At 36.4% G+C, this 71,251-nt stretch overlaps 7 protein-coding genes, 1 long non-coding RNA gene and 1 pseudogene across 8 annotated transcripts; 7 read left to right on the plus strand and 2 right to left on the minus strand.

The window, feature by feature from the left end:
• The first annotated feature begins 26,454 nt into the window (after positions 1–26,454).
• Positions 26,455–29,923, plus strand: LOC113337211 (uracil-DNA glycosylase, mitochondrial-like). The gene is made up of 7 exons (XM_026582915.1): positions 26,455–26,812; positions 26,907–27,124; positions 27,607–27,765; positions 27,850–27,880; positions 28,525–28,660; positions 28,968–29,051; positions 29,476–29,923. The coding sequence occupies exons 1-7, from the start codon at positions 26,491–26,493 to the stop codon at positions 29,540–29,542; spliced, it is 1,017 nt and encodes a 338-aa protein (XP_026438700.1). The 5' UTR covers positions 26,455–26,490; the 3' UTR covers positions 29,543–29,923.
• Positions 29,924–30,173: 250 nt separating this feature from the next.
• On the plus strand, positions 30,174–33,591 carry LOC113316466 (cation/H(+) antiporter 28-like). Its single transcript, XM_026564642.1, has 3 exons — positions 30,174–30,655; positions 30,922–31,932; positions 32,187–33,591. The coding sequence occupies exons 1-3, from the start codon at positions 30,413–30,415 to the stop codon at positions 33,450–33,452; spliced, it is 2,520 nt and encodes an 839-aa protein (XP_026420427.1). The 5' UTR covers positions 30,174–30,412; the 3' UTR covers positions 33,453–33,591.
• LOC113316471 (zinc finger AN1 and C2H2 domain-containing stress-associated protein 16-like) lies at positions 33,582–35,906 on the minus strand. The gene is made up of 2 exons (XM_026564645.1): positions 35,715–35,906; positions 33,582–34,659 (listed from the first exon to the last, which is right to left on the minus strand). Exons 1-2 carry the CDS (start codon positions 35,811–35,813, stop codon positions 33,913–33,915), a joined length of 846 nt encoding a protein of 281 aa, XP_026420430.1. The 5' UTR covers positions 35,814–35,906; the 3' UTR covers positions 33,582–33,912.
• An 11,034-nt stretch (positions 35,907–46,940) lies between these two features.
• On the plus strand, positions 46,941–50,690 carry LOC113316479. Its single transcript, XR_003342995.1, has 2 exons — positions 46,941–48,127; positions 50,387–50,690. It is a non-coding gene; the product is annotated as an uncharacterized LOC113316479 (long non-coding RNA).
• Positions 50,691–51,383: 693 nt separating this feature from the next.
• LOC113360661 lies at positions 51,384–52,433 on the plus strand. Its single transcript, XM_026604149.1, has 2 exons — positions 51,384–51,410; positions 51,555–52,433. The coding sequence occupies exons 1-2, from the start codon at positions 51,384–51,386 to the stop codon at positions 52,431–52,433; spliced, it is 906 nt and encodes a 301-aa protein (XP_026459934.1).
• A 1,905-nt stretch (positions 52,434–54,338) lies between these two features.
• LOC113360670 (F-box protein At3g07870-like) lies at positions 54,339–55,640 on the minus strand. Its single transcript, XM_026604155.1, has one exon. The coding sequence runs from the start codon at positions 55,638–55,640 to the stop codon at positions 54,339–54,341; it is 1,302 nt and encodes a 433-aa protein (XP_026459940.1).
• Positions 55,641–57,289: 1,649 nt separating this feature from the next.
• Positions 57,290–60,872, plus strand: LOC113316483 (linoleate 9S-lipoxygenase 6-like). Its single transcript, XM_026564653.1, has 9 exons — positions 57,290–57,518; positions 57,619–57,899; positions 57,983–58,223; positions 58,318–58,659; positions 58,753–58,838; positions 58,944–59,033; positions 59,135–59,439; positions 59,553–59,816; positions 59,908–60,872. Exons 1-9 carry the CDS (start codon positions 57,320–57,322, stop codon positions 60,671–60,673), a joined length of 2,574 nt encoding a protein of 857 aa, XP_026420438.1. The 5' UTR covers positions 57,290–57,319; the 3' UTR covers positions 60,674–60,872.
• Positions 60,808–66,918, plus strand: LOC113360676 (nucleolin 2-like). The gene is made up of 4 exons (XM_026604159.1): positions 60,808–60,847; positions 61,088–61,394; positions 65,862–65,913; positions 66,244–66,918. Exons 1-4 carry the CDS (start codon positions 60,808–60,810, stop codon positions 66,916–66,918), a joined length of 1,074 nt encoding a protein of 357 aa, XP_026459944.1.
• Positions 66,919–70,151: 3,233 nt separating this feature from the next.
• On the plus strand, positions 70,152–70,478 carry LOC113360682 (annotated as a pseudogene).
• Positions 70,479–71,251: the final 773 nt, after the last annotated feature.

Genomic DNA, 71,251 nt, shown 5'->3' on the forward strand with positions numbered 1-71,251 from the left:
GTTAGGGTTTTATCAGTATAAACACGGAATGGGGCGGGATACGGGGAATCCCGAAAGTAGTGATGCGGGGATGGGATTCAAGGTCCCCTCCCCATACCCGACCATACCATAACTTATTATATCTGATTGAGGAATTTTTTTTAGAAGATAGCGAAGAAGATCATGATGAGATGATTAACATGGAGAGATGGTAAGTTATGAGGAACTAAGAAGTAAAAGGAACCATAATACTTAATTGTGGATCAATTTTTTCCTTTATTTTACAGTTTTAGTTGGTTATTATAAATTTAAAATTTTAAAACGCATTTCTTAGGTTAGTATCATTGTTTGGACCATTATAATTATTTTTAAATTATTATTATTTACAAAATTTTAAATACTTATTGTAATGTTATGATAACTCATGGGATACCCATTCCCTACGGGGGATTCCCCATACTCGTACAAGGGGATGGGTTTCGATTTTTTGAACGGATAAGGGATTGGATTTAAGGTCGGTGCCACATGCCCACCCATTGCCATCCCTAAGACAACCGGTTGATTTTTCAATTCTCTTGTCGTTTTTCTATTTCATGTTGTTCTCGTTTGGTGTTCTTTCGAATAAAAAAAAATCCATTAACCTTTAAATCGAATAAAAACTCAAACACGAGAAGAAAAATACAAATTTTAGTCTACAACACGAGTCTATCGGAAAAATTAAGATCTGCATTCTTTCCTAACTGGTAACACTCGTACAAACTAATATAACTGGGACACTCATACACTGGTTTCCTACACCTGAATAGCTTCGTGTATGCTCAACTAATATTATACGCATCCGGTACAAACCAAGTAGCAGTAATTTTAACTAGCTGGTAATGGAGCTAAGATAAGATCATGGGAGGATAAATGGCATAGGGATGGCACCATGCCTTGTCAAGCACCAAAGGTATTTCTCTTCAAAGTGCCTTCACACCTCATGCGTCTGGTCTGAACTGGGAGATCGACATTATGCGCAGCAGACTTTATGACTTTGAAAATTGAAGAAATTAATGGTGCGTCGTCTGATTAGTGACTTGGATTCTATCGTGTTCAATCCGGAAGAAGATGATGTGCTGCTTTGGTTAAGCAACAATTCTGGCCATTTCACTGTTAAAGATGCTTGCAATGCGGAGTAGCTTGAAGGTCTGGAGCAAAATATGACCTCACAATATAGGTTTTCTCCTATAGCAAGCTTCGTCAGACAGCCTCCCCACTTTGGATAACCTCCGTAAAATAAATAGCTGCCTCTTTTCTCCTAGTGGAAATCCGATATTAAATATTTTCCCCTTCTACCATCAACTGCCAGAGAATGGTTCTACGCTAGGAGCATATGGTCTTATTTCTTGGATGCGGCTGGTATGAGCTGTAACACTGCTCCTTCGATTATGCGGTTGTTCTTTGGTCTCTGTGGCTAAAAAAAAAAAATGAAAGACACTTCAGCAAAAAAAGAGAAAACTATTGCTGCAATATCGCTGGAAGTTAAGCTTAAGATTTTCTCGTGGTCAGCTCCCAGGCTTCTATGTCTAATGTAAATGTCGATGATATTATAAGGGGGGTCGAAAATTTTCGAATTCCAGAACACATAATATTGGTAGTACTCAGACCATTTCGAGTGTCTATGTTTAGGAAAGAATTTTTGGAATATTTATCGCTGAAACGGGGAACCCATTATGCATGACGCTTCAAGATTGCCACATGGTTTCAAACCCATTTTAGCAAATCTCGGAATTCTTAATCAATTAGTGAAGAGAAAACACTGACAATACGGGAAGTATCCAACGACAGACCTTTCGCTTTCCAAACGTGTTGCAACATTCCTAGAAAGCTCGACAGATTCAACGCATTCGTCCTCTTAGATGCTCAACCACACGAACGAATTTTATAATTAAATAACTAAGTATGCTTTAATCTAATGTAGTATGCTTTAATCCTATGTTGTATGCTTCTAAAATAAAAAAAAAAAAAAAAGTTTCAAATTAATTACAATAGTACATTGATGTCACAAATTAAATCTTAAAACGACCGTGGATCGGTTCATTCACTTACCATAAAACGCCTAAGACATTTGTAATAGTGCTTTCCGTATATGCCTTCCTTTGTAGAAGTATACAAATGCATATAAATCCTATAACCTAGCTTTGAGCGTCCACTAATTCTCTGTGGAAGATATTTGTAATCATGATCTCTATCTCCACAGTGCTCCAAGAGTAGTATCTTCTTCAATTCGCTTTTAAGTTTGCTACCTATTTTTTTCTTCTTCTTTAACATTTATAGCACAATGTAGTATATGTGGTTCCTCCGGACAGTTGGGATCTTGAGATTGCAAATACTTGAGCTTTTCCGGTTGTGATTCAATGACCATTCTGATATGTGAACAACCTTCTTATGAACACTTAAATAATATCCAAGAGCATTGCATCAAATCATGCTTATCCATGAAGTGGACAAACCTCTTTTACTTTCATAAAATATCTGTTTTCCTTTGGTTTTAGAACACATGGTGGATGGGTTGGTTGTGAATGATTTCTGTAGGTTTTGTTTAGAAGCTCACTTATGTTCTTTTCTAAAAAAAAATATAGTCCTGAGAAATATTGTCGTTATATCGTTGATTTTCAAAATTTTGTTATCGATATCCAACGATTATTTTTAGTTCTATATAAATACTCAATATTTTATTACTCCTTCATATTTCATATTCGATTTCAATCACACCTCCTGAAATGGTTCTCGCTTACTTCACTCGGGAAGAAGATGTTGCTAGCCTTTATTCAATAGATAAATGTTGTAAGTGACTGAGGTAGGAATCTAACCAGTGAGTATCTTTCATTTCTTGTGGATTTAATCCATTTTAGTTGCTTTAATCCAACTTAGCTTGATGTTATTATCCCATTATTAAACCAAGTTAATTAAATGTAAGTCTAAGTGTAATAAGTATGATTAATAAAAAGGAAGTCTAAATTTTCCAATTAGTTAATATTACTGCCTCTTTTGTTACAAGATACAAACTTAAGACAATAAAACTTAAATAAATATTTTATTAAAAATCTGAAAAGGAGATGGTGCCAAAATATACCTCAACCTAAATCTTTTCCTACCTATAAGTCCTTTCTCCGAAAGTGATTGTCTATGGACAGAGTCGAGACAATGCAACTAATCGGTTCACACTTCGTGTGATCGTCTATAAATACGAGATCAAGACAATAAAACAACGAAGTATGTTTACTTTATAAAAGGGTTCGGACTTAACCAAACACACACTACACGAAATCAGGGAATTTGTAACACCCGATTTTGTAACGGTTATCTTTTAAGTAACGTCGTATCGACGTTGGTAAATTTATAACGTTGGATAATCGTTGAAATAATTGGTATCTGTCACAGAGTTTCAGGAGAGTTGTGGGTAATTACCTTCCTATCCTCAACTTAAATTGCCAAGTTACATTGTTACCCTCCATTACTACTTATTAAAATACATGGCATAAGGATGTGTAATTTCTGGATACACAAGCCATATGCATGTGTAACTTCTGTTTACACATTCACATTGTATTTTAATAATTTTGGGCCTAAATTTTAAATTTTATTTAATTATGGGCTTGACAATATATAAAAGTGAAAAATACTAGAACCCCCTACTGTATGGGTTCAATATATAGAAGCCCCACTAAATGGATCTTCCACTGTCAACTCCATACTTTAAGAAAATGATGTTACTAGGCCCGGAAAATCAAAATTTCTTCAGATTTGGCCCATAATTAATTATTAGGAATTTTAATAATGACAACACTTCCCTTTAGAATATATACAGGAGGAATATCATCGGTTTTATTTTCATTTTCATTTTCACATTCTCTCTCTAGTTTCTGCTCTGAATAGTTTTAGGGTTTTCAGATCTGTTTTAAGAAGAAGAAGAAGAAGAAGAAGACGATTTTAGCTTCATCGATCTTAGCTGATGATGTTTATGGATCTCTGCTGATGATGTTTAATCGATTTAACATATCAATCAAATAATCGATTTCAGTTGATTCGAAGATTTCTCAGGTATTGATTTCATCGAGTTGTGTTTCAGTCGATTTACAGATTCAACACAAGTTCATCAGCAAGCTTATAGATAAGTATCCTCTTCTACTAGTGATAATGCTTCGATTGAGAGGTTTTAGTTTGTTTATTTCAGAAACAAATCTGAGAAAAACACTTTTCAAAACATAAATCTTCAGGCGTTTTTCAATTAACTTAGATCTTAGATTTACATTCATCTAGTCTCTCTGGTTGTATCATGTAGTTATTTTGAAGAATCCTTAACAAAATTTTCACATCTGTTCTTCGTCAAAATCATTGTAACTCTCAATTTCAAGTTGCGATCTAAAAATTGATTAGAAATTCGATATCAACTACTCATCATCTTTATTACCCGTAGATTTGATTGAATTTTATTCGCTTTTAATTTTCAATTTCATATGTTCTTGGTAGATATGAAATGGAAGCTGTTTTTGAATGGTGCCGGGAATGGATTCAATGGATTGCAGAGCCTCTGTTAAGTCATTTCAAAGTACAAAACCTAATTTCGACTTTCTTCTCTCTGTAAAATAATTCGTCTATACAAATTCATTGAAATCGATGTTTCTTTGTGAAATATGATCTCTATTCAGTATTAATTCTATTTCTCAATTCTGGTGGTGTTGATTTTGTTGGTTTTATTTGTTTGTGTAAGGCGAGGCATGAAACTCATCTTGGATGAAGTAGCTTTTGCAATGATTCAGTGATACCAAATAAATTTCACAAGGCAATATGTTGCTTCACTATGGTTTCAATGCAAGCAGGTAATTATTATTTATGTTCATACTTCTCAATTAGCACTTCTTGTGCAGAATGTCTTTTGCTATTTTATATTAGCAGATTTTGTAATGAAATGGAACTGAAAGATAAGCCTAATCTCTTTTTTTTTCTCTAATTCGATCACCGTTGTAAGTTCTCTCTACCCAATTTTGGGGTGTCATTCAGTACTTTTCACTACATCTATTTCTTTTTAGTATGTTTCAGTTCTTAGGATTCTCAAGTTGTTGTTTATTACATTAAGCCTGGAAATATTACAGTTAATGATTGCAGTGAGGATGCTATAGGTTAATCATTGTATGATCAAACACATCAGATGATGTTATAACAGGTAATTCAAATACAGATATGGATGTGTAACTCTCAGTTAGGTGTAAGACATTAGACATTTCTTTGCATTATATGGATGTGCAAGACATTAGACATTTCTTTGCATTATATGGATGTGTAACTCTCAGTTACACAATCTAAGTGGATGTGTAACTTTTACTTACACATACTGATTGGATGTGTAACTCTCAGTTACACAAGCTAAATAGATGTGTAATTTCTAGTTACACATGCTAATTAGCATGTGCAACTTTTACTTGCACATACTGATTGAATGTGTAACTTCAGGTTACATAGATTTTACTTACATATAGTAATTACTTCAGGTTCTTGTGTTGGCGGAGTAGAAAGGGGGGACTTCAAATGTAATCATTTAGAACAAGAAGAGTATATCGAGGACGGAAATAAGAAACCAAAGATGATGTGAGTATCTTGTACATTCTTAATCTTGATATGTCCCATAATATGTTAAACAGATTTCTATGTTCCAACTGTGCAGATGTAAAGTCACTGATTTAAGATTTTTCGTGGTTGTAATAATGAGGTTCAAACTCTCGGACTTGTGAAGGATAAATTTTTTTTTAGACTTAATAAATAATTATGCAAAATATTAACAATTTGGGCGAGAGGTAACCAAGACACTAGATTCCACTACTACGCAAAATTATGATAAATATTTCAAAACTCTATTCAATTCTTAAGTCCTCTTTTATCTTTAATTCACTATCAATCATACAAATTCTCAAACATTATTTGTAAACCTTAAGCATAGATTATCAAGAGATTAAACCAAGCATAACCTATCAAACTGAATAACAAATAATTAAGACAATCATTCAAACAATTTAAAACTCCGCAAAAGCAGCGATTAGGTGAATTATATAATTAAATGAAATAGTTACCCATTTATGTTGCGTGAATAGCTTCCTCCATTGCCTTGGTTACGAGGGAATTAGCTCATCATAGTAAAATGCTCTCAAAATAATTTATTATGGATCAAAAATGATTTACAAATGATGAGAAGAAGAGAAAATGGTGTAAACTGTAATCTGCGACGCAGAAAAAGCGTCTCAGAATGAACGATAAATGACAAGTGCTGCTACTGTTTAGACTGTGTTGCGACCCACGCTTGCGAGTCGTTTCACTGTTGATAAACGACTGCTTCTGCTAGTCCGTTCTTCATGTTCTTCCTCTTCATCAATGGCAGCAGCAGCAGCAGAGAAAAATGGTGATTCTCCCTCTGCAGCCTTCTCTTCTCTCCTCCCGACTCTCGACCCCTTTCTCTGACTCCCAAGGATCCCTTTTATACCCAGTAGCATCATCGAATATCGTCATTAACTTCAGAATGATCCTCTTTTACTTCCTTTCCTATTACCGATATTTATTTCCCTGTTTATCTCTTGTACGTATCTTCTACATTAATACTTCACCCAAACACGTTTCTTACGAGTCTCTGATGAAGTCAAGCGCGTTGTAGACACAAATCATTCTAAAGATAACTAAAAAAAATCCCGAGAATATCTTCCACGTAACACGCTTTCCCTGTTTTTCTTCAATCCGACGATGTGGCCCAAAGTAGTTGGTTCTAAGCTCATTACGAACCCTGTTTAGTCAAAACAGGATCTTAAGAATCAATTCCATCTGTTTAATCTCCTTTAAACACGTCCAAAATCCGTCCTGAAAAGTCTGCATGTTAACGGAGTTTCAAACAAAATTTTCCCGCCAAAACACGTTTTCAATTGAAGAAGAAGGGGTGTCCCCATATCCTGAACTGGGGTGCGAATAGCAATTAGGGTACCCCTTAGTAATTGGGTGCCCCTTAACCAATGATGAGAGTCCGAATAAAAAATATCCTCCGGGGGTGCTCCGCATAATTTTTCGAGCCGATTTTTCCAAAAATGCCTACAAATACACAAAACACCATAATAAGGACGAAAACGGGTACTAACAATACGAAACATTGAGGACAAATTAGACACATAAATGCGTCTATCAAATACCCCCAAACTTATTATTTGCTAGTCCTCGAGCAAAATTAAATCTAGAAAATAAAAATACCGAGTTATAAACTCGGGAGGGTTTACCAGAGGTGTACCCACAAAACCTATACTCCAGACCTAGCTATTTACGCAAAATCTTGGAAAGCACTAAAGAACCTCCTTGGTTGGAATACAATTATTGACTCTAAGAGGAAGAACCCTGATGCGAAATTCCAATTGTTGTACACGAGTTTGCACTCAAGCATACTAAAATTCATATAAGTGACAGAGCTCTACTAAGATAGTTTCACGATAGACATCATACTCGGAGTCAGACTAATCACATGAAAATATTAAGAAGATGGAAAGAAAAATGTAGATGGTTGAAAAGCGAACGGTGTTTCCCATATCTGTCTGAAGGCCTCTGCCAAGGTGAACCTAACCTAAATGACTGAGATACCGGTCTGACTAATATTAACACACTGGCATATACAAGGGAACCAGTGGTCAATAATCCTAACTCTAGGTCAACACAACTGGCATATACAAGGGTACCAGTGGTCGACTTTATTGAATTTTATTCCGTTTGGTCAAATGGTCTGGTCTAAAACTTTTTTTTTTTTTTTCAATACTCAGTCACTCTATTTTACCCTAGCAGTGGTAACAACATGAATCGTGTGCCCCACCAAATCACTTGAAATAAAAGAAAACTAAAAATAGAAAGTGAAAAGGACTCGACGAGATATGGCGAAACTATCATGTTATTTCTAACACCTGAGCTCTGTGCTTTTATGAATAGACTCTATAGATGTTTCCATCTAGTCAGATTGGTTCCTCAGCTCCTAAAACAAAAATGTTTCCATCCACTTAGATTGGTTAGTGCTATCCTTAATAGGCGTAAATTTCTAGGCTCTGGAGTTTATTTATTGCAACTAAAAGATTTTCCCATACCCCCAAACTTAAATCTAACATTGTTCTCAATGTTCTAAAGATGAAATTAAAAGCATGAACAAGGAGAAACAGTTACCATTTGAAGCAAAAAGAGTTAAGGAAGGATATTACCGTGTTGCAAGAGATTGGGTTACCTCCCAAGAAGTGCTAAGTTTAAAGTCTTCAGCCAGACGTGGGAAAGGTTTAGTCAACTCGAACCGTATAACAGTAGCCGGAATAACTGTGGGTCTTTAAAACCAAAAAGAGCTGACAAAAGGAAACTGCAGTGAACCAACGAAATGAACAAGACTAGCATGCCCTTACCTAGTTTCCTGATAACTATCGCTAATTGCGGTTCAGGTTCAGGTTCTATGAAAGTGTCTAAATAGAATATTTTCATTGGCTGCGTTTCTTCATAGGTAGGATCCAAATTATTAGGTCCTAGAGTCTGGAAAAACTCAGATAAGAACCTGGAGTCACAAAATAACCTAAATAATTTAGGATCCTCTAAGTCAATTAGGTATGACTTACAAAGTTGACCACAGTCAGAGTAGTGGTCATTCTGAAGCAAATGTGTCGATTCTAATTTCCTAAAGTACTTAGGCTTAGTCTCACAACTTAATATTCGACACATTTGGAATATAAATGTTCCCACAGTTGGAAAAAAACTATTTGGTGGGAAAACAAAGTCAATCTGGGGATCATAGCCTGGGCAAACCACATCAACCAGAGGATGGGTTTCTAACGACTGAACTTCTTCCTGGACATCATTAGGTTCGGGAAAACGAGTATGAAGGTAATCTTGTAAAATTGTCGAGGCAGATATGTCAAGTCCTAAGTGAAGGGACTTTCTGAGAGTTAAAGGTAAGGAACTATGAAGGTGATAATCACCCCCAAACTTAGAGTTTTTAGTGTCTCTAGATAGACTAGTTACAATCTCCCTAATTTCCGGATCATTAGATTCTTGAAAATGGTCAATTGATTCTTCTAATTTATTATCAGGTAGTGCATATTTACTCATCTCTACAAGTCTATGTTCTTCATTCAAGATTATTGTTTCTAAGTCGCTAGACTCTAAAACAACATTTTCAGAATAAACCCGTTCCTCTAAACCACTATCGGCTTCGTAATCAAAAGGAAATACTACATCGTCTAAAACGGTGGTATTGCTAATCAAATCCTCGTCCTCTTGAATAGGTGAATAATCATAAAAATTATTTGGATTTGAAGTAGAAATAATATAATCACTATAAAGCTCAATTGGATTACTAGATTCCTGATCACTATGCCTACATATTTCAGATTCTTCATCACTACTATCCTCATCATCATAATAGTACGAAGATGATTGAACCTTATCTAAATAAGTAGTGTTACCAATTATAACCTCGTTCTCTTGATTGTATAAATAACTATCTTCATTCTCAAGGGTATTATTGGATACACTATATTGGAAATTCAAGTAATTTCGAGCAATTCTTTCGTTCGTCTCAGCTATCCACTTGAGGTGGTCTTCTAAAGAAGGTTCACTCATTATTGTAGTTCTTTCGTCTATAATTATACTATTCATATCAGCTAACTTACGCGTCGACTCAGCTAACTTACGTGTTGACTCTAGTAAAGAGGAATTATCAGAAGGATCATAAAAATGACTACTTTTCAATAGTTTGATTGTATCCTCTAGAGACGAAGAACTAGTACTATAATCTTCTTGCTCGTAAGACTGATGCATGTGTGGATAGTAATTGGGCTCACCAGGGTATGACCCATATCCTTCCAAAGGATGGCGTTCCCAACCACTATTCCCAACATGGTCATAAAAATGATGATGTCCATATTCAAATTCAGGTCGATACTCATTGTATTGGCTTCCATCATACCAGTTCGACATTTTTAATTGCAAGGGAATTCTACACAACCACAAACAAGGCCGACTCGACTCCACCAAAACAAACCTAAAGATTTCTAGCAAACAAAAAGCATGATGGCTCCACTTAGATTGTTTTCTAGACCAGCTTCTATTCCTTCGAAAAGGAATTAGTTACAATTTGAGCACACCCCTCTGGAATCAATCCGAGCTAATGTAAGTTAAATCGAGGCGAGGGAAGCTCAGTGGAGCTTTGATACCCAAGGCCTCACCTCTATCACAAGGCGGCGCAGTCACGCATTCAAATCACAGAAACCATCATGAACTTTGGAGTGTGCTTAAAGAGCAACCAATATTTTTCGAACGAGTTTCTTATTAAGCTCGTTACCCTATCGGTCTCGTTCTATTCCAAATTTAAAGCTTAGGTTCGCGTTCGGTTTCGTTTTCCTAAGGTGGGCAAGAAGAGAACGGTGATGAAATCCGAACCCTTATCTTGTTTAGGCCAGGCCTTGCCCTTTACTAGGAAAATAAAGACAGTCAGGTTCGTCCTCAAACAATTATCACCTTAAGGCAGACAGTAACCCGCTTGCAGGAGATTCGCGGGTGTTTCGATTGGACTTACCTCCCGTACCAGACGGGCGATGAACCGTTGTCGTCGACTCGGGCCACGACTCCTATGTCGTGTGCGAACCCGAGGGGCCGAGACGATATAATAATCGTCGTCCTTCCGTGCACACAGTTTATATAATAATTTATTTTATCTTTTTAATAATAATACCCTTCCGTAAGGTTAAAAAAAACAAAGTCCAATTGTTTAAAGTCCAAAGTCCAAAATAAATAAATAAAAAATTACAGTTTTCCTCACATACTCTAAAAAAAATTACAAATTAAATCCTAAAATTGTCCTTTTTTTCTTCTCTTTTCGCTTTTCGCTTTAAGCTTTTTCCTCTCCAAGTCCTTAGTTTTCACTTTGAACCTGCAAAATAAAGACAAAAAGAAACGTAAAAAGGAACAAACAATTCTAAAAAAAAATAATAAACCTAAAGAAAAAAAAAATTCTACCTAAGCACAAATCCGCGTCGGCGGCGCCAAAATGATTTAAGATTTTTCGTGGTTGTAATAATGAGGTTCAAACTCTCGAACTTGTGAAGGATAATTTTTTTTTAGACTTAATAAATAATTATACAAAATATTAACAATTTGGGCGAGAGGTAACCAAGACACTAGATTCCACTACTACGCAAAATTATGATAAATATTTCAAAACTCTATTCAATTCTTAAGTCCTCTTTTATCTTTAATTCACTATCAATCATACCAATTCTCAAACATTATTTGTAAACCTTAAGCATAGATTATCAAGAGATTAAACCAAGCATAACCTATCAAACTGAATAACAAATATTTAAGACAATCATTCAAACAATTTAAAACTCCGCAAAAGCAGCGATTAGGTCACTAGTAGAAAAGCGACATTTAGTAACAGTTCAAACTTCTATAAAGTAACAGTTCGTAAAATGCATGTTACTAAATGTTAGATAGTTAAATAACAGTAACACTTTTCGTAAGAACTGTTACATAATGTCATCCAGGTTGTATACTGTAACTGTTTTTATAGTAAGTGTTACTATATACCCATGTTACTGTAACATATTTCGTATGTCGACATTTCCATTACAGTTATTTAAACCAACTGTTATTATATACCTTTGTTACCGTAACATATTTAATATGTCACCGTAGTTGGCATTATCGTAACGTTTTTTAAACTAAATGTTATTATATATCTATGTTACTGCAACATGTTTAATATGTTACCGCAACATGTTTAATATGTTACCATAGTTGACATTATCGTGACATTTATGTAAATTATTTATTTGTATAACTAGTTTTTGGGTATCCGGTTCAAAAAAATAACTACTTATGGACTGACATTAATTTAACATCTTGATTAAGTTCTAAGCACGAGAGCTAGCCACGACTCATATTGATGGTTACCTAAGGTTTGAGAAAAAATCGAATATAATACAAAATAATAAACACGTTGTAAAAATATGTAGGAATATTAAAAATATAAATTGTGTTGTAGTTGCGTGGTGTGACGACGAAAGTGGTGGAGGTATAGTTTACTGTCTTATGAGAGTAAATATTTTATTTGGATAACATTAAACAAAAGGAAAACATGGAAGAGTGGTTCAAGAGTTATAATTAATGCAATAGGTCTCAAGGTCGAATCTTGTGAAGTGTACTTTTATGGAATTTATATTTCAAGTCCAAGAAGACCAACTCATGGTAGTGGACGCGGCGGACATGGTGGTGACGGTTGTGGAGATGCTAGTGTTGATGGTTGTTGCAGTGCTGGTGGTGGAGGTAGTGGTGGCGCTAGTGGAGGAGGTGATGGTAGTCAGTAAAAACTGTCAGTTTTTATGACAGTTTCAATAAAAACTGTTACGGTTACTCAAACAATAGCAACAGTTTGTTCCCAAACATGTTACAATAAACTGCTAACGGTAACGGTTTTATGTAAAATAGTTACAGTAGAAATTATTCAGTAACATATATTTTATAAAGTGTTACTGAAAACTACCAACAGTAATAGTTTTAGAATTTATGAGTCATTTTTCAATAGCCTTTCCGTAACAGGTTTTATAAACTTTCCGTAACAGGGGCTTTAGTAACACCGCAGAAAAAACTAAAACTGTTACGGAAATAATACAGTAACAGTTTTTAACTGTTACAGATCATCATTTTTCTACTAGTGGGTGAATTATATAATTAAATGAAATAGTTACCCATTTGTTGCGTGAATAGCTTCCTCCATTGCCTTGGTTATGAGGGAATTATCTCATCATAGTATAAATGCTCTCAAAATAATTTATTATGGCTCAAAAATGATTTACAAATGATGAGAAGAGAAAATGGTGTAAACTGTAATCTGCGACGCACAAAAAGCGTCTCAGAATGAACGATAAATGACAAGTGCTGCTACTGTTTAGACTGTGCTGCGACCCACGCTTGCGAGTCGTTTCACTGTTGATAAACGACTGCTTCTGCTAGTCCGTTCTTCATGTTCTTCCTCTTCATCAATGGCAGCAGCAGCAGCAGAGAAAAATGGTGATTCTCCTTCTGCAGCCTTCTCTCCTCTCCTCCCGACTCTCGGCCCCTTTCTCTGACTCCCAAGGATCCCTTTTATACCCAGTAGCATCATCTAATATCGTCATTAACTTCAGAATGATCCTCTTTTACTTCCTTGCCTATTACCGATATTTCTTTCCCTGTTTATCTCTTGTACGTATCTTCTACATTAATATTTCACCCAAACACGTTTCTTACGAGTCTCTATTGAAGTCAAGCTCGTTGTAGACACAAATCATTCTAAAGATAACTAAAAAAAATCCCGAGAATATCTTCCACGTAACACGCTTTCCCTGTTTTTCTTCAATCCGACGATGTGGCCCAAAGTAGTTGGTTTTAAGCTCATTAATAACCCTGTTTAGTCAAAACAGGATCTTAAGAATCAATTCCATATGTTTAATCTCCTTTAAACACGTCCAAAATCCGTCCTGAAAAGTCTGCATGTTAACGGAGTTTCAAACAAAATTTTCCCGCCAAAACACGTTTTCAATTGAAGAAGAAGGGGTGTCCCCATATCCTGAATTGGGGTGCGAATAGCAATTAGGGTACCCCTTAGTAATTGGGTGCCCCTTAACCAATAACGAGAGTCCGAATAACAAATATCCTTCGGGGGTGCTCCGCATAATTTTTCGAGCCGATTTTTCCAAAAATGCCTACAAATACACAAAACACCATAATAAGGACGAAAACGAGTACTAACAATACGAAACATTGAGGACAAATTAGACACATAAATGCGTCTATCAGTCACTTGTCAGCTAATGCCAATTTGAATGACCAGGTTTCAGTTAGTGATCCGGAATTTAGAGCGACCCTTCCTGAAACAACAGAAATGATGATCAGAGTGATGAGCTAATGCAACTTCGATCAAATCCATATTCCCCTGTGTCTGCATATATGTAAGTAATGGAAATGGTTTGTTGAAGTAAGTGTAGGAGCAACTAGTGAAACTAGGTTAACTAGTTTATGTCCATAGCGAAAGTAGTGTATGGACAACAGAATGAAATATCCACAAATGTATATTTTTGGTAGGGACTATTAGCTTTTAGTATGATGCCTTCAGACTTTACGAGTATGCAATGATAATTGGATGTGTAACTGCGAGTTAGACATGTTAATTATATGTGTAACTCGCAGTTACACATGCTTATTATATGTGTAAAAGTTTGAGTGAACCCGAAATGATGAGAAGTTCTGTTTATTAGTTGCATGCGAAAACTAAGTAGATGCCTTCGGATTGAGTTTGTGATTTTATGAGGTGAAATTGCAAGTGTTGTAACTATCCTATTGAGTTTGTGATTGTAGGAGGTGTTGGTGGTGGAGGTGCAGGTGCAGGTTTTAGAGGAGGATTTGGATCCAATGGTGGTGCAGCACAATGTAAGTATAGTCAATTTTTCTTTAACTTCCATTAAACCATGAACTGATAATTGCATACAGTTTAAATTCTAATCTTGTGACTCTAAGGAAGGTTTTTATTGCTATGAATACGTTCGTTTTGTGACTCTAAGGAAGGTCTATAACTTCGTCTTTTTTCAGTATTATCTTGCTATGAATACGTCCGTTTTATACCACTTTTTTATTTGACTTAGTTAGTTGATTCAATGGCCCTGCAGCAAAAACTTGCACAGATTGTGAGTCTTCGTTTATATCTGTATAGGTACTTCCTTAGCCTTCTACAACTGAACTATCTAGTATTCATGTATTGGAGGTGATTTGTATATAAACATCTATAACTTTTAGTTACACTAGGAAAATGCATGTGTAACTTTTAGTTACACTAGGAAAATGCATGTGTAACTAAAGGTTACACTAGGAAGATGCTGATGATTTTGCTAGATTCAGTCGTGAAAGCTAATGTAATTGTGGTTAGAAAGGAATAAGAAGTCTGAATTCCAATATGAATGTCTAACTTCTAGTTACATTAGTCAGTTGCATGTGAAACTATACATTGTTGTATGTACTGTTCATTTAATCTTTATAAAAACCGATTGCTTGGTGTTATATTTCAGGTTTCCAATAACTTTATAAAAGCTAATTGCTTATTTGTGGTATTGGTCTTGCTGGAATTGGAGTTGACGCTGAATACACAAGTCAGATGCATGTGTAAATCTCAATCACACTAGATAGATGCATATGTAACTCCCAATTACACTAAACAGATGCGTGTGTAACTTTTAGTTACACATGCTAATAAATTATCGTAAATAAATCTTAAAGTAATACATGTTTTTTTTTTATGTTTTCTTTTTGATGTTTGTTTTCTTGATGTGTAACTTCTCATTACACATGCCATATGGATGTGTAACCTCTGCTTACACATGTCATATGCATGTGTAACTTCTGCTTACACATGTCGTACGCATGTGTAACCTTTTCATGCCATACCCATGTGTAACTTCTGGATACACATGCACGTTGCATATGTAACTTCAGATTACACATCCATATGTTATTGGTGGGAGGCGGTGGTCGGTGGTGATGACCGGCGGTGGTGGCCGCCGCCGACGGTTGGTGGTGGTGGTGGTCGGAGGTGGTGGTGGCGGTGGTTGTGGGTGGTGGCGGTAGTTGGTGGTGGTTGTCGGTGGTAAAGATGGGTGTGACATCATGTTTATTATATTTTAATAATTTTGGGCCTATATATACATTTTATTTAATTATGGGCTTGACAAGATGTATAAGTGTATCAAGGTCTTTTAATATTTCGGGGCCTAGATTTAAACTTCTTTTAATTAAGGGCCTAATATTATGGGTTATCCATGAGTTGGGCCTTAGCCTAATTTTCCCTATATAAAAGGGTGTGAATGTCCTTTAATAACTCGGGGCCTAGATTTAAATTTTTTTTAATTAAGGGCCTCATATTATGGGTTATCCATGGGTTGGGCCTTAGCCTAATTTTCCCTTTTGGGTTGGGAAAATTAGGCTAAGGCCCAACCCATGGATAACCCATAATATGAGGCCCTTAATTAAAAGAAATTTAAATCTAGGCCCCGAGTTATTAAAGAACATTCACACCCTTTTATATATTGTCAAGCCCATAATTAAATAAAATTTAAATTTAGGCCCAAAATTATTAAATCTAGGCCCAAAATTATTAAAATACACTGTGAATGTGTAAACAGAAGTTACACATGCATATGGTATGTGTATGCAGAAATTACACACCTTATGCCATGTGTAATGCAAAGTTACGCATCAAAAAATAGACATCAAAAAGAACGCATACAAAAAAATACATGTATCACTTTAATATTCATTTACAATAATTTCTTAGCATGTGTAACTAGAAGTTACATATGCATCTATCTAGTGTAACTGAGAGTTATACATGCGTCTGATTTTATGAAGTTTAAATCTTTGCCTTTCCTTCTTGTCTTCCTCCCTCCAAAATGCTTGCGTATCTACAACGAAATAAACATCCATGGATTAGGTTGGATGAACAAAAAGCAAAAAAAAATAATATTATAGAGCAATTGTAAGGAAAAATTCTAGAACAAAGATCACAGAAAATACACATGATAACCTATCTTAGCATGTGTAACTGGGAGTTACACATGCATCTGTCATGCGTAATCATCAGTTACACATCCATATAGATGTGTATGCAGAAGTTACACATATAATATGCATGTGTAATAAGCAGCTACACATACATATAGATGTGTATCCCGCAGTTACACATCCATGCCTTTTTCAGCACCAGAAACAACCACTAATCCTGGTTCTGGTTCTACATCTACTTCTTCTTCCTTTTTTACCACAGTTTCATTAGAGTTCACACTGAATCTAGCAAAATCATTAACATCTTCCTAATGTAATTGGTAGTTACACATGCACTTTCCTAGTGTATCTAAGAGTTACATATGCATTTTTCATGTGTAACTAAGAGTTACACATGCATTTTCCTAATGTAACTAAGAGAATCAACGTTCTTGGAGTTTAGTTTTTACCTCTGATAGTTGTGTTGCAGTATCTTGAACCTAACAACTTGCTTTCCTATTTTTTGTACCAATTTTAGAACGCAAAAATTACCTAAAAAACAAAATTAAACATCAAAAATCTTGAAACTTGAAAGTGACCAGTTTAGCAAAGACACTGGTTTCTTCCCAACACAATAAAGAAACTTAAAACCAAGTGAATGTATCTTGAGTCAGAGCCTTCGTTCTGCATCCAGGTATGAGTAACAAGCTATAATATACGCAAAAAATGACAGAATAGGGTGAATGCATAAAACAAGATATCAATGTTTCCAAGGTATATGCTACTTCCTACTAGCAATTATTTGTAACACCATTCATAACTTCATAGCACAAAATTAAACATTCCAAACAATCTTCTAGTAAAAGTGAGACATGAAATAGTTTACTTCCCTATGAAAAGATGCTTGGTTTGTCCTCTATAACTTGATTGTTTATGGTCATAAATATATCATGGTAAAGAGAGGTGGTATTACTAGTATTGTTGTCTTAATAATAATCATCACCTACAGATTGAGACACCAATCCAAAACATCAATTGATCTTCATATTCTTCTCTATCATCTCAAGTCGTACTTAATCATACCTCCTAACTCATAAAAAATGTGTAATCAGCTGGTATACATACAAAATGCATGTGTAATTGGGAGTTACACATGCCATATGCATGTGTAACTTGGAGTTACATATGCATATGGCATGTGTAATTGTGAGTTACACATGCACCCGTAATTCACAAACTACTCAAAAAGTGAAAACAAATAACACTTTTCCGATCAATTAAAGGAGATTAATCAGTTTGGCTTACTACATCATATGGGATATCAGTAAATGGAGAGATTTGTTTCGTGCAAGGCTTATGACATAAATGATAGAGAATAAATCGCGTTATAGCTACCAGCAACATAAATAGGAAAATTTATTGTTTGCAGTGTACCCTTCATATGAAGGAACCTTCCGTCATGAGAAAGGAACCTGGAAAGGATCTTTAAGATGCATAGCTCAAATAACATCGTTTTGCCGCTTCCAGTTGGCGCCGAAATGACCATGTTCATGTCAGAGAAGTAACAACCAGCAAAGCACTCACTCTGCAACGAATTGAAATACCTGCATCTGCAAGAATAAGATAAACTATTATAACAGCTTATTAGTTCAGATCAAGCAAACAACCGAAGCTGAAAACTCATGAGCCACTTAGTACTTAATTTCTTTTTGGTGCTACTTCCATGCAGTTTAAATGGTAAATCTCAAGAAGCCAGTTAAGAATGGTAGTGACAACATAAACTGCACTACCTTTATATACCAAAGAAAGAATAAATGAGTGATCAAGTGTAACAGACCAACTGACTCGCAATTTTGAAATTTTCCAAGACGGTAGTCTCACTGGGTACCCTAACCTAACTGCTTGTCAGAAACATGCAATGAAATTTGTTTATCAATCAATGTCATAACTGTAAGAAACATTTTTATGCAGTTTAAATGTGAATTCAAGTGACAGTGTCATCTCGAATATGAATGCTCTTACCACATTTGTTACGTATGAATCTACTTTATATGCCAAACAGATACTGAATTTAGGACGACATATCTACTGGCGGAAGAATAACTAATATAACAGGAGATGTTCTATTTTGGGTGCACCAATAGATGCAATCAAACTACGCATCCCACCTGAAGTTGAAAGGCTCAGGAAAATCAAACACTGACTTCAAAGCATATGAATCCATAGGGTAGCTCATGTTTTTGAGCACGGAGGCCAGGTACCAAAATGTATCAGAATCTCCTACGCTTGACTTGTACACAAGGCATCGAAATGTTTTATCAGTGAAATGAAATCAATAACCAAAATACCAAATAACTCTAAGAAATAGAGATCTGATCCGTTGTTTAAGAATATCACCATAAAATTTATCATCAGTCAAAATCAAACAATGCTCATTGCATCTAATCTCACCACCAAGTCCATTCTGCAGCTTCAATTGCAACCACCATCAGTTCCACTGCCTGAAATTCAGCATAGTCAACAACAAACATAATCAAGAAGAGACATTTTCGGTATTTATACTAAAGCTTCAATGAAAGGACAAACAACAAGTTTCAAGGTTGGAAGAAAATAAAATAAGAACTAGACATTCAATAAACAGCCAAGATAATATAGCATATGAAAGAAATTCCAAATTTTACTCAGTTTTGGTAAATATATCGCATACATTTAACACATCAAAATTTCGCACTCTCCTAATATTTTTGAAGCATACACTTAAACTCAGTTCAAACAACAAGGAAAAAAATTTTCAGGTGTGTGTTGAGTACTTACCATCAATGAATGCGTTTGTACAGATTGTCTTCTGCTTACTCCCTAGTAACACTAAGCAGGCAGTTTATTTACTCCCTAGTAACACCTCCTCCTTTCTGCTCTTAATCTTCACAAATCTCACATATAAAAAATCTACAAAATCAACAAACTCTGATCTAGTCAAAAATCAATACTGCTTTTCGAAAATATCAAATTGAAAATACAAATTTACACATGCAGATTATGAATCTGGAATCTGATTTTCAATCAGGATAAAATTATTGAAAGATCTAATGGATTCTCTACGAAGAACACCTTGTAATTCAAAATGAAGAGAAATAGGAGACGAAAGTATATCTGAAGGCTAATTATGAATCAGATAATAAAATCGAAGTGAAATCGAAGTTTTAGGGTTTCAAAATCTTAATATCAATTTTCAGAACCGAAATATGAAAAGAAATTAAAAGGAAACTTATCTTTTATGTTGTTTTTGTTGATGAAATCTTCAGATTTCTTTGTTAATGGCGTATTTATTCAATTAATCTTCGTTGCAGGCTCAGTGACCCATTATAGTTGAAGATTTAGTGAAAATTTAAAGTCGCAACTCGTTTTCTTCTGGATTGATTGTTTGAAAAATCGATTAGCTTTGAGTTAATCTCAATTTATGTTTTAAGGTTGAATCGATTGCAGATGGTTCAGGTTTTGAGATCGATTACAGGCTGAGATTTTGGAGAGAAAAAGGTTTGGAGAGAGAAAAAGGAGAAATGAAAATATCTTGTGATATTCCTCTTGTATAAATATAAAAGGGTAGTGTTGTCATTATTAAAATTCGTAACAATTAATTATGGGCGAGATCTAAAGAAATTTTGGTTTTTTGGGCCTAATAATATCAAAATCTGAAAGTATGGAGTTGACAATGAAGGATCCATTTAGTGGGGCTTTTATATGTTGAACCCATATAAAAAGGAGGTTATAGTATTTTTCACTTTTGATAACCCCGGCCAAAATACCTCGTCCCAAGAAAAGACACAATAAATATAAGGCATCCTATAGCAATGAAGTTATAGCAAAAAGGGAAAAATATGGTTCGGTCTTTTTTAGGTGGTCCCATGTTTATTTGGTCCTTTTAGAGCGTCCATAGTGGTGCGAGCATAACTAAAGACCAAAGACTAAAAAAAAGATCAAATTTGGGTTTAGTCCGTCCTGTGGCGTAGCAGGTGACGAGTAAATTTGGTCGCGCGTTGATATAAAGTCCGCTTCATCGTCCAGCGTAGATAAAGATTACGCCTGGCATGGGGCGTTGATAAAGATAACGCCTGGTATGGGGCGTTGATAAAGATAACGCCTGTATGGGGCGTGAATTATAGCAACGCCTGGTGTGTGGGACGGAGATTATACGTTCGCCCAGGTTCAAAAATAAAAAAGAAAAAAAAATGGGGCGTTGATAAAGACAACGCCCCAAGCAAAGTTTTCAAAACTTTGTGAAGGTGGGATCATGACTATATCAACGCCTCATTCAGGCGTTAACATTATGTACGCCCCATTCAGGCGGACATTATACCAACGCCCCATCCAGGCGGACATTATACCAACGCCCTGCATCAGACGTTAACTTTACGAACGCGCGGCTACAGGCGGACATTATACCAACGCCCGTCGGGTAGGCGGACATTATATAAACGCCCGACTATATTTGGATCTTAATCCCCGACCAAATTTGGTCCGAGTTTTACTCTTTGATCAAATTTTGATCGATGGTCCGTCCCACTACGCCAGCCCACTCGACACCAAATTTGGGTTTAGTCGTCCACTGCAGTTGCTCTTAGAAATCACATTTTCCATTTGGTTCATAATTATTAAAATATTTAAAGTACCCCTTCTTTCTCTTATTTTTTCCCCTTATGTGAATGGTTTCTCTCTCTTGTTTATTTTCTCTACTAATTTCTCTCTCCTTCTAACCTTAATATTTAAAAGTTTAAAAATTAAATATCTCTCAAAATATTTGTCAAAAATTAATAAATTTTATACATTCAGAAAGCCTTCGACGATAGCTTCCCAACGAGTACCATTGTCGCTATGTTTCGGAGCTTTTAATTTTTTTTCGGTATAATAGTAGTTCATTCCGAGAATGAACACTATTTTATAACATGGTAGTTCATTCTAGTCCTAGCAGTTCATTTCGTAGAATGAACTCGTATACACTAGCAATTTATTTTGTAGAATAAACTCATAGTAATTGTTCAATTTGAAGAATGAAGTCGCAATGGTAGTTCATTATTATAGTTCATATTGAAGAATGAACTCGTGATAGATGTTCTTAATTTCGAATGAACTCATAATAGTTGTTCATATTGTAGGATTGATAATTCATGTTGTAAAACGAACTTGTAATTGTAATTAAAAATGGTAGTTCATATTGTAGAATGAACTCGTAATAGTTGTTCATTATGGTAGTTCATTTTATAAAATGAACTCGTAAAAAACGGTAGTTCATATTGTAGAATGAACCCGTGATAGGTGTTCATATTGTATAATGAACTCGTAATAATAGTTCATTATACCACTTCATTTTGTAGAATGAAGTCGTATGGTAGTTCATTTTGTAGAATGAACTAGTATGTTATTTAATACAAAGAGTTCACTTTTTCGAATGAACTAACTAGCATGATAGTTTATTAAATTAGTTGATTTTGTGGAATGAGCTCGTATAATAGTTCATTAAAGTAGTTCATTTTATAGAATGAACTCGTATAATAGTTTATTTTATAGCTAAAAAATAAGGCAAAAATTAAAAGCTCTGAAACATAGCGACAATGGTACTCGTCGGAAAGCTATGGTCGAGGGATTTCCGAATATATAAAATTTATCATTTTTGGACATATGGTTCAAAAGATATTTAAATTTTAAGTTTTTATTTATTTATTTCTATTAAGAGAGAGAAAAAAATAAAGGTGTGACATCACCTTATGACCAAACCATTATTTTATAGGACCAAACAATAATATAAGGGTATTTATGCCACTACAAGATGACATTTACATCATCCATGACATCACCTTAGGACCAAATTATAATTTTTAAGAAAAACTATAATATATTTTTCTAAAAATGACCAAACAGACAGTTGACTGGGTCAACTGGACCAAACTCATCCTAATATATTATTTCCTAGGACCATATGGTATTTCCTACAGTTGTGCAAGCCTTGTATTAAAAAATTAGAAACTGCAACAAAAAAAAAAAAGAGGAAAGAATTTAACAGACTTTTAGTTGATGCCGTTTATGATCCACACCAATATCCGAGGTGGCGTCCGGATACCAGGATTTTAACGAGGATTGGTCGAATCCTGATACGTTCTTGGATTGGCTTGATGATTTTGAAAACTTATTTGATTTTACGGGGTCAGAAGATCCAATGCGAGTTAGAGTAGCAGCTTCTAGTTTCAAGCCTTTTGCACAGATATGGTGGGATAATCTTCAATGGAGCCGAGAACAAGAAGGAATGCAGAAAATCACTAATTGGTTAGATATGCGACGCGAGATGTATAAGAGTAGGGCACACGAGAAGCTGCGCATAGGCGATTGTAGGCAAGCACACAAGGAGCTGGGCGTAGACGAGTGTAGGCAAACAGTCGGTATGAGTGTGCATGATTATACACAGATTTTCCAGAAGTTGTGGTATCGAGCTGAGATAAAAGCTACCGAACAACAAAAAGTATGTCGTTACATTCGCGGACTTCAGTGGGTGATTCAGTATGACTTGCTTATTCGAACCGTTACATACATGAAAGAGGCCATAGACATTGCCTTTAGATCTGAGAAGCTGTGGGAGCTTACCCTTGAAGCTGGAATTGATATATGGGAACTGAGAAGAAAACAAGAGAAACAATGCAGATCTTAATAATCTTTCTAACAGATTCTTCACCGTAGACTGAAATTTGCGTTTTTCTTCTCATGTTTGGATTTTTATTATCTTTAAATTAAATATTTTAGTCTTTTTAAATTAAGTATTTTACATTTGAATTGTTCGTGATAATTTACCAATTGTTTCTGATTTTCTTCTATTTTCACGAGGTAAAATTATTGCCATACCAAGAAGAAAAAAACTACTGTAGTAACAATCTGATGCAACTGTAAGACCAAGATACCCCAACAAGAAGTGTACTATGTTAAATTATGGAGTCTGTAATTCCGAAAGTTAAATTATGGAGTCTGTAATTTCATAGCTCTCCAGTGAGATTAAAACTACTTATGCAACAACAAAAAAATTACGAAATTTTAGGATATTGATACAACTGCAGCATTGTAACTTAAAATTAGCCTCGTGACATAATTTTACTATATAACCAAAAATCTACTTGTTGATCCAATATGACAAAAGAAAATTTACTCCATCGTTCATCCCCAAAAATCTGACACACATCCAAATTCGGTAAATGCCTCAAATTCAATTTCAGTAAATTGATTCAAGTAGCTTAATTTGTTATAGGGAAGAAGCCAATGAGTTGGCGCGCTCACATTTTAACAGCTTATGTTAATTCTAACCATATATCTGATACTAGTCCTCTCTTCCTTCTTGTATTGCTCATCTTTTAGATGAGTCTTCTCACTGCATGTAGTTGTTTTTCTCTTTTTGTTGGTCATTTTTTATCTTTTTACCTTCAAAAATATATATACATAAAAATAAATAAATAAATTGAAGTAGTCCCGCTAAACAAATCATGGGTATAGTAAAACTTTCTTAAAATAATACTCGTTAAAATAATAATCTCTCTAAAATAATAAAATTCTTTAGTCCCAATTAGGCTTGCACAGGTTAAATTTTCTTCTCGCTAAAATAATAATCTCTCTAAAATAATAATTTTTTCGGTCCCAAAGCTATTATTTTAAAGAAGTATTAGGCTGGGTTTGGTAATGCTTTTATTTTTCCAAAAGCACTTTCAAAACCTATATATGTCAATAATTTTTGAAATTGATGTTTGGTAAAAAAAATCAAAGTGCTTTTTACCCAAAGCACTTCCCAAATTCCTCAATTTTCAAAAGCTGGGGAGGAGGAGCTTTTGAAAGCTACAAAAGAATAAGCTTTGGTCCCACCTAAATTTAATGATTGATTTATCTTTTTTGTCCTTATTTTATTTTATAAATGACAAAAGTTACCCTTAAACTTATATACAACCAATTTTTTATTTCTTATATTTTAGTCTTTAAATATTATTATTTTTTATTTTCAAACTATTTCATTTACCATTTAATTTCATTTATCAATAATAAAAATAAAAACAAATATTAAATAATTATTTAATTAATTTTAGTTTGATTTTTTGTTTGAAAATTATATATATATTCAAAAGTGGTGCGTAAGTAAAATAAATTTTTTTAACAATCATAATAATAGTTACAATTAGTAAATTTAATAATATATATATTTATATTGAATAATGAAAAAAAACAATTATTTTTAAAACCAATAAAATCGAATAAAACAATTTTCAAAGATATGTTTGTTTTTGTCATTTGCTACAACAACAATTGTTGAATTTGATATTTCACTAAACACACTTTGACTGCTTTTTTAACCTGGCTTGATTGGGGTATACCCAGATTAATTAGGATATACCCAAATCTAAATGGACCTAGTGCTCTTGCTAAGGGGTGGTCAAAATTGGTGATTTTACTTTAATACCCTTGAACTAATTAACTGAAAATTAAACCCTAGAATTTAAAAACTCTAATCTTCCCTAATCTCTCTTCTCTAATCTCTCTGCTCTTTCCCTTTATCTTCTTCGATTTCTTCCATCAACCGAAAATCTTCAACATTGATTTTCCAACATTGGTCGGCGAAAAGAAGACTCTAAGTGATGTCTAAACTTAAACCCATCATTGTGTTGTGTGATTTGATTGTTATATAATTGTTATATTAGGTTAGAGATCAAAAATTATGATTTTTGTGTCTTCGGGCGGCAATGTCGTGACATGCATATCTTGCCGACTTTTCATAATAGCCATGGCGACTGTAAATTTTTTCAACAATCGGTAAGGTATTTTTTGAAGACCTTGCCGACTAATAAACAGTCGGCAGGGTTTTTTTTGAAAACCTTGCCGACTAATACATTTATCTCAATAGCCGGAGGGTATTTTCAACAGCTGACAGGGTATTTTTTGAAGACCTTGCCGACTTTTTTTCTATCGTCTCCTGTATGTCAAAAAAAAAAGTCGTCAAGGTCTTCATCGTCGACCTTGCCGACTTTTCATACTTTCAGAAAGTGTTGATTTCTGATCTAATTTTGAGTATGATTTCATACAACATCTTTGCAATCCCCTCTTTAGAAGTGTTAAGGTAGTGTGCTTTCATTTCCGTTCCAAAAGATTTTCTCAAAACAATTTTTTTTTCCGTCAAAAACCTTCCCAAATAAGTTCAATCAAAAACAAAATTTCATAACTCAATTTCATAATTTGAGAAGTTTTAATCTACTTAATTAATTAACCTAATCAAAAAATTTAATGTTAATTAAACAAGGGCATATTAGCCATTTAGAAAATACAAGGGTAAGGGGTGGCTTGGTTTTACTTCATAATGACCAGATTTTGTCTTATTGGATATACCTCAATCTCGCTAGGTTTTTTAATCAGCTTCAACTTTAATTAATATTTTACCAAACATCAAACCGCTTTTTCTCACAGCACAGCACAACAGAAAAATGCTTCTACAAAAGCTACAGCAATACCAAACTACGCCTTAGCGTAATTTCCCTTTCCTTGAAAGTACTACGAGTGGTAAATGATAAGGGATCAGTTTTCCTTTTTTTTTTGTCCTGGAACAAATCCAGGGTAGGCCAGAGCTGAAAATAAGGCAGGTTTTACGCAGGCCTGCCTGCCTCGACACAACCTGCACTAGGCAGGAGGGATCATATAAACCGGTATCATCACTTAACTTTTTTTACCAACGCACTATAGTGAATCGGCTGAAGTCCACGTCATCATACATCCCTGTTGCTAATCTAGTCATATACACCTCTGGATGCAAGCATAAAGATGATCTTATTCACGAACCCTATCTAATACCATACAGCATAAATCACCAGAACATTAAGCTAGAAATTTTCCCGCCATTACTCGCTGTATATGGCGGTAAAAATGAGTTCCTCAATAACACTCTCCTTATTCTCTCGAAATTTCTCTGCAATTTTCGCACCTCCATTAATGTCGTCGTCTTCCAAATCCATAACTGATTTTTTCAGTCCTCCTCCTAAACGAATCAAGATTTCTGAAACCCTAATTACAAAACCCACCACCATTTCTGCTCACTCAAAATCAGGCCCTGATAATGTTGATGATGGTTCAAGTCTTTCTGTTGAACAGAAAACCAAGATTGAATTCAACAAATCTCTTGCTAGAGCTAAAAGAAATCTCAAAATCTGCACTGACAGAGTCAACAAATCTAAAGGTATGTCCATTTCTAGGGTTTTCCAATTTAGGGATTTGAAAGGGTCTTCATCTAATTAAACTGGATTTTTCTTTTTTTGTTTTCATTTTTTCAGAGGAAGGGAAGTTTGTGAAGCTGGAGGAGTTATTGGTAGAGGAGACATGGATAGACGCACTTTTTGGGGAGTTTGAGAAAGCTTATGTTAAGACATTATCTACTTTTGTTGAGAAAGAAATTTCTGGAAATGTACCTATTTATCCACCTACACATTTGATTTTTAATGCGATGAATTCGACTCCGTTCGACAGAGTAAAGGCAGTTATTATTGGTCAGGTATATTAAGTGTTTGATTTTATTCTCGATTTTGGTGTTTGTTTAATGATCACATTGTGGGTATTTGCTAATTTTTTGTTAAAGTAGAGTATGAATGCTGTAATTTGTACGAGCCACTGAATTGTATAAGGTACAAACTTATATCGAGCGCAGTTTATGTAAATCTGCTAGTGTATCTTGAAATTGCATAATAGGTTCTAAGATGAGTGTGAGTTTGGAAATGAATTTGCTATCTTGAGGTGTACTTAAGAGTTTTTACATCTGGTGGGGACTTTTGAACCTACATTGCAGTGCACCATTAGTTACTTCCCTCTCAGAAGTTTAGGGAGCATTCTTTTTTTACCCCTCAGTTTTCCTTCCTTCAATTTCATTACTGTGTAATGCTTACGTCTGTTGGACTAGTACTACTTTTTGTAAGAGAAGTAATAATAGGGATATATTTTCTTCCATTTTGCGTCTGTCCTTATTGGATGTTTTCTCAGGATCCTTATCATGGACCTGGTCAAGCAATGGGTCTTTCTTTCTCAGTGCCAGAGGGGATTAAGATTCCTTCAAGTTTGGGGAACATATTCAAGGAACTTAAGCAAGACCTGGGTTGTGCAATTCCTACCCATGGGAACTTGGAACGGTGGGCATTACAGGAAAGTTATATTAAGCATGTATCGTCGAATAGTTGATTTAATTAAAACGAACTATTACTCACTTTAACTATCTCTTCACTGCAGGGTGTTTTACTGCTCAACACTGTACTTACAGGTACGCTACTTATGCTAATTGACTTATGGCATACATGTTGAGTTTTTAAAAGAATATGATTTTTGGTTGGCCACACACTTTATTTTGGGTTTTTCAGCTGAATCCAAAGTTATCACATTCAAGGAAGGATAGGAAGATTTTATTTCTACTTAGACCAAATATTTAAAATCTTACAATTGAAATCTTTAGTATGTTCAAGGCAAACCATATCTTGAATCTAGATATGCCTCACAAGGTTGTTGTTTATTCCAAATTTTGGTACTATTGATTTAGACCTAGAATGGTCGTATGAATATTAACCTTTTATGGTCAGTATAACTAGCAGTACAAGCATATGTTACATTCCAAGACCTTCGTATCTGTAAAATAAATTGTTCTTCTGAAAAGTTTGCTTGTCGCTGAGCCAGCTAATTTGTCATTGTAATATAAGCGCGGAGTACTTGACGTTGACCCGTGAGTTCTATGAAGGTGCTGGCCCGTACCTGGTGCTTGGAATTTGGTGTTTTACTGTATTAGAAAGATGTAATATGTCAAAAAAAAAGATCAAGTTTCCTCTTAAAGTAATATGCATTGCCTGAATATCTATTTTACAACCAATTACCAGTGCTGTTGTTATGACATTGTACTATCAATTTCTTTGGCAGTTAGAAACCATCAGGCAAATTCTCATGCTAAAAAAGGTTGGGAACCTTTCACAGATGCAGTAATCCGAAATATTTCGCTAAGAAAAAGTGGTGTTATTTTTCTCCTCTGGGGGAATTCTGCCCAAGAAAAGTCTAAGTAAGTTCTATTTTAAAGCTAGCTGGGTAGAGACTGAATTTATTTTACTCTGTTTTGGATGCATTGCAACCAACTCCGCCTGTGTAGTTTCTTACTGCACAGCCTGTCCTAAGCCAGGATAAAGGAGGGTAGTGATAGGTGTGGCGGACCAATGTTAATATAGCCGAACTTTCATACATTGAGACCCAAATAAGTTTATGATTTGGGTTTCATTTTTAGCCTACCCAAACATGTTTGGGACTAAAGGCTTAGTTGTTGGATGCATTGCAGGAGTGCTGTATTAACTGACTAGAAATATGTAATGCAGACTAATTGATGAGTCGAAGCACCACATTCTGAAATGCGCCCACCCTTCTGGTTTGTCTGCGAACAGAGGTTTCTTCGGTTGCAGGTTAGCTTCCTGTTTTAACTAGCTTTAAAATTGGAATCTTGATGTTAATATCTTCTCCATAAGGATTATTTGAGCACTTTCAGCTTCCATCTAGCCTATTTTGCTGTACGTTTTGCGTCTATGATATCCTCCGTAACCCAATTTGTTTCTAATCACTTTAGTTTGGACCGATTGATATGAGATGGTTTTGCATATTGTTCTTTGAGTGCCGTGGTCATTAAAGAACAAGGAATGATGTATAAGTCTCTTAGGATTAAGTCAGGATAATCTGATATGTAGGTTTTGGTCTTAGTCGAAGTTAATTGTATCCCTTGCTGCTTTGCTAGCATACTTTTAAAGAGTTAAACTACCAGTGGATCTTTTTTACCTGCGTTCTTTCTAACAAGATAAGTCTATTTACTTTTTCGTACAATTTCAATGGCAGGCATTTTTCGAAAACGAATCAGATCTTGGAGCAATTGGGAGTCCTCCCTGTCAACTGGCAACTCTAAGTTATTTTCTGGGTAGTGGGTATCACATTTTGCTCCAGTTTGGTTGTACTTGTACCTTTTCTAAGCCTTATTACGAAGCTCACCTCCAATGCTTGAACCGAAGACCTTGCAGAACTGAAATTTCCTTTTGATCTTGCCAAGCATAATGCAGTTTTAGTTAGTGTAACATTCGTGCCAGCCAGAAATGCCTAATTCTAGTCCAAAAACAGGCAAGAAACCTTTTGCAGAAGGACGAGGCACGGGATATGTCAGTAATATTATGACATGAATTTTTTCACAAAATCCTTGTAAATAACTAAGAAATGCAGGTTTCTGTTTTCCTATCTCAGAAAGATTTCCGCATTTTGAGTCATCCTCAAAAGAGACAACTGTTTTTTTTTATATTATCACACTGCATTGCAAGTGCAAAGCCATGGGAAGGCAAATTTTGCTTATTTTTGTGTGCTTTTACAAATACAGTTCAGAGTTTTGGGCCTATTGGTGGGCTGGACACAAGATTCTATTTTTCGCTAGTCTCACTTTGGAGTCGTGAGGCTGGCAAAACCTCTGTATTAGAACGAGAAACACTCTCCACCATTATTACCCCATCCCATGCAGAAAAATCAAAACCATGCAAACAAAACAAAAATAATCTCTCCCTCCCTCTCTCTCTCGTCTCTCTGTTTCTCTGTGTCTGTCTCTAAGTTTCAGCACGCAGTATGATCAAACAAGGATTTGTTGGTCGAAGAATCAAAAAGGATAGTCATATACGATCGATATCTATACGATTATTATTGCATGATATCATTGGTTTTATTACTCATAAGTTATAAGTTTGTGGAAGGAATATCAGAAGGTTAGAGTTTGAAACTTGGTATATATTAGAGCATCATGGATTTTGCCAAGAAACCTATTCCCCAGGAAGCAGTGGATGCGTTTAAAGGACCCCTTCAGGATATCGTAAACAATACAAATGCGTTCCTTTTTGGCGATCCATCAGATTGCTTAATGGCTACAGGTAGTACGTTAATTGTTAGTTGTTTCGGCGTTATGCTGTCTTTCTTCCTGTTATACCAACTTTTACGTCCGATCTCCCGCTACACCCTACAGCCTCGTATCATCGTCGAAATTGTGGTATGTCTAGTTCTTTCTTTAATTTTCTTTTTTTTTTTTTATATGGCTCTCAACTCATGCACAAACCGAATTCTCTTGACATTTATATTTACCAGGACCATCACAAACAGTAATAAGCATATCTTTGATAGTTTTTCCTTAGCTATTATGTCTTCCTGTCATTTCAGTCTCTATCATGGTAAATTAGTAATCCAGAACATTCTCGTCTTACGTCTACGGATGTTTGTGTGTGTTTTGCTAATATAGTAGTGGGAATGTTGGTGCAGGTAGGACTTATTATAGGAAACATCAACTTCGTGAGTAAGTTTCTGGGCATGGTTTCGTCTAACAGCTTAGCTTCGCTCACAGAAACAGGAATTAATTGTTATGCATTACTCTTAGGGCTAAGTTTTGATGTATCAATACTTGGGCATTTTCCGCGTGAAGCCATAATAGCTTATACTACTATATTCTCAACCTTCCTTGTGGCTGTTACAGCTGCACCACTTTTACATTTACAAAGTGAAGCAACAATGAATAACGAATTCAGTTTCGTACTTGCAATATCTCTAACCTTAGCGGGTACCTCTTCGCCAGTATTAACACGGCTACTCATTGAAGCAAAGTTCGCTAAGACAGACGTTGGACAGCTAGTTATCGGTGCGGCATCGTATACTGACTTAGTCACTATGATTCTTATCTGTGTTGCTTTGATATTCCAGCCTAACACGGCAGTCAAACATTCTAAGACCATAGTGGATTCATTGGCGCAGTTTACTTTTATACTGGTAATGGCGTGTTGTCTTTATTCAGTGATGCCGTCGATAGTAAACTGGCTGCAGAAAAGAAATCCACATGGAAAACCAATGAGACCACAAGACCTGACACTATTTGTATGTTGCATATGGTTATTGGTTGTCTTTGTAGCTGGAATTACAGGCTACAGTCAAACCATGATGTCTTTCATGATTGGAATTTGTTTTCCTAAAAATGGAAGACTGATGAGTATCATGGTCCGCAGGTTCCATGAGTTTATGAGAATGATTGTGTTTCCATTATACTTCTGCTGGGTAGGTGCAAATGCTAGTTTTAAAAATTTGAAAATCGACAAGGAGGATAATAACTACATATTCGTCAAGTTCTTCTTCCTTCATACAATAATGTTGCTCGCCAAAGTTTTAGGAGCTTTGGCTTGTGGTATTCTCTTCAAGTTTCATTGGCATATCTCAATTGCCATTGGATTGTTTCTAACAGTTAAGGGCCACCTTCATATCTTCATCGCCACTTTTGCCGTCAGTGTAAGTTGAATTTCTTCTTCCAGCTATTTCTTATCCGGTACTCCCTCCGTTTGTACAAGAATGTTGCTATCACTTTTTTATTTTGCCATTTTTAAAGAAACGAAGGTAATATTATATTCGTTCCTGCAAAAATGAAAAAATGATACTAATATTTTTGCAGAAACCGAGGTAGTACTATATTTATTCTCGCGCCAGATGTCTAGCTTTTCTTGCATATATTATAATTCACCATTATGTTTTTGATGTGCATGCAGAGCAAATATATGGGTACTGGTAGCTTCGTGGTGATACTATTACATTGTCTACTATCCATTTCAGTGGTTCCTTACTTGGCGAAATTCATTATCCAACGGGCAAAGATGGAAACTACATACCCTTTAATGGCACTCCAGTGGTTTGACCCTAACACTGAGCTACGTATATTGGTTGGTATCCATGGACACCAGAATGTACAAACAATGATAAACCTCATGGAGATTTCTCGAGGTAATGGTTTCACAAGTGTCTCAGCATACGTAACCGATATGATCGAGATGAACGACAACAATACTGCCATGTTCATTCCTGATGATCCAGAAGATGATAATCATCGAGGTGATGATGAACATCCCTCGCCTTTGCCAGAAACAGATGCTAATACCACGTTGGCCGATGAATCAGTTGTGAGCATGCGTGACGAGATTACAAATATGATCTTATCGTACGTAGAACAGAGCGGCGGAGGTATTAAAGTACACAGGTTACTCGCAATCTCAACATTTTTTAACATGCACCACGACATTTACAACCTCTCCAAGGCAGTTCAGGCTTCTTTGATCATTTTGCCATACCATAAGAATCAGAGGAAAGACGGAAAGATGGGAAACACACTCCACGGTTTCAGATACGTAAACCGCAAGGTGTTTAGACATGCACCATGCTCAGTAGGTGTACTTGTTGATCGTGGTTTAGGGAAAACCATCGAGAGAGGATCATCCGCAATCGTGGCCCTGCAGGTCGCAGTTCTTTTCATTGGAGGGAAAGACGATAGAGAAGCATTAGCTTATGCTTCTCAAATCACACAACATCCTGGAGTTAACCTCACGGCTGTCCGGTTCTTACAAGACGAAGAAAAAGCATTGAGCAAGGCAAAAAAGAAGACAGCTTATGCCAAGGCAATGGACGAAAAGGAATTGAATCTGGATAATGAATATTTTGCGAACTTTTATGAGAAACAAGTTGCATTAAGAAAGGTTGGGTATTCAGAAAAACATGTTGAAAGTGGCACAGAGATGGTTTCTATATTGAAATCACTGGAAAGCCAGCATTCCTTTTTCATTGTTGGCCGAGGAGGACGCGGAGGCAGGGTAACTTCTTTTCTGGAGTCTGGGGTTAGTGATTCAGAAGAAGCTCCAGATTTAGGACCCGTTGGAGAAATCCTTGCTGATTCTGATTTTTCTACCACAGCCTCTGTGTTAGTTATTCAACAACATTTTCGCGAAGAACTCGAAAAGGATGAATTCAAAATCATTCCTATGTAGTTGTTATCATTTGCAAACTTCAAAAGTCTAACAACACTTCACAAAATAGAAAAAATCAGAGTAGGATTAATAGGATATAGTGACTGTAAGTAATAGTTATACATATAATTCAGTGTTACTTTTGCCGTAAGCTTTTCAACTTTCTTTGCTTCTGTTATTTTGATTCCCACTTCAAAAGACCCCTGCTCAAACCCGCAGATTTAGTTTACAGTATCCCTGAAATGCAGAGTTTGCCTACCCAGGTGCAAAAAAAGAACTAAAAGAGTAAATAGTCGAACAATAACACATTTTTCTGCAAAGAACTTGTCATATTTCTGTTTCTGTTCTTTTTCCTACGAGGATGTAACTGTAAATGATCGAACATATCAAATGCCGATGAATCAATGGAAGCAGACACCAAAGAACTATACCAACAAAATGTTGACATACAAATACAATTGATGAATAAGGACCATGAACTCTAATTAATGGTGGTAGAGTTTCCCGCTCTAGAGGTCCCACCATGATCTTTCTCGACATGATTCACCAATGCTACTGGATCTCGGAAACCTCTACTGCACTTGGGGCAGACATCAATTGTCACCTTGTTAGCACCACCACTTCGATTTCCACGTTCGTGGGTTTTTTGTACATGCTGCACCAGAGCTGTGACAGTAGAGAACTTTGCCCGACACTGAGGACATTCTTCTGTTTGTCCACTGCTGCTCTGCCCTATCCCATCCGTAGCTGTTTTAAATGATGCCTTAACTGAAGAAGCTGCATTCATTAAGCCAGTGACCCATGTGGGTGATGATGACGTAGAGGATGAATTTCGGCTTAGTCTTGTACCATCCTTCTGGCTCTTATTCAAGAGATTCACGAAAGGGAACCCAGAAGTAGCTTTTTTAGGTCCTGGACATTGGTGGTCAGGCCCAAACCGATGCTTCAGACAGTGCTCAATGGTGCAGTCTCTGCATTTAATTGTGTTCGAAAATGTTAGATTCTCTTTGCATCTGGGGACGGGGCACTTTTTCTTCTTTGTTGCTTTTTCATAATTTGATGGGTCACATTCAGTGTTAACATGCGTCTCCCAAGTGATATTAGGGTCTTCATCAGGGATTAAACGGACTCCTTTGGCACATAATGGGCATATAACGACAGTAACGTCTTGCTTGTTGGCATTTGGACACTGGTGTTTAACAAAACTTCTATGTTCTAAACAATATACCTGTTGCAAATACGATAGAATAAAGGATAAAAATCGAGGAAAATGAAAAGGACTTTCAACTGAAAAGTACAAAGCTGTCGAGATGACAACGCTACTATATTAATACAAGAAAATTTTCCAAGGAGAAATATCCCAAAGTTCAAAACAACAGATCAATGATGATATGCAAAATAAGAACAAATGAGACAGTGGGTTACGACAGAATCAGCTCAAGATGGAACACAATTTTGATTTCCAAATTATAACAGGATGTCCAACCCAAAATCAAATTAACTTCTGGATTAGAATTTACGTATTGCAGTGAACCTAACACCTCAACTTAATCAGAGACATTAACAGGAAGTCCCACCCAGAATCAAGTTAAGTTCTAGATTAGAATTCAGGTAATGCTATGAACCTAATATCTCGGAGACATTAACTTAGACAGCTTAGTACCAAAATATGACAAAAAAACCACTCGAATGAAATAAAAGTGTTTTCGACTCCTTGATATCTATTTCCTACCAGATAGATTGGCTGGTTTGGGTTCTTCTATGGTCACGTTTACAGGGAAAACAAAAACACTGGAAAAGGGTTCATTTTGCATAATCCTCCCCCTAAACAAGTTCCACTGGTGGCGCATACTCCATCAGAAATGTAAGACATACAAAATGATTAACCTAAGCGATGCACCAATTTGAATGCATTCCACTACATCAAAGGGTTTACAGATGCCAATAATGTTATCCCTACAGCCTTTTTATACCCTATAGTTCCTCACTGATTCCTTAAAAACTCAATCTCAACTTAAGAACCCTAAAGATTTCATCTTTAAATTGCAGGATCTACTGGTTTAAATCAAACATTAATGGGTGTTCAACTCCAAAATTCCTAACCCAAGAAAACTAATCCAATCCTAAGAAAACCCCAAATTTCATCATGTTATAAACAAAGGCATCAAATTTACAAACATCTTGATAAGAATCAATTGAATCAACAAAAAGGGGTTCGGCAGAATCCTAAAATTTAGAGAAAAAACCCAAAAAAATTGGGAAAAAAGAGAAGAAGAAACGAACCTGATTACATCTGTCGCAGGTAAAAGGGAGGAAATCGATTAATTTACAATCTTCAACAGTGCAATGTTTACCTAGATCAGGAAATTCAGGGGTTCCCATGATTCTAGGTAAACAGATAGAAGATAATTCAGGAGTCTATTGAGGAATAGGAAGACTGATTCAGGATTTTTTTTTATGAATTCTAGAAAGAAGAATGAGAATTATATTTCCGCGTTGAGAGAAAGTTCAAAGAAAGCGGTTGGTGCATTACGGGCTTTTCTTACTTGGGATATGGCCCAGTTTGAGTTGGCTTTTCTTAGAACCATTTTTTGGGACCATGATTTTTTTTTTGGGACCATGGTTTTATTTTGGGTAAAGACATTAGAAGTAAATCTAGGTCATCCCTTATCTAGATATTTATATTAATACCTAAATTATCCTCCTGATTAATTTTGGTTGATGATTAGCTAGTGTTAATAATAGCTAGTGTAATGATTAGTGAGATGATTAAGTAAAAGATAATTAGTGAGATTAAAAAATCAGATGAGTTTTTTTTAAAGAAGTAGAATTATTGAGAGAGTAAAGTTAGAGAAGATGAAGAAGGAAAACATGAAAAACGATGGATTTTACCAACCACAACCGGAGAAAGGGTATTTGGGTACCCAGGTATGCTTCAAACTTAGATAATGTTGGTTGAATTGCTCCAAACTTTCAAAAAAATGAATTTTTTATATAAATTTGGGTCAGTTCGATTAACCATATGTCAACAACATGTAACCGAACACATCTGAAAGTGTAGTTCGGTTACCATATGTCAAGAACATGTAACTGAACACACCTGAAAGTGTAGTTCGGTTACGTTTTCCAAACACGCAGGTTACCGAACTCGCTCGTTAATGGAGGTTTTGGTCGTACAGTGCAATGTTCGGTTACCTAGGATAAAATGGTAGGTAACCGAACTTTGAACTTGACAATTTATTTGAGTACATCTTCTGTGTTCGGTTAGTTCGCAAACTTTAACGCAACCAAGTTCCCAACCGAACTTCAGGTTAAAAGTAACCTAGTGTTAGAAGTTCGGTTGGTTCGCAAACTTCAACATATTTTGCGAATCAACCGAACTGGGCTTATAGATAGAGTTCCGTGACAAAGAAAAATTAATGATTTTGCGAACGAACCGAACTTATGGACTTGTATTGTTCTAATACAAGGAGTTCGGTTAAAAGTATTTTTTTGCGAATCAACCGAACTTTGAGTTCGGTTAAGAAAAAAATAATTTGTGATAACCGAACTTTTTACTGAAAAAACTCCATTAAACCTCTCTGCAACTTCCATTTTCAACTCATTTTGATGATTAGTTCTCATTTATTCAACCAAAAACGAATGACAAGTAATGGGTTTGTGAGAATATCTTTGTTAATGTTTTAAATTAAGCTATATATATACTGGTGGTGGTGGTAATCGGAGGTGGTGGTGGTAATCGGTAGTTGTTGGTGGTGATAATTGGAGGTGGTGGTGGTGGTAATCGGTGGTTTTTGGTGGTGGTGGAGGTGGTAATCGGCGGTGGTGGTGGTGGTGGTGGTGGTAATCGGTGGTTGGTGGTGGTCGTGGTAATCGTCGGTGGTGGGAGGTGGTGGTGAGAGGAGGTGGTGTTATATATAGAGAGATAAAGATGGTTATTGTGTTGGTTTTAAATTAAATTAGGTTAAGGGTAGGTTAGTCATTTCAATGTTCTAGGACACCCCTTATAACTATAGGGAAGGTGCCCTAATAAGACCATGGTCCCCCCAAAAAAACCATGGTCCCTAAAAAATCATTCTTTTCTTATCACAGTTATCATGGCAATTCCTATGGGATGGTTTTGCTCCTACTATGAAATGTACAAACATGAAAAACGGATGGACAAACCAATAAATTGAGGGTTTACCCATTGCAGCCTAACAAGAGACGTGCGAATTTTGTTTCACTGCACTGCTGAACAAGTCCATATTGCATAATCTTATCTTAAACAAGCTTCATTGATGGCTCATATTTCATTCAAAAGGTAAAACATATAAAATGTTTTCAACTAAGCTACAAAGGGAATAGATTAACATAAAGAATGCACCACTGGTGGCGTATACTTCATGTTATCCCTGCCGTTATCATGTCCTATTAGTTCCTTACTGATTTCTTAAAAACTCAGCCTCAACTTAAAACCCCTAAAGATTTCAGCTGTGAATCGCAGGATTTGTTGTTCAAATCAGACAAATTGAGTTTTCAACACCAAAATTTCTAAGCGGAAAAACTAATCCATTCCTAAGAAAATCTCAGATTTCATGTTATAAGCAAAGGTGTCAAATTTACTAACATCTGGATAAGAATCAAGATTGAATCAACAAAAAGGGTTCAGCGGAATCCTAAAATTTTGGAGAAAATTTATGGGCATCTCTAAGCTGCTCTCTGGGCTTCGCATTTGCTGCCCAGAATACACTACGGAGGAAGTAGATATCTTTGATAGAGGCTTGAGAGAGGTGATAGAGGGAATTGTGGTTTGTGGAGGTCCATTTTTTTGGGAGCTGCAGTGGAGACTATCTACTATACCTATTAGATACGGAGGCCTTGGGTTATATACGGCTAAGAAAGCATCACAATATGTTTTTCTAGCATCACGTGTGCAATCTTGGGGGTTGCAAGATCATATACTCAGGGATAGTTGGGTGGAAGGTATGGATGATAATTTTTATATAGAATTGAAAACCTTACAAGCAACTCTGCTCGACCAAGACTTTAGCATCTTCTCCAATAAAGACACCGCCCCCCTTAAAGTAATATGGCGAGTGTCCTTGTTGGTAAAGTAGTTAAAGATATGGATAGGATTTACGAGTTTTTGGACAGACAGAAAGCAGTTTTTGGTTGCCTGCAAGCAGCGCATCCGCAGGATTTTCTTCTTGCTATCCCGATCGAGGGGTTTGGGAAGAATATGTCGCCTTTGGAGTACCGATCCATCCTTAAATATAGTTTAATGATTCCCTTATACCCTTCTGATTCACGGTGCCCTGCTTGCACTACAGGTTGTTTAGACACATACGGGGAACATGCAGTTCATTGTAAGGTGGATCCTGGTTTTAAATATAGACATGATTATGTGAGAGATACCTTGTTTGATGTATTATGGAGGGTTGGTATTTCAGCAAAGAAAGAAGCGGTTGTCAACTTTTTGACGGATCTGCTTGAAGGGAGATCAATACTCAGGCTAGCAGACGTTCTTATTTTTGGGTGGGCTAACGGAAAACATGTGTGTGTTGACCTTACTGGTGTTTCTCCATTAGTAGGTATTGGACACGGTTCTTTCACAGTTAGACAAGTAGATTTGAGAGCTACCTCAGGTAAGATAGCAAAGCATGAAAAGCGTGTATTGATAATGGACATGCTTTTATCCCCTTTTTCTTTGATACTTTTGGGTACCTGGCACCAGAGGCGGTTGGACTTCTCACAGGAGTTAAGAAAGTTATGAACAGTAATATCATGACCCACGGTTCGAGAGAGTTTGTGTTTAAACAGGATAGGGTTTGCAATTCAAAAAGGACTTGCGGAGGAGCTTGTTGCTCGCTTTTCTGCTATGTAATTTTTCTTTGATGAATAATCGAAATGCAAATAAGAAGGAAACATCTTGTGACTAAAAAAATAAAAAAGGGAAAAAAAAGAAAAAACAAACTTGATTACATTTGTTGCAGGTAAAAGGGAGAAAATCAATTAATTTACATTCTTCAACGGTACAATGTTTGCTTGAAATAACGAGGTTACCAAATACACCACAATCTTTTTCGTCATCAACCTATAAATCTGATACCTTGTGTGATCGTCTATGGAAAAGTCGAACAATACAATAACAAGGTAATCACTTGATAATAGTTACGGTACGAGACCGATACTATAGGATCAATATCAAGTGCTTTGGATTAACGTACCGTGTATTTACTTTTAATTATAACTAAACCAATGATTATAATTACGAAAAGTAAAATTAAAGACACAACAAGATTTTGTTAACGAGGAAACCACAAATGCAAAAAAACCACGAGACCTAGTCCAGTTTTGAATACTCTCATAATTACGCCCCTATACAAAGACAACTACCAAACTTCGTATAGTTGAGGATAATTAAACTACCCCTAGTTACCTATTTTCCTCTGTATCCCTACGCCTACAACCAATCCGTCCAACACACATGAATCCTAATATAGATTCCACCATCTTAAGTAGCTTCAGTCCCTCTGAAAATTTCAGCACTCAACCCTATGCATCATCTTCTAAACAGTAAAAGACTAATCTGTTTGTTAACCATTATTTTGTCTCAAGAAGTAAATTAGAATTATATGATGTTGAGTGTGACAAAGGTTTTTCTTGTTGAAAATAAATTAAACCTCCTTTGTCGGGTTAGATCTTCCAAGATTTGGATTAAACAAGTTAACCAAATCAGGTCAAACAGAACTACCATTTTTGGATATTGAAGAGTACCACCAAATGATAGCTTGTCGATCTAAATATGACTAGTGAATAAAAATTCTATTAAAAGGTAAACCAGATCCCGGCCGATCAAATTTATGCACGAAGCAAATCATGAAGATACAAAATCAATAAGAAAAATATCCATTATCGAGTGGAGAATCCACCCATGATTTAGTCTATATATAAATCAAAAGAGCATAAATGTGTTATCGATTTTTTACACGACATTAAAAATCCACCCATGATTTAGAATGAACTTCTTGTTACGAACTGGTGTGTTTTTTTCCTCTAAAATCTTAGGAGTAAAGAGTATAATAAAAGAATGGGAAATGAACCGTTAGCGAGTGTCGACACGACGTAAACGAGATCGAGCGAGGAGTCAAAATCGATCTATGACCCAAGTCGGTTTCGCGTAAAAGAACGAGGAATTAAGCGTTATCAAATTTCAATGAGTCCTAACCCATAATCGGTTGCACCAACTCTGGCAGCTGTAAAAAATGAAAGAAGAAAAAAAACACTTAAGAAATATCTACAACTTATCTTTTCTCGCTAATTTTCAAGAAATAAATAAATGTTATCTACTTTGGAAGAGATAGATTTCAAAAGAGTATAAATGTGTTTATTGATTTTCTACACGATACTGAATCTACACATAATTCGGAATTAGATTCTTGTTGAGAACTAGTGTTCCTTTTCTTCTGAAACCTTAGGAGTAAAGAGTATCAAAGAATGGAAAATGAACCGTTATCGATGAAAAGGGAACATTTAACAGTATAAAAGTGTCATTGGTTTTGGACGCAACACTGAACCCAACCATGATTCTGATCGGCTTCGTTTTGGGAATCAATATTTTTTTTCCAGCTAGTTTTCCGAAACAAATAAAATGTGAGAAGAGGTATAAATCGAAATGGTGTCATCGATTTTGGACACGACATTGAATCTACCCATGATTTAGAATGAGCTTCGTTTTGAGAACTAGTGTTTTTTTTTCTTCTGAAACCTTAAGAGTAAAGAGTATAAAAGTACAAGAAATGAACCGTTTATCGAGTTTCGACACGACGTAAACGAGATCGAGGAGATCAAAATCGATCTATGACCCAAAATCGGTTTCGCGTAAAAGAACGAGAAATAAAACGTTATCGTGTTTCAATAAGAATCAGTTGCAAATACTCCAAGGGCCGTAAAGAATGAAAAAAAAAGAACTTAATAAATATCTATATCTTTCTTTGTTCTCTCTAGTTTTCAAGAAACAAATAAATGTTAACTATTTTGGACGAGATAGAAATCAAAAGAGCATATATGTGTTATTATTTTTCAACACGTCGTTGAATTCACCCATGATTCAGAATTAGCTTCGTGTTGAGAACTACTATTAGTATTATTCTGAAAACTTAGGATTAAAGATTATAAAGGAATGAAAAATGAATCGCTACCGAAAAAAAGTAACATTTAAGAGTATAAAAGCGTCGTTGGTTTTGAACACGACACTGAATCCACCCATGATTTAGAATGAGCTTCGTGTTGAGAACTGGTGTGTGTGTTTTTTCTTCTGAAACTTTAGGAATAAAGAGTATAAAAGAACGGGAACTGTACCGTTATCGAATTTCGACACAACATGGACGAGATCGAGGAGATCAGAATTGATTTATGACCCAAGATAGGTTTCACGTAAAAGAACGAGGAGTGAAGCGTTTTCGAGTTTCATCGAGAATCGGGTCATAGCCCATAATTGGTTGCAAAAACCTTGGGGGCCGTAAAGAATGGAAAAAAAGCGCTTAAGAAATTTTTGTAGCTTATCTTTTCTCGCTAGTTTTCAAGATATAAATAAATGTTATCTACTTTGGATGAGATAGAAATCGAAAGAGCATAAAATGTGTTTATCAATTTTCTACACGACATTAAATCCTCTCATGATTCATAATTAGCTTCGTGGTGAGAACTAGTGTTATTTTTCTTCTGAAATTTTATGACTAAAGAGTATAGAAGAATGGAAAATGAACTGTTATTGAGAAAAAAAGAACATTTAAGAGTATAAAAGTGTCGTTGGTTTTGGACGCGACACTGAATTCACTCATGATTCAAGATCGGCTTCGTGTTGGGAATCGCTATTTTTTGTAAGGACCCTCAAACTCGTCAACGCTATTAAACCAGTCAAGACACGTTTTAGCCGCTAATGAATCAATTAGATTAACACGAACGTTAATTGATAGAAATTAATCTAACAAGAATCTAAATACGAAATTAGTATCATTGAATAAGTCTCAAGATGTTATGCGAAATAGACTACTCAAACATGTTATTCGGATACCGGACGAAGAAGATATCACTGGATTAGTACGAAGGGGATTGTCATTGGCAGATAAACCGCCTGGATGCCCTTATCCGGTTATTGGGTGCTTTTATCATTTTGGCCTTATCACCAAAAACGTGTCGAGAGGAACTCATTCTTCTCTTTTCTTCTTCTTCTTATTCTTCTTATTCTTCCTCTTCTATGTTTCTCCTTTTCTCTTCTTTGTTAATACAACCTCAGAGATTCGAGTGTTTATCCGTACGAGAATTCTTGTAGTTCATGTTATTATGATCAGTTGAAGACGATGCACATGAAGAAGCATAAAAGGGTAAGTTAAGTTAGGGTTTCGAATTGATTGATTTTCTTTACGAAATTGAGTTTATTTTGGTATAATTCTTCATGGGTTTATTGTCAATTAGGGCAGAAAGGATTATATAAGATTTAATTTTGTTTTCTTTAAGAAATTGAACCACGGGTTAGGGTTTAGATGGATTAAATATGAAGGTTAGGGTTCTTGAGTTTGAATTACGATGAAGAAGTTGTTGGTGTCATTGATGCAGAGATAAAGGAAAGAAGTGATGGAATGGATTTATGACTTTAGTTTAGGTATGGTTCAGATATAAGGGATGTGAAGCTTGATTGGTGGTCTTGGCTTGAGGTGGTGAAGGGAAATTTAGGAAATGGTTGTTGATGGAAGTCAAACTTCAGATGAAGAAGATTGTATGAGTTGTTGTTGTTGAGTTCATGTAATTGCTTATAAAGAACTGTTAGTAATGATATCTAATGATCTCTTAAGCCTGTGATCAAAAGATGGAGATTCAACTAGTAGTGATTGAACTGATATTGAAAATAATTGGAGTTTAAGCTTGTTGTGGTTTAAATAGGAAAGATGTTTTAGATGAGAATTAGATGAATGAGTTAGGAGAAATTTGTGAACTGATATAGGTATTATGAGTTGGTTCTTGAGTTATTGTAGATAGGAGTATCTCCAGAACTTAATTGAACGGGAAAAGAAGTTTATGATGTTGTTGCTATGTGTTGGGCTGGTGCAAGTATAATCTGGTGATGGTGACAGTTAGATGTATGTTTAGGATTGCAGATGAAATTGGAATTGAGTTTATGTTGTTGTTGTTGTTTGAGATACAACTCATGGGAGTGGTAGTGATACTGTAGATGGTGTTAGATAGAGTTGTGGGTGTAGCTTAGGTCTTATTGAGACATAGGGGATATGAAGCTACAATTGTAATGAATGTGCATGGCTGTCTAAGCTAGAGTTAGAGGAATGTATGTGAAGAAGATGTTACTTTTGTAGTTGAGGATGGTAGGGTTATTGAAGATGGCAAAGAAGAGTGGGAGTTGATAATGTTGTTGGAGTTGGACTGACGAAAACAGTGAATTGCTGAACTGATGGTATTGTTTGTGATGAGTGACAGGGAACTGATAATGAAGATGATTGTGATTGAGAGGTACTAGAATGGAAGTTGGAGTTAGAGTTAATCCGGTGGCATTGTTGTTGTTGTGTGGCTTATAGTTGAGCTGCAGATGTTACACAATGAAGGACTGGTATGGATTATAGCTGAAGAAATGAGGATTGGTGGAACTGGTGTTGCAGGGTATTGTGTTTGAAAATGTGGTATTAGTGTGAGCTAAGGGAGATTAGATTGCAGCTAGAGTCAGAGTGCATTTCAGTTAGAAGTTGTTGCTGATAGATTTGCCTTTTTGAAATTGTTATTAGAGATAATAACTGTGTGAACTTTTGTATCTTTAATTTAGACCTGTTAGTCAGCTCAGGTGACTTAGTTAATTTGACCTAGACTGATATTTGACCATTGACCTGACTTGACCTTGACCATACTTGACTTTTACTAAATCTTGGATGTTGACTGTTAGTTGATCCCTTTGACCGTTAGTGACTGTTAGTTGACTCAGATGGCCTGGACCTTAAGTTAATGGGCTTGTTTAGTGGATTTGGGCTTGGAGTTAGTTTTTCCAATCTTGATGAATTGAACCCCTTATGGTATGAAATGACCTTTGGTTCCTTCTATAAAGTTATAGATATTCATTAGACCCATCGAATAGACAGTAGAACCAATCCAATTAAATTAGTAAACCTTTAGATGTGTTAAAGATAGATAATGAAAAAGTATAGAACCATAAATGGGCTTAGAACCATTAGAGAATTCACTTAGCCTGTAACTAAAAGATTGTATGAGATTATGTTATGAACCTTGTGTGAGCCTTTTGGCTAATTTCCTAGAGTGCTTGTGTGATTATCAGTTACTCATTTAATAACAATGATCGATTCAAAGGATGATCCAGTGGATCGCGGATCTTGAGGTAGGCATGGTTTGTCATCAATTCAGGTGGGAACTCTGTAACCTTCTTGTAATCATTAAGCTTTCTTCTATCTGCGAGCATGATGAGTCTTTAATATCTGTGTGCATGATTGCATCTACTTTGATGTATTACTTATGTGTTACTTTTGTATGTAACGTATGTTACATCTGCATTTGCGATGTTTCCTATGAATGTTTTTGTGTGTGATATGCATTGTGAGATTTCCCTGCGAGGAGTGTCTGTGTTTTCCCCACGGCCCTTAGCTAAGTTAAGTAAGGCGGTAATTCATCCGCCGACAATATTATCTAGTATGGCGGTAATTCATCCGTTTAAATATTATTATAACTATTTCATTAGTAGGGCGGTAATTCATCCGTTATAGTATTATTGCTTATTAATATAGTAGGGCGGTAACTCATCCGTTTGAATATTACCTAGTCGGGCGGTAATTCATCCGTTATGATATTATATATACTATTTTATTTGAGGGAAATCACTCGTGTGCATATTATACTTGTTTGTCTAACTTTCTGATCTTGATGGTAATATTCTAAATCATAGTTTGTATGGGCACTCTGTGTGAAAGATGTTATTATTATTGATTAGGGTTGTTCTCGCGTCGTCTTTTCCAATGAGTTTGGCGAGGTTAGGATAACACTTGATTCTTGTTGCATGAATTGTTGAATGCTTAGATTCATTACTCTTCTTTTCAATTTATGTTCTTAGAACTGTGAATCATGTTAGTGATTACTTGAGAGTTATATATTTCTTTTGGGCACCCCTTTGGGATGATGTGCTCACTCGTTCCCACTTCAGTTTTAGTAATCAGAAGAAATGGTGCAAGTGAAGATGTATGTTTTGTAGCTTAAGGTTTTTAGCGAACGGAGACGTTTATTTATCTTTTATATATGTACTCTTCCTCTGTAAACAACACATTATTATATATATATATATATATCACTCGAGAGACTTTCATTTATATAATATCAGAGAGTTTGGTTATGTTATTAGCATTTTAGGTAATTATGATTCTTAAAATCGATAATCTAGTTTTGATGTTTCAATTAGGTTGTAATTTTATTAGCTAAGTAGGTGATTAGGTTGGGGTGTCACATTTTTTTTCTGCTAGTTTCCTGAAACAAATAAAATGTTGGAAGAGGTAGAAATCGAAAGTGCATTATCGATTTTGGACACGACATTGAATCCACCCATGATTTAGAATGAGCTTCGTGTTGAGAACTGGTGTGTTATTTTTCTTCTGAAACCCTAGGAGTAAAGAGTATAAAAGAACGAGAATTGAACCGTTATCGAGTTTCTACACGACATAAACGAGATCGAGGAGTTCAGAATCGATATATGACCCAAGATCGATTTCGCGTAAAAAACGAGGAATGAAGCGTTATCGAGTTTCAATGAGAATCAAGTTATAACCTAGAATAGGTTGCACATACTCTGTGGGCCGTAAAGAATGGAAAAATAAATGAGAATCAAGTTATCACTTAAGAAATATCTATAGCTTATCTTTTCTCGCTAGTTTTCAATAAATAAATAAATGTTATCTACTTTGGATGAGATAGAAATCAAAAGAGCATAAATGATTTTCTACACGACACTGAATCCACACATGATTCAGAATTAGCTTCTTGTTGAGAACATGTGTTATTTTTTTTTCTGAAATTTTAGGAGTAAAGAGTATAAAAGAATGGAAAATGAACCGTTTTCGAGATAAAAGTAACATTTAAGAGTATAAAGTGTCGTTGGTTTTGGACGCGACACTGAATCCACCCATGATTAAAAATCGGCCTCGTTTTGGGAATCTGTAAATATTTTGCTTCGTTAACCTCTTGAGTAAAGAGTATAGGCGTTATCGAGTTTCGACACGACGGAATCGAGATCGAGGACCCTACCCGCCAGTTTTTTAACCGTATCCTACCCTATCCATTATTTGGCGGGTAGGGTGGCGGATAAAGATTTTCTTAACCGCCAGTAAACGGGTAGGGTGGCGGGTATAGGCTATATCCTACCCACCCTACCTAGGGGTGCACATACCCTATCCATACCCGCCAACCCAACCCTACCCGCCAGTTTTTTAACCGTATCCTACCCTATCCATTATTTGACGGGTAGGGTGGCGGGTAAAGATTTTCTTAACCGCCAATAGACGGGTAGGGTGCGGGTATAGGTCATATCCTACCCGTTGTGCAGCCCTAGAGGTGACCGGAATAGACGGAATGGACTTCGCAAACCGCGGGGCGTAAAGAGCGAAAATGAGAGGGGCATTTAAGTCATTTCGACAGTTCATCTTCCTTCTATAAGAGATCTTTTTCAGGACACAAATGAAATCGACTAGAACAAAAACAAGAACAACCTAGAAAAAGTGAGAAATGAAATTGCGATTGATTTGGGGTGGGTTTAAGCTGATCAAGAAGACATCTCTTTGATTGATTGATTGATCATCTCATAACATCTTAAACCCACCCCATATCCCAATTCCGTTTTAACACCCCACAAAACTATAAAATGATGAAACCTTCAGCTCCGATCGTCACCGCCTTAACAGATTGTATTTCAACTCATTACGCTTCCAATCGGTTTTCTAGGGTTTCCTTTCCATCTTTCTCTCCCTCTCACGGAGAATTCCCAATTCGTTCTGCTACTGAAAATGACGAACAAGAACAAGATTAGCAACAATCACCAATCAAGCAACACTTCATCAAAGAAAGGTATTCCTAATATCAATTCTGAACTTACCAATGAAACTGAATCAGGTACGCGATCTCATAATCTTTCTTTTGGGAATAAACAAATAAATGTCGTTGAAACAAAAGATGTTGAGATTCTATATTCGTGGATTCAACAACTCCTATTGAAAAAACCAAGATCTTTAGGGTTCTCTGTTCATCCAGGGTGTAAATCCCAACTAATCGCATCAATCAGTATTCTACACAATTCAAATTGTATGATCTTTAAGGGTTTACAAGCTCTGACCGCTCTTCCTGATGTTCTTGATCATTTATTCCAAACCCTAACAATTGAATTCATAGGATATGAAATGGTGAGTAGAGACACAAAGGATAGATTTTCAACCCAGTTAGGGTGTCAATTGGGCTCTAACTTTACATTCCTTACTATGAATGATAAAAAAAATTAACTGGAAGTGCCCTACAATTCAGACTTTAAGTGAGTTGGTGGATAATAATCAGAAGTCAACCAAGAAACACTCCTCAACTTGGTGCAGTCTCTACTTGAGTGTTTATGATCTTCGCTACTCAATTTCGACACTGCTTCTCTGCCAAGAGGCTGGAAGGGCTTAATCAATGTAAGTGCTATCTTTCGTTCTTATCTGTTCTATGATATCCAAAAGCTGTGTTTCTCATAATCTTGAATGTTTCCAACTTTATTTGATTTCTGAATTTTTCTTTTATCTGTTCTGTGTATATTTATTGATAAACAAATGTTGCATTTGGTTTAAAGGGATAACTTAGGTTTAGTGAATGTTGGTAAAACCAGTCACCAGTACTTCCTTTACATATAGGTTTTCTTTTGACTTTATTATACGTATGGGTTTTCTTTTTACTTGATTATATACAATAGTACCCTAAGACCATCCACAATGTGTATATGGTAAAACCTAAATTTAGCTTTTGTTTTGGCTTTGGCATAGTGTTGCTAGTTATGGCAATTTTAAGGAAAAAATCTAAAATTCATGAGAAAGAAAGCCAGACTCCTTTTGAGAGTGAGTCAGATTCTATCTCAAACTGAGCCCGGTCCTTGAGACTCCTTTGGAGAGCGAGTCTGAGACCAGACTTGATCTGAGAACGAGGCCCAAGTTAGGCTGTTTCTCAGATATAGTCCATAGAGAAAAACTAGGAATTGATGAGATAATGTCTCAGATGGAACCCGTGTCATTTATAGCAATAGCTATATTGAATATTCAATAGTTAGCATATGGGAATGCCATATATGCTAAATTACAGCTGTAGCAAGCTCCATTGTGAGTGATTTTATAGCAAAAAAGCTATAATTTCCCACCATTGTGGATGGTCTAAGGGCCTTGTTTTGGGAAGTGAACAGAATCCCTAAAATGTGTCAGAAAAGCAGCTTTAGGCTCATATCAATCAGGGTACCCCAAGTTTGTGATGTGTGTTGTGAGCAACAAACACTATTGGACCCATGTTATCCTCCCAAGTCCCGAGAGTTTTACCAGAGTGGGACTTTTGCCAAATAGTTCTTTTTTGGTTTCTGCCTTTTAGAAATAATGTGGTAATATCACGTGTTTTCCTTCTTCAGTTCTCTTTTATTGTTTGTGTAACCATCCAGTGACCATGTAGCATAAATGCATAATGGTTACTTCTCTCGTCCGGAGGGAGGTTCATTAAAAGGTTCTTGTGCCTTATTAATTGGTCTTATCCTCTATTTGTCTGTTTGGCTTCACTGAGGTCCAGTGTCGCATTTAGTGGCATTTGTGGAATGCTGTTTCTGTTCTTTTCACTTTCCCTTCTAATTTCAACTTGAACTAGAAGTCACTTTCTCAATATAACAAAAGTTCTTCTGTTTTCAAATCTAGTTTAAATTCTATCCAAGTTAGGAATTTGCTGAGTTCTTGCGGAAACTTGACCAAAAGCGCTGCTCAAAGCTCATATATCCCACTGTTAAATATCACATCCAACAAGTACCCCCTTTATGATTCCCACTTTAGTTTCAGAACTCTGGCATCCGAAACTTGTAGCACCATCTCGCCATTTTCGCTGCCTTTTGCACAGTTTCTGGAGAGCTGGTTCTGGCATTTTGTTAACCAGCTTGTGTGCATTTTGCTGGTAAGTGAGACATGATGTTGCTGCTGAAATCCCAGCCTTTTATACAGATAAAGAAGTACTTTTCATAGTTAACTTCCTCTAGGTCCCCCTTATTGTTACAGAACTATGAATGGCCCTGCAGTTAAGAAATTTGTATCAGCTTTTAACTTAGATTTTTAGGTAGCAAGTAGTTGCTTATCATTGGTTATGTCAGAGTTAGCATGGTATTGGTTTTAGATGTAACTCGAGTTTTATCCCTTAAAACTATGGTTGTAGTAGTAATGACTGATCCAGCTAAATCTATGGGAGGGATATGCTCTCCCAGGAATTAGTTGGCTGAAGGAGCTGATTTATTGTTTCTTAATCTGTAGTACAAGCAATGGTGGGTTTCAGCCAAGGCCATGGGAGGGCATTCGCTCCACCTAGACGTTTGTGGTAGTTAGTGATCACATCTAAGATGGGGTTAAGAAAAAGAGGTCTCAGTTTTAGTTGCTTAAATGATGTTTGCTGATGATGCAAATTTTTTTGTCTTGCTTCTTATATTCTTCCTTGCCTTATTCGTTTTTGTTGCTGATAAAGGCAGTGGAAATTAGAGACTATTTATGTTTAAATTGTTTTGTCACAGATTGACATTCGTTTGTTTTATCAAGTTTAGAAACAAATTTTCATGGGTTGTTTAGCTTTTTTCTGTTTAGTGTATGGATGATCATTATTCTTTTGTCTGTGAATGTTTTCAACTGTCAGGTTGTAATGTATTCTTTGTTTATTTTTTATAATTGTAGGTGGTGGCATTGAGGTTCACAGAAATATCTGAAGGATGGAATATGGAGTATAATGCTGCTGAGTATTTGTTTTTTTGTTTTTAGTTAGCACTAAACTGTAATTTTTTTTTTAGATTTTTAGCCTTAAACACTGTATATTGTAAAACTCTTACTGATATGATATATTAGGGTGGATTCTGGTACATGATGAGCGCTCCTATAGGTGCCAACCTAGTTGGGATGTGTAGTGATGCGTGCTGATGCCGAAATCACTCTTGATTTTTATTTGTTTATAACCCGATTTCAAATAATTTTATCTTTTTCATTTCAGTTTTTAGATATTATAGAATATGTAAATAAAGACCCTTATTATTTTGCCATGAAAGCCTTAGCACAGAAAATAACTAAGAAATTGGATGCTCTTCAAAGAGATTTCTGGCGGGGAAAGAAACTAATTACAAAGGGTATTACCCTAAATCTTATTCTTGTCTTTGTACACCTCTAAGTAAAGGGGACTAGGTTTTAGGAATGCCCACAAATTTAATCTTGCCATGATTACCAAACTGGCTTGGAGACTCTTAAATGAGCCTGAAGCTCTATGAGTGTCTCAACTTAAACCTAGATATTTCAAAAAATCTTCAGCCTTTAAAGCCAAAGTCCCAACTAACTCTTGGATTTGGAAATGTATAAGTCAAGGTGTCAAACTAGTAGAACAAAATTCCATTTGGGAAGTAGGAGATGATACAAAGATTAATATCTGGGAAGATAATTGGATCCCTCGATTGAAAGAGAACCCCAGTAATTTCAAAAATCCAGCTAACTCCTTCTTAATCCTAGTGAATAATCTTATTGATCCTACATCAAAAACTGGAACTCCTCCTTAATTCAGGATTTATTTCCTAGTCACATTGCTAGTCACATTTGTAGCATTAGAATTACCTTAGATAAAAACTTAAATGTCAAGTCAGATACTCTTAAATGGATCCTCACTAATTTAGGAAAATTCACAGTTAAATCCATGTATAACAAGCTAAATGAAAGAACTGTGAATCACTATAATTTAGGACAATCTGACTCTTTTTGGAAAGGTCTATGGAACTTAAATATCTGTCAAATAATTAAAATCTGTATTTGGAAGTGCTTACAAAATGTAGTTTCTACTAACCTTAAATTATCTAGATTCATGTAGGATGTCTCTCCTAACTGCACTTTTGGTTGTATAGAAAATGAAACTATTGAATATCTCTTATTTCATTGTCCTTATGCCAAATCTGTTTGGGCATCTGAGCCTTCCCCATTAAACATAAATTTTGATAACTCCAAAAAGTTCTTAGACATATGCAAACATTGGTTAGAAAATGACAATCCTATTGTTCCTCTAGAAATCATCTTGACAAAAGTTTGGTTCATATGGAAAGAAAGATGTAACAGGTCTTTTGAAAAGACAGAGCAAACTTATTCTCAATTAGCATTAGAAATTCAAAGGCATTTGAGTTTCTGGTACAAAGATTCTTACCAGGAAAAAGATACTTCTACTAGATTTAAAGAAAAACCTATATGGGATGCACCAAGTCATGATCAGAAAAAGCTTAACATAGATGCAGTCTGGACTTCAGTAAATGAACCATCAAGCTTCTCTTTAATTCTCAGAAATGACGCAGGGAAATTCGTCCAGGGAAGAGCAGGATCCATCTCGGCCACATCCCCAGAAGAAGCAGAAGCTTTAGGTCTCCTACATGCATCAGCTTGGGCAGTGGAGGAAGGATTAACAAACTTCAGTGTCGAAGGTGACTGCAAAAACCTCTTCGACTATCGGAATGGGAAACCTTCTCAAATCACTTGGAAAAATCAGAAGATAATGAATGAAGTAAAAAGAGATTTCAATCTCTGTCAACACTTTTTGGGTTTTTTTTATGTTCCTAGATTAGCAAACAATGTTGTCGATATACTGGCTAAAGAAGCTAAACTTTATAGCACTTTTGTTGACTGGAGGGATGTACCTCCGCCTTGCATTGTGCAGGCCTTAGAAGTAGATAAATCTAATGTTAGAGTTGAACCACTTGGCTGAACATTAGATGGCTCTACTATTATTGATGTGAGGGTTACTAACTCCCTAAGTTAATTAGTCTGTTGGAATGCATTTTAACTTACAAAAAAATAAAAACAAAGACCCTTATAAACATTACCCTTCTGATAAATACAACCGTCGACTGGATAAATGAATTTGTGATAACCTAAAACTCAAGCGGGTAATAAAAACCCACTGTTACCAATGCTAACCTGTTAGACTGATCCCCTACTCCTTAAACCATAACTCATTAGAAATGAACTTCTAGTTGAAGTAATAATCTGAATCCGGGATCATCCAGATCAAAAGGTAAAAACCATCTGAATTTGTTAAATCAAGGATTAAATCAGGTGAGATAATATTATAGTAAAACACCAAGGTGACTAAATTTGGAGTACAAACACTCTGTTTAAATGTTGGGATCCGTTAAAACTCCATATTAAACAAAACTGATACAAAATCCCCAAATTTTAAAAAATTGATACAAAAATCCCAAACAAAATTGGTTTCATCATATTTTTGCCTTTTTTTTATCATGAAACCAAAGATTTTAATGATGAAACAGTAAGTTTGTGATGAAACCAAAACTTGGAGGTACTGTTTCTGGTTAGTGGTGGTGTTGGTTGGTGGTGGTTGTTTTTATGGTGATGGTAGTGCTAGTATTTGTTGGTGGATGTGGTGTTGGTTGCTACTAGTGGTAGTTAGTGGTGGCAAAAACACCTTTGAGATTTTTGTGTTATTTTTGTTTTGATGGGTTTTTGTGAATGAATAATGACACATTTGGGGTTATAACTCACGGTCCGTATAATTATCTATATTATTCGATAGCTGTATGACAATACATAATATACTTCAGATATAAATATGGAGTATTGATAGACAGAAACCAGAACAGGGGATGAAGAACATGGACGGAGACCAAGGTGGGTCATGATTACCAATACAAATTTGATACATAAATATTTTGACAATTAAGTTATGGTTGTATTTAGTCACACCCTTCAGGAAAAAAGCATCGATAGTGTTTGATGATAGTTTTGGTTGAGTAATCATGTTGTCAACTCTAAATTTATGTTTACATTCGTGATCTTATATGGTGAGAAGGATTCAAAGATAACTTCATTCAGGCCTGTAACGATCGTCACGTTCATAACAAGAAGAGAAAAAAAATAGTCACATAAAAACTTGAATACCAATCAAAGATTTAATCTTCATAAAATTGGTCAATTAACCCAATAACAACAATTCCCGGGTGAAAAAGACATGTAAATTTTAATATTTTTTAAATGGATGAGAACGTAAAAATAGCCAGGATGTAAACAGTTTCATCCTACCAATTTTCAATATTTTTTCTTATTTTTAATTTAATAAAGATGCATCCAATTTCATCCTCGCTATTTTTTAAGTTTAAGTCGGGATGAATATATATTCATTTTTACTATTTTTTTTGGTGTCCTTTTCACCCAAACTAATTTTTACTCGTCCACTAGAATCATGTTTTAAAATATTTGGACAATTGAACCAATTTCTATCTAATCTTTCCCCTTTAAATCAAGCTCTATTATGTCTACTAGACTACTAGTGATGCTCAAACATAATGAATTTCCAGGTAAGCATTTATACACAATTGATCACAGTAGGAAAATTGTATATCATCATTGATAAAAATAAACTAAATAAATAAACGGGAGTCATGTTATCAGAACTTTCGTTAGATGCAGGATGAGTTTAGATAATGGACGTTCAAGTTTATTAGTGGAAGATTACTACGACCAAAGGGATGATGACGGATTTATGTTTGCGTTAGGTTTAGTTTACATTCCTAATTGTTTCACAACCAAACACCGATATTTAAAATCCTATGGAAGTTTTGTCACGAAGTCTTGTCAAAATGGTTTGTGCTCCTCATTCTTCTTGGGATGGTTGTGTTTTTTTAGACACCCATCCGGCCCACGTCTTTGATGCTACTCCAAGATCTTTGAGGGAAACCAGGCTGTTCATGTGAAGAATTCCTCCGAACGTCTTTAAGAAAGGCTCCCTCTCAATAATAAGATTTAAAGATTTGGTTATCGGATCATAACTTTTTAGTGCAGATCCGGACCAAATCAAAACTTGGTTGTTCTTTGTGAGGGCGAAGGGCTCAAGGAATTCACCATCTTTTTCCCATTCTACGCTAAAATCCTTGCTCCAACTCCAATCGTGGTAATAGTCATGTTCTATCACCTCGTAATTACTTTTGTTCACCTGATTCCTGTTCTTTTTAAAGGACCATATGTCTACACAATCATCCTCTGCATGATCTACAAGACACAGATGCCCTCCCAACGTTGTAAGATAAACAACTCTTCTCTCATCATATCTGGGAAATTGAAAACATGGTGGTAGTGGTGGGAGTTCTCGAAAACTTTCATCCGCCAAACCAAAAGCCACAATCTTCTTGTTCTTATCGTTCTTCCAATAAAGCGAGTCATTTGCAAGGATGCCCTCGTTAAGCAATGAATACTCGGTTTCTGTTATATTTCTCCAACCAGTACCACTACCTCTGCCAAGAGTGTACACTTGGACCTGTGATCCCTTGGTAGTAGAGACCTGTTCCTTGGTAGTAGAACTTGGGTCACCGAACCGATCTGCAGGACACAATATCCTTACAACTTTGTACTCGTCAGTCGAAGGAATGTAACCGAACCCACTCACGATATCCCAAGATTTACCCCAAGATCTGTCGTTGCTTATTCTTGGGAGAATTACGTATTCACTTGTCAGAGGATTGCAGATGTAGACAGGATCGCGAACACCTTTACATGGTAGTGCCAGGCAAACCAAGCCGTTGCAAGAACCAACTATGACTTGTCCTTGGCGTTCTTCTTTTAGTGGAGGAAGGTTGATCTTAGTTATTTCTGTCTTGTAAAAATTCTCCTCCTTAGGTTTGGTACTTTTAATAACGTCATAATCTGCATAGTAAAGCTGAATGATAGGCTCTGGGGAACACGAGAACGTGAAAAAAATACCAAGACTTACTTTTCTATCCGAAAGAAGTTGTCGCCATCTTTTACACACTAGTTTACAGTTTAGGACATATTCAACGGGAACGAGAGAAAGAATTTTTGATTGAATATCTTCATTAAAATCTTCCATCTTATGAAAGACAGATTCAACAGGAACGCGAGGAAGAATTTTTGATCGGATATCTTCATGAAAGCCTTCCATCTTTCTTCTTCGAAATAAGATTGAATTGGAAAAATTAATATATAATTAAATAAATATCTCTGCTTGCTTCTGAATTATACTGTGCTTGTGCTGCCTTACATAGCATATATATGAGTTTTTGTACCGACTTACTGCAATCAGGAACAACTAAGGATTTCTTGTTTTGATTCTCTGATTTATTATTCTGCGTATGTTTAGGAAAGCTACAGCAAAGGAGTAATTAATTTGAATCGTGACAATCTAAAGTGAGTCGTATTTTGTGCACACTCCTTACCGAATGTGCACGTAACAATTAACTCTCTGCCATTGATTTTATTTAGGGAACTATGTAACGAGAGTTCGAGATTCTAAACTTAGCGAACCAATCAATGAGGATGTCAAATATACATTCTTTAAAGGAGCTACACATAATAAAACCGTCCCGGCTACGATGTGGTCGGGTCACATACATTTTATATGTGGTCCCTCTTTATTTTCTGACACCTATTTAACTAAAAAACCTGTCCCCTCTAAATTACGTAACTGCTTAACTTTTTGAGAAAAAGTAGGAAGTTGGAAAAAAAAAGATAAACTGTTAGGTAATAAAACAGTTTTTCAAATTTTTTCCTACTTTATCAGACGTGTCATCATTTAAAGAGGGGCCACGTATTTAAAAATGTGGCCCAACCACATCGTAGCCGCACCGTAATAAAACACAATGTTCTAATCATGGTAATAGATCGGCCACAAGTTGAGAGTTCCCAAATTTGGATCTTCAGTTTCCGACTTTAGAGCATCTCCAACGAGTTCCCTATTTTAAGGCCCCTATATGTGGTAATCAAAAGCTGTTAGGAACGTTATATGTTGAGATAACAATTGAATTGTCTAGAAAGTTGAAGAACAGTGGGCCATGTACGGATAAACTGGATAGTTAGTAACCCGTGCTAACCAGGTGGTAATTCTTACCTCTTTTCATAAGTGAGTATGTCGTGTAATTATGGTTTTCAGATGATTCCGTCGTAGAAACCTGGTGGGTTGGGGTGGGGGGTCAAGGTTGCAAGTTTTGTTTCAATTTTGACGTAATAAAAGAAACAATACTCCTTCCAAAAGAGTTAATTAATTAATTAATATCGACGGAAAATCAATTTCCAAAACGACAGAACATAAGAAAATATTGACAGTGAGATGATTAATAGAGATTTGTTATTGGATTCTCAAAATTATAGTATTTGGAATACCAAAGTTATCTTGGAACTATAATGCCGAAATGTCAAGATAGGACTTGATTGTTTTGACAACAAGATAGTTAACAGATAGAGATATGCGTAAGCTTGTGAAAATACATACACAAGTAAAATTTGGGAGTCAAAATGGGGACTTGATTGTATTTGGCTCCTCCCCTGGTTGTAGAGAAGCTGGAGGGCCAGACTCAAAAGTAAAAGGAATCGCGCGGACATAAAATAAAGCTAAAGCGATACACATCTCATTCTTACTTCAATTCCTTTCTTTGCTCTTTTTTTTTTCGTTATCTAAAACAATTTAAATATAATAAAAACACAAGATTAGATGCCCGATTTTTCTTCATATCCAAGCATACCTCAAAAATTCTCCAAGCAAATCTTATAAAACTGCAATTTAGAACATAGACAAACCCAAACATCTAACAAAAAGATTCTTGTGTCAGTGTTTGGAAGGGAGAAATGGGACATGAAGCGAGTTCCAGCGTTACAAAATGCTTGATTCCTCACAGGATTACAGATAACCTACATTTTTGCTCGGATGGTGCAGCCCATTTGCGTGTTATCACCGGTAAAGTTGTTGTCCTACGTAGCCTTGGCCATTCCGGTCCTGGAAAATCTGGTTCCGCTCAACTCTATAGTAGTACTCAAATAGACACAGGTATGTAATCTTCGGCCATAACTCAAAAAATCATGTTTTCCTATGCCTTCTTTTCTTGCCATAATTTCCTCATAAGGCAAATTTTGAGGTACTGTTATAGGCACAGGAAGAGGAAAACTTAGCGAAAAAGCGAAATTTAAGAAAGGGAAGAATACCGAACACAATGGTCTGAGCACAAAAACTTATAAAGTGAAGTTCCACGTTGAACAAGAATTTGGAGTACCAGGTGCTTTGGTCGTAAAGAACCGAAACAAAAATGAATTCTTCCTGCAGTTTGTGATACTTGAAGATACCGCTAACCGGAATATTCGTTTCGAGTGCAATTCATGGGTTTATCCATTTAGTAAGACGAATTCTGACCGGTTATTCTTCTCCAACACTGTAAGTTAACTTTTCCATTACTTTGTCAATGCACCTTGCTTTTCTTACCTTACAATTTGAATACGATTCCTCTTAATCTTCAGAGTTATCTTCCGGGAAAAACACCGGAAGCACTAGTAAGGCTTAGACAAGAAGAACTCGTTATGATAAGAGGAGATGGGACGGGAGAAAGGAAGAAATGGGATCGAATTTATGACTATGATTATTACAATGATCTTGGAAATCCAGACAAAGACCACCAACTTGCAAGACCCGTCCTTGGCGGATCAAAATTGTATCCGTACCCACGTAGAGGAAGAACTGGCCGCCTCGCAACGAAACAAGGTGTTTACCTCACCTTCTCAGGAAGAGCCTTTTTCATTTTGTTTATATTTATGTTACAGTAGAGTCTCCAACAAGCTTATATCTTTTTATTTAGACCCTTCAACGGAGAGTCGACCAGGAATTATCAACTTAGACATTTACGTTCCACCAGACGAACGGTTTAGCCCAGCGAAATTTTCAGAATTCATATCAAATACTGTTCGAGCAATTATGCATTTTATCATACCAGAAGCAAAATCAATATTTCACCAAAGTTCTGGTAATTATGAATCGTTTGCTGAGATACGCGAAATGTTTGCTAATAACCGGAACCAGAAGTTAGAAGGATGGATGATGGACAAATTGAAGTATTTAATCCCTGAAGATCTTTTTAAGGATATTCAAAAAGCATCTAAAGAAAAATCAAGCAAGTTTCCAATTCCTCAGATTATTGCAGGTACTAGTTAGAAGATTTGGGAATGTATCTTATACAATTACATTGAACCAAACATTTCTTGCTGATGATTTTCGTCGTATGTTTTGATGATAGCGAATGAATTTGCATGGAAGGATGATGCGGAATTTGCGAGGGAAATGCTTGCTGGTCTTAATCCAGCAGTAATCCAATGTTTACAGGTAACAAAAAACATATAGCTTACTGTAAGAAATCAAATAATATTTAACTTACGGCTTACGGTATTAAAAGATACTTAACTTACTCAACAAGTTTTGCTTGTACAGAAATTTCCACCTGAAAGCAAAACAGGAAAATTGAGCAAAATAAGAGCTTCACACATTGAGCACAACCTAGATGGCCTTACTCTTGAGATGGTAATGCAGTATTCCGATCGTCGACATTATTTTCAAAATTTTGTTTATGTTTTCCATTAACTCTCATATACAAGTGTTCTGCTTGAACAATTTTTGGACAGGCAATGGAACAATGGAGGATATTCATATTAGACCACCATGATTATCTCATGCCATTTTTGAACAAAATTAACAAAGAGGGTGGTGTATGTGTTTATGCGTCTCGGACACTCTTATTTCTACGAGATGATGGCACATTAAAACCACTTGTTATAGAATTAAGCTTACCAGGGTTGGATGATGAAGATGAAGAAATAAATCGTATTTTTCTTCCAGCAACTCAAGGCATTGAAGCTGCATTATGGCAAATAGCAAAAACTCATGTTGTTATTAATGACTCCGGTTACCATCAACTAATCAGCCACTGGTATATGCATGAGCGACTTCTTAGTTCTTACTGAAAAAATATTCATATGCTTGTACATGTTATTGACTAACACTGTGTGATGCTATGCTATTATTGGTCGTTGTCGTGGCTAGGCTGAACACTCACGCAACTGTAGAACCATTTATCATTGCAACGAAACGACAGTTGAGTGAGATGCATCCAATACATCGCTTGCTAAATCCGCATTTTAAAGATACAATGCATATCAATGCAATTGCTCGGAGTATAGTCCTAAATGCTGGAGGAGGTCTAGAGAAGTCGTTGTTCACAGGAAAGATCTCCATGGAGCTTTCATCTAATCTCTACAAGAATTGGAGATTTGATGAACAATCCCTTCCTAACGATCTTGTCAAAAGGTATATTAAATTAGCCGATATTCATTCACTTACTTAAACATAGCGTGCCTAGATCAATAGAGATGCTTTAAAGGATAATTCATATTTACAGACGTTTGGCGATCAAAAGTGATAAGAATCCGTCCGGGGTTCAACTTCTTTTTGAAGATTATCCTTATGGAGCCGATGGACTTGACATATGGAATGCTATCAACACATGGGTCAAAAATTACTGTTCGATCTTCTATACAAACGACGAAACCGTTAAAACAGATAAAGAAATTCAAGCATGGTGGTCTGAAATCCGAAACGTAGGTCATGGCGACAAGTGCAATGAAAAATGGTGGTGCGACATGTCTTCAGTCTCCAACCTTATAGAGGCATTAACAACTCTAATCTGGATATCCTCAGCTCTTCACGCCTCTGTAAACTTTGGTCAGTACGGATACGGTGGTTACCCTCCTAACCGTCCTGCACTATGCCGAAAATTCATTCCAAAAGAAGGTACATTTGAGTTTGCTGAGTTCCTCAGTGACCCGGATAAATATTTCCTAAAAATGTTGCCTGAGAAAATGGAAATGAGTCTTGGTGTGGCACTAGTAGAAATTCTTTCGCGACATACATCAGACGAAGTGTACTTGGGGCAGAGACAGGCTGGGTGGACAGATAACGTAGAGGTTCGTCGAGGTTTCGAGAAATTTAGACAGAACTTGATCGAAGTCGAAAAGAAAATATTGGCCAGGAATAAAGATCCTAAGCTTAAAAACAGATTAGGACCTGCAAATATTCCTTATACTCTTTTGTTTCCAGATACTTCAAATGTGACTTCTAAAGGGGGTCTTACGGGAAAGGGAATCCCGAACAGTGTTTCAATATAGCCCACCAGCAACTTTTCGACTTACAGCCTGTAAGTTACAGGAGTGCAATAATATATAATAGTGATCACAGTCACAGATCACTTAATCATATATAAGCTTCATTCCATTTTGTGTGTTTCTTTTCCAGTTTGGACATGCATGTACGTGTTATATACTCTGTCAAGTTCTCGACAAGTCTTAATCTTTCTCATTAATATTCAAGATATGACTTGGTCCTCAAGGAATTCAATTCCTAATATAACTTCAAAATAAACTAAATTACATATCATTAAATATAGCCTCCTTGTTTATTTCCTAATACCCTCCCTCAAGATGGAGCATGGAGATCACGAATGCCCATCTTGGACAAAAGAAACTAAAACTGAGCCATCTTGTCCACTAAGTAGCCGCTTCTTTTCTCTTACCTGGTTGTAGCTATTGCCGCTGCTGCTTCACCTATTGTTGGATCTGGAAACAAAAGAGATAACAAGAGGGATGCTGGGGAAGAAATCGAGATAAAGCTGAAGAAGAAAAAGGTGGTGGCAGACTTCAGCAAGATGAAGACTATCCAAGAGTTTAGCAATGGAAACTCATCTTCTAATGATCAAACGACCCCTTCTGCACCTCAACTGCAAAGCACCAAAGCGTCTAAAACAGTTACTGCCAGGAACATACCATTTTCTATCCATAAGTCTGATCTAATCGAGTTCTTTAAACAGGCCGGGGAAGTTGTTGATGCGTGGTATGTTAAAAAATACAAGGGAAGATGCCATATTGAGTTTGCAACTGAAGAAGCTGCAAAGAAGGAGTTACAAATATAGGTTTGGGGGAATGACTTCCACACAGAAACTTGTGGAGTCGAGATGTATTTATATTAAGAAAGATACATCTTAGGTGTTACAACTTATTTGCTATTCAAACGCTAACAGATGCTATTCTAAAGCTAACAAGAGAAACTTAAAACTAGCACAAAGACTTTCCATTATACTCGGTCTTGTTTTACCCAATCTGTTGAGACTTCTCAGATGCTGAGTTGTTAGCCTTAACACCTCCCCTCAAGTTGTACTGCAGTTGACGGATGTGCAACTTGCTTCGAATAATTTGATATCTAGGAGCAGGCAGACCCTTAGTGAAGATATCCGCCATCTGATCTCTTGAGCTTATAAACTTGACAACAAGCTGTTTATCAGCCACTCTTTCTCTGACAAAGTGGTAGTCGATCTCGATGTGTTTAGTTCGTGCATGAAATATTGGATTCGTTGTTAAATAAGTCTCCCCCAGATTATCACACCAGAGAATAGGTGTGGTACGCGCAACACATAATTCCTTCAACAAAGACTGTATCCATATCAGTTCAAAGGTTGCAATAGCAACACCCCGATACTCAGCTTCTGTGCTAGATTTCGAAACCGTTTTTCGTTTCCTTGCACTCCAGGATATCAAGTTCCCACCAAAATAGATAGAATACCCACTTGTAGAGCGCCTGTCATCCAAACATCCTGCCCAGTCTGCATCAGAGTATGCCTGGAGAGAACAATCTTTGGTACGTTTTAGATGCAAACCGTAATCAACTGTATTTTTCAGGTAGCGAAGAATTCGTTTAACCAACTCCCAATGCTCCTCATAAGGATCATGCATATTCTGACAAACCTTATTCACTGCGACTGAGATATCCGGCCTGGTAAGATGTAAATACTGTAGTGCACCAACAACACTACGATACATTGTAGGATTAGCAAACTTCCTTGTTCCAACCTTTTGTATTTTAACAGAAGGAGATAGTGGTGTGCAAACAGGTTTTGCACCATACAGCCTTGTGCGTTTCAGAAGATCCGTAACATATTTCCTTTGAGTCAAAACCAGCTCATTAGTATGTCTCAGAACCTCTACACCCAAAAAATAACTTAAATCACCCAAATACTTCAATGCAAAGCTGCTCCAAGATCAGCTATCAGTTTTCGTATCTGTTCTGGATGCGAACCGGTGACAATTATGTTATCCACATAGATTAACACATATGTGACAGAGGCAGCAGTCTTTAAAATAAACAGGGAGTTGTCAGATATGGATCCCTGGAACCCTAATTTCTGCAAATAAGAACTGAGCTTAGAAAACCAGGCCCTTGGCGCCTGTTTAAGTCCATAGAGGAACTTATGTAGTTTGCAGACATGATTCGGATAATCTGGATCAACATAACCCGTTCGCTGACGCATATACACATCCTCTTCTAACTGGCCATGGAGAAAGGCATTCTCCACATCAAGCTGTTTGATTTGCCACTGATTCATAACAGCAATAGAAAGCACGAGACGTATCGTGCACGGCTTAATGACAGGACTAAACGTCTCCCCATAGTCCAAACCCTCCTGCTGATTATAGCCTTTTGCAACCAGACGAGCCTTGTGCTTGTTTATACTTCCATATGGGTTCTGCTTTACACGGTATACCCATTTTGATCCAACAACATTCATTCCCTTTTCGTACTTCACTAGAGAATACGTCCCATTGCGAATCAGATCATTCATCTGAACATCCATTGCTGCCTTCCACTTGGGGTTCTTTAAAGCTTGAATGTAACATGTTGGCTCCATATAGTCTTCATCAGGTAGTGGGTGCTTGGAGGCAGTTAAACACAATTTTTTGATTGGTTTCACAATACCATCCTTTGATCTCGTCACCATCGAATGAGTCACGGATTCTCGCTGAACTTCAGGTGCTGCAGATGCTGTTTGAGATTGTGCATTTGAACTAGATGATGAGGCAGAGTTAGCTGGACTGATATCTGTGGACAACGGTGGCAACTGCGGAGAATTTCGTGACGCAGACACAGTTGGTGAAGCTTGCAGATAGGCTTCACTATGCCCTGGTGATTGTTCAGAAGTTGGTGGTGTAGCATCTGGTTCACATCTACGAACAAATGGTGGTGACAATAACACAGAATTACTTGATGGAATTTTACCTTGGCAAGACTGAGGATCCTTCCGCTGTTGAGACTGAAAAGGGAATGTACTTTCTTCAAATCGAACATGGAGAGATATATAAACCATGTTGGTTTCTCTATGAAGACGCACATATCCTTTGTGCGCATTGTTATACCCTATGAAGACACAAGGAAGGGATCTGGGGTCTAATTTTGTAGCATTGTACTGTCTAAGACACGGATAATCCAAACACCCCAAAACACGTAGGAATTTGTAGTCAGGTTTTATGCCAAAAAGAAGCTCTAAAGGAGTTGAACTGTCAGTTGCAGACTTAGGCAACCTATTTATCAGATAGCACGCGGTAGTAAAAGCATCAGCCCAAAAACTTTTTGGCATATGGGCATGATACAACAGGGCTAGACCAGATTCTGTGACATGTCTAATACGCCTTTCTGCTATCCCATTTTGAGGAGAGGTATGTTGAAAAGAGAAACGATGTTGAATTCCTGATGCATTGAGGTAAGATGTAAACTTTTTGTACTCTAAGGCATTGTCTGACTGGAAAACTTTAATTTTATGGTTTGTCAAATTTTCAACTTGTTTGTGAAAATGGATAAAAGTTTGCATTGCATCAGATCTTTTCACAAGTGGAAACACCCAAGTGAAATGAGAAAAGACATCCATTATTAGAAGGTAGTAACGAAAACCAGACCTAGATTGTTCAGGGGAAACCCAAATATCTGACACAACCAAACTCAAGGGTTTGTCATAGACAGTATTACTCAAACAAAAATACAACTTCTTGCTCTTACTTAGATGGAAAGAATGACAATACTCAAACTTTTTATTGGAAACAGAAAGGGAATTTTTAAGACATATCTTAGACACAGTTCTTAACATGGGATGACCTAATCGTTGGTGCCATACTGGGAAAGATGTTGAAACATGTGCCTGCGGTTTAACAGGGATGTCTAGCATATCTACTCCTTCAAAAACGTACAGTCCATTCCTATTCAGTCATCGCAGCAGAATGATCCCCGTGTGCTTGTCCTTCACAAGAAAAAAAGAATTGTGAAATTCAAAAAACACATTGTTATCTTTACAGAATTGGCACACAGATAACAAATTAGTTTTTATCTTAGGAACATGATATATGTTATTCAACTGAAATGATCTTAAGTTGTGTGTGAATGATGCATTACCAAGATGAGCAATTTCAAGAGTATTACATTGCCAACATGAACCATTTCTGTTCCATCGTATTCATGGGGAATGGTTAAGTTTCTCATATCTGATGTAAGATGGTGTGTTGCGCCAGTTTCAGTGACCCATTCATTTCCATGTGCACCATTTGGAAGAGCAATATATGCAGCAGGCTGTCGAGGTTGATTATTACTTGGTTTGTAGCGGAACCAACAGTGATCTTCCTGATGGTTGTCTTTCTTACATATCTGACATGATTGCTCAAACTTTGGAGGTTTTCTCTGCGATGGCTGTGGACGACGATTAGCTGAATTGTTGTTGTTGGGATGGGATGGACCACGATTTGGATTGTTATAGTGCCGCGGTACACATTTGTTGGAGGAGCCAGGATTAGTAACTGCTACATTAGCTATGGGTTGTTGAATAGAAGAGAGATGTTGTTCTTGCCTCAATTCAAAAGTCAGAAGATGGGCATAAAAGGTTTGCATATCCAGATCTTCTTTCGTACTCAGCGCGGTGACAATCGGATCGAACGTTTGATTCAATCCATTAGTGATGGATTGTGTCATCTCATCAGCATTAACAACATAACCGGTAGCTGCAAGCTGAGCAAGCAAAGCTTTAGCATCATTAAAATAGGATTTTAGGGTTTTATTACCTTTGTTCATGGAATGAAGCTGCTGCTTCACATGCATTTGATGAAATTTTGTTTTTGGAGCAAATTATGCCTCCAAAGTATCCCATACCTCCTTTGTTGTAGCTAAATCTCTAACAACCCCTAAAACTTCATGAGTGAGAGTTGAGTTTAGCCAACCAACCAGCAGGGAATCTTGTTCTTCATGCGCTGTGAAATCAGGGTTCACAGCTTCTGAGTTTGGTAAGGTTTTTGGTGGTATTGTTTTTGTGCCATCAATAAAGCCAGATAAACCATGGCCCTTCAGAATGGGTTTGAACTGTGTCTTCCATAGAGGATAGTTTGTTTTGTTAATTTGAGTGTTACCAGATGATGAATCTGGACATTTCAGAGTTGATTGGTTGTTGCCATCTCTTGTTTTTGATTGGGTTTTGATTTTTTTGGGTTTTAGGTATTGGAAGCGTAGCTTGGAGATCAAGGATGATACCAAGTTAGAAATATACGTTTGGGGGAATGACTTCCACACATAAACTTGTGGAGTCGAGATGAATTTATATTAAGAAAGATACATCTTAGGTGTTACAACTTATTTGCTATTCAAACGCTAACAGATGCTATTCTAAAGCTAACAAGAGAAACTTAATACTAGCACAAAGACTTTCCAGTATACTCGGTCTTGTTTTACCCAATCTGTTGAGACTTCTCATATGCTGAGCTGTTAGCCTTAACAGAAGGCATTGGAGTTGGATGGCCAAAACTTGTGTAACAGGGAAATTGTAGTTGGCCGATATGGAACCAGAACCCCCGGAGCATCAAAAACACTTATTGCCTAGCACCAAAAATTGTCCACTAAATCTGACGTGATCGAGTACTTTAAATGGGCTGGGGAAATAATTGATGTGCGTTTCTCTTCACTTGATAATGAAAATTTCAGTGGATATTGCCATATTGAGTTCGCAACCGAAGAAGGTGCGAAGAGGGCAGCTAAGTTGAATGGCCAACACTGCTTGGGCCGTCCTTTTGAACTTCGCTTTGCTCGTGAAACCATATGTGTCCGGGGTTTTGATACGTCTATAAAATTTGACCAGATCCACAGCTCCCTGGAAGAGATTTTCTCAACCTGCGGAAAGATCATATGGATGCACATTCCAACATTTCCTTACACTAATGTTACATTGGGGAAGGCTTTCATCGAGTTATATGATCTCCGAGCATTCCCCAAAGCTCTTGCTATGAATGGACATAAACTTGGTGATTCCACTTTGAGAGTCGAAGATGCTACACCACTTCAACTTGATGTTAATCCACCGGGCCGTCGACGGAGAATTGGTGGAAGACCTGTTGGTCCTTACGGTGGCTCAATCTACCCTCGCAGATACTTCCCTCACAGAGGTTGGGGTGGTGCTGGCATTGGAAAACATAAAGGCATCTTACATAAAATCATATTTGATGATGATTCACCGGGAGGACGAACAGTTGATTGGGGTTCACCTGAAGAGGAAAAATAGGGAATCCACCTGTGCGGTGTGCACTCATTTTTTTTACAAAGTTTAGTATATGTTTAATTTATGTGTGAGGTACGTCGGGGTCAACTTATTATTTATGTAGCCTCCTTGTTTATTTCCTAATAATATCGCTCAGTTAAACGCTTGATCACACTTTGTTTTAACCACAATGCCAAAACTTCCTAACTTGAGCAGTTGATCAGCTCAGTTTCAAGAATTACTAATCGGATTTCGAGATGGTTTCGTTAATTAAATCACTTTCTATATTTTTTTCTTTTTGTTTCCTATATATCTGAACCCAGACCCATTGATATTCTCTGTATACGTTTGTTTTCTCTGCTTCTTCCTCCTTTTCTGTTTTATTATGCTATCAAATCACAACTCCCATAATCTCTGAAACCCACCAAAAAACTTCCCCACAGTCTAAAACAATGCATCCTCAATTGATCAAGCAGTCTCCCTCTCAAACACAAAAAGTTTTTACCCGAGTTCCAGCTGTTCGGAGCAAGCCTTGTGGTGAAGCATCAAAAAAGTTTATCATCGATGTAGATAGAGAAGATGTTGATAATCCTTTGGCCGGAATGGAGTACGTTGATGAGTTATACAGATTCTACAAGCTTGCAGAGGGTTCAAGTCAAGTTCGTGATTATATGCACATGCAAAGCGAAATCGATGTGAGTATGAGGATGGAGCTTGTGGATTTGTTGGTTGCTAGTGACACAGGAATTCCTGATGTCTACATTGCTGCGGTTTAATCAATTGAATGATAAAAGAAAGATTAACAAATACAGACACAGGACATGAGTTTAGAGACTCTCTTGACTCGATTTCTCTCTTGCACTCGCACGTGCTTATGGCACACTTTAGTAACACCTAACACACACACAACTCACACACACTCTACACAGTATATGCTATCACCCTCCCTCAAGCTCAAGATGGGTTGAAGAAAACAGCTTAAGATTGCACCTAACACACACACAACTCTCACGCACTCTACAAAGTATATGCAAACCAGCACACACATAGATACACAGTTGAACAGTAGGAGAAATATCTATGAGAAGTGGCGTGGAATGTCTAGTTGGAGTAGGTAATATGAAGCACATCTCTGACAAGGTCCAAAGCAGCATACAGCATGACATAATAGCTCCAAAAATAGGGTGCAGTTGATGTAGAATGGACATAAAGTATGCAGACAGCAGCAATAATAGGTGGTGATGCAGACAGCAACAGATTGTATAAGAAGATACACTCACAGTAGTAGGCAGGCATTATATCTCCATACTGGAACACCCCAGCCATGAGTAATCAGTACCATGAGTTGTTGCAGGTGTAGAAGAAGTATTTGCAGTTGATATATGAGGAGCACGCAAGAGAGAAATGTTGTGACAGGCCTGTACAAGACAATTAGTACCACTGACAGCATAACCATTGAACCAATTTGCAAAAGTACCAACTCCAACATAACAAGAAATTGCAGGAACAGTTGGTCACATAACTTGATTAGCAATAAAACCCAATCCCTGGAAGTAACTGCAGTTGGTGTAGCTGGAGAAACATATATAGAAGTAAAGCACAAGATCTTAACCACAATAAGAGGACTCTCCATTATTGAGCTTAGCACCAGTTTGGCATCAGCAGCATAAACTCAGTATGTAGAAGCACACTAAAAGAACGCACAAGCTCGAGAGGAACCAAAGAAGAATATAAAATTTCAGCACTTGTAACTCAGTACCTCACCAGTCCATACCGACTACATCTCTTGAAAAACAAGCCAGGACTGTGTGCTAGTGAAAGGAGAGTAGTTGAACTTATACGCCAAGCTAACCTTGATGAATCTTATGGCACAGCTGATGTTAAAGAAGTAAGAGACCAGCACTAGAGCATTTCCATTCATTGGACCAAATAGCCAGGTTGAAAATCTTTTCTAAAGTACCAGACATAACAACATTCTAACATAATAGGCAGTTGAGGTGTAGCAGCACCAGAAAAATATGCAATAAAGCTTGTACCCATGAAGAATCATAAGGATCATTAGGAGGTGCAGGTGGCAAATCAGAAATATGAAGTTTAAGACCAATCTTTCCACAAATACTGAACTAATAGTCTAACTGATATAGAGTTAAGAGAGAAAAAAAAAGTACCAGCCAGCTACGATTACCAACATCAGTAAGCACTAAGAGCACTATTTAATCATTTCATTACTGCAGAGATTCAATAATTCAATCCTTTTATTGCCACCATTGAAGATAAACTTCAATTATATTATTAGAAAACATCAAACGGAATAACTGATTTGAATCCTTATGCATGTATTGCAGCAGTAAACCATGAAACATTTATTAAACATTTAGTGCAGCACCATTGAAGATGAACTTCAACTGTATTATTCAATGAGCATGAAAAATAGAAGGAAAACAGGTTGCACATTGAACACATATGCAAGCTGAACACTAGGTTGCATACTAAGTGTACACAAACTCATCAAAGAGAACTTCAATTTGTATATCAGTACCGCACCAATTCCGATTCCGAAACAGCATCCTCAGTTCCATCATTACACACACAAGATTCTTCAACACCGTAGTGAGGACCATACCAAGCAACAATGAGGTTGTCAAACTCAATGTCCTACTGAATTTAAGGAGAAATTCTCTCCACTACCCGGTGGAACAAAATTAAGCTTCTTCCTAATTAACTATAGTAGCAGAAATAGGCATGCTCAGACCAACTAGATTCAGGAATCAGTATTAGCAGATCTTGATAACAAAACTAGGTCAAAATCAACCAAGTTATGATGAAAACAGAATTTGAAGATGAAATCGAATTTTGTTGAGGCAGTGATGTAGAAATTGAACACAAGAAATCAAATCTGAAGTAATTAAAAGATAGAATTAGAGATTACCAGCATAGATTCGATTTAAACAGTTGAGGTAGAACAATCAAGTTCCAACGAAAAACACAATTGAAATCCTAAATCGCCAAGAGCTCAAGTGATTTAAACCAAATTCCAGATCTAAGAATCTTGCTACACATGACGTATTAAATCTTTCACCAGAAGCTTTATATCTTGCTGTGCATATTGTGATACCTTTCTATGAATTTGGTTTCGAGAAACGAGCTCATGTTGGTGGGGTTTAGTGCTTTGGTTATAGCAGGAAAATATGAAGATGATTTTGTGCCACCATTAGAAGAATATGTTAGTCGAGTTTAGCAAAAGACAAATATTCGCCATGGAGAACTCGATCTTGGAGAAGCTCGGATGGACCTTAACCGTCCCTACTGCATACCACTTCCTAGTTCGTTTTATCAAGGCTGCTGTAGCAGATAAAGAGTTAGAGAATATGGTGTTTTACTTGGCGGAACTGGGTCTGATGCAATATGCAATGTTACAGTACTGTCCATCAATGTTTGCAGCTTCTTCTGTCTATGCAGCAAAGTGCGCCCTAAAGAATACTCCTTTGTGGAATGAAACGCTCAAGAACTATACGGGTTTCTGCGAATGTCAGCTTATTGAATGCGCCAGACAACTGGAGAGTTTCCACTCAGAGGCGGCGTAACATGAACTTCAAACTGTTTACAATAAATACTTAAGTTGTGAATCGTAGCGCTGGTACCACCGGCACAATCTCCTCTTTGTTTTAATTGACAGCAATCGTGCTTCTTATTGCTTCTATCAAAAGCAACCTTAAGCGGATTCATGGCTGGTGCTGCAATAATAGTTTCTGTGCAACATGCCAACAACTCAAAGCCATTAATGGGATTGTACATATTTGTAAATAATTTTAAGTTTGTATATATTTGTCAACTCGAATCCAGTAAATTGAATCAAAAATCCCCAAAATCCAACGTATACAGATAAAGATTAACAAAGTTTGAAAACCACACAATCCAACCAAATCGAATCCTGAGCCAAATTGAATCTTGGGAAAAAATTAAAGGATATTCAATTTAATTGAGAAATTGCAGATAAACAGAAAAATGTCCTAAAATCATCAAAAATTATACAAATTAAACGCGAACTAAAACCCAAAGAGATTGTTTAACAACCAAAGATTAAATAAGACGTTATCATCGAGAACAACACAAGATGTTCATAGTCATCAATTTTACTAAAACCCCTTAAAAATAAAGTTTCACGACTCTTAAATTATTCAGGAAAAAAGAGAGAAAGAACATAGGAACCCTAAGCAAAAGAGACCGTTGTGGAAATGGAACTACATGAGAAGAAAATTTCAGAAAAATCAGCCTTCAACTCAAGATTCACTATCACAGTTGAAGGCTTCAGTGAAACATAAGCTAAATCGCATCTAACCGGATAAGTAATGAATAC

Source organism: Papaver somniferum, chromosome 1 (assembly GCF_003573695.1).
Source record: "Papaver somniferum cultivar HN1 chromosome 1, ASM357369v1, whole genome shotgun sequence".
Taxonomy (NCBI): Eukaryota; Viridiplantae; Streptophyta; class Magnoliopsida; order Ranunculales; family Papaveraceae; genus Papaver; species Papaver somniferum.

What these genes read in the sequence shown, in the direction of transcription:
- LOC113316471 (XM_026564645.1), bottom strand. Translation starts at nt 35,813, where the DNA reads ATGGGAACCCCTGAATTTCCTGATCTAGGTAAACATTGCACTGTTGAA. An exon ending in CCTGCGACAGATGTAATCAG is followed by an intron (nt 34,660 to 35,714) that starts GTTCGTTTCTTC and finishes TATTTGCAACAG; the next exon opens with GTATATTGTTTAGAACATAG.
- LOC113360670 (XM_026604155.1), bottom strand. Translation starts at nt 55,640, where the DNA reads ATGGAAGGCTTTCATGAAGATATCCGATCAAAAATTCTTCCTCGCGTT.
- LOC113316483 (XM_026564653.1), top strand. Translation starts at nt 57,320, where the DNA reads ATGGGACATGAAGCGAGTTCCAGCGTTACAAAATGCTTGATTCCTCAC. An exon ending in TAGTACTCAAATAGACACAG is followed by an intron (nt 57,519 to 57,618) that starts GTATGTAATCTT and finishes GTACTGTTATAG; the next exon opens with GCACAGGAAGAGGAAAACTT. An exon ending in AATTCCTCAGATTATTGCAG is followed by an intron (nt 58,660 to 58,752) that starts GTACTAGTTAGA and finishes TTTTGATGATAG; the next exon opens with CGAATGAATTTGCATGGAAG.
- LOC113337211 (XM_026582915.1), top strand. Translation starts at nt 26,491, where the DNA reads ATGGCGGTAAAAATGAGTTCCTCAATAACACTCTCCTTATTCTCTCGA. An exon ending in CAGAGTCAACAAATCTAAAG is followed by an intron (nt 26,813 to 26,906) that starts GTATGTCCATTT and finishes TCATTTTTTCAG; the next exon opens with AGGAAGGGAAGTTTGTGAAG. An exon ending in GCTCAACACTGTACTTACAG is followed by an intron (nt 27,881 to 28,524) that starts GTACGCTACTTA and finishes TTTCTTTGGCAG; the next exon opens with TTAGAAACCATCAGGCAAAT.
- LOC113360661 (XM_026604149.1), top strand. Translation starts at nt 51,384, where the DNA reads ATGTATAACAAGCTAAATGAAAGAACT. An exon ending in ACAAGCTAAATGAAAGAACT is followed by an intron (nt 51,411 to 51,554) that starts GTGAATCACTAT and finishes AGATTCATGTAG; the next exon opens with GATGTCTCTCCTAACTGCAC.
- LOC113316466 (XM_026564642.1), top strand. Translation starts at nt 30,413, where the DNA reads ATGGATTTTGCCAAGAAACCTATTCCCCAGGAAGCAGTGGATGCGTTT. An exon ending in GTATCATCGTCGAAATTGTG is followed by an intron (nt 30,656 to 30,921) that starts GTATGTCTAGTT and finishes ATGTTGGTGCAG; the next exon opens with GTAGGACTTATTATAGGAAA. An exon ending in TCGCCACTTTTGCCGTCAGT is followed by an intron (nt 31,933 to 32,186) that starts GTAAGTTGAATT and finishes ATGTGCATGCAG; the next exon opens with AGCAAATATATGGGTACTGG.
- LOC113360676 (XM_026604159.1), top strand. Translation starts at nt 60,808, where the DNA reads ATGCATGTACGTGTTATATACTCTGTCAAGTTCTCGACAA. An exon ending in CTCTGTCAAGTTCTCGACAA is followed by an intron (nt 60,848 to 61,087) that starts GTCTTAATCTTT and finishes ACCTGGTTGTAG; the next exon opens with CTATTGCCGCTGCTGCTTCA. An exon ending in ATACCAAGTTAGAAATATAC is followed by an intron (nt 65,914 to 66,243) that starts GTTTGGGGGAAT and finishes CTTATTGCCTAG; the next exon opens with CACCAAAAATTGTCCACTAA.